The 68,463-nt window shown below is 55.4% G+C and overlaps 2 protein-coding genes and 2 long non-coding RNA genes across 13 annotated transcripts in view; 3 read left to right on the top strand and 1 right to left on the bottom strand.

Annotated features, from left to right (window-relative positions):
• Window positions 1–3,143, top strand: part of Psd4 (pleckstrin and Sec7 domain containing 4) — a 14,300-nt gene extending 11,157 nt beyond the window's left edge. Inside the window, exon 16 of the mRNA XM_013365167.4 lies at window positions 1,006–3,143. Within this exon, the coding sequence (XP_013220621.2) occupies window positions 1,006–1,263 (258 nt within the window). The 3' untranslated portion in view covers window positions 1,264–3,143. The remainder of the gene's footprint in view (window positions 1–1,005) is intronic.
• An 11,219-nt stretch (window positions 3,144–14,362) lies between these two features.
• Pax8 (paired box 8) lies at window positions 14,363–67,930 on the bottom strand. Of its 8 annotated transcripts, none has more exons than XM_040270719.2 (12): window positions 67,776–67,930; window positions 67,332–67,440; window positions 39,029–39,194; window positions 37,083–37,283; window positions 35,425–35,513; window positions 34,971–35,096; window positions 34,655–34,830; window positions 30,623–30,743; window positions 30,070–30,276; window positions 23,100–23,201; window positions 16,728–16,814; window positions 14,363–15,474 (listed from the first exon to the last, which is right to left on the bottom strand). In XM_040270719.2, the coding sequence occupies exons 1-12, from the start codon at window positions 67,866–67,868 to the stop codon at window positions 15,398–15,400; spliced, it is 1,554 nt and encodes a 517-aa protein (XP_040126653.1). In that variant the 5' UTR covers window positions 67,869–67,930; the 3' UTR covers window positions 14,363–15,397. The 8 variants fall into 8 exon arrangements, with proteins under 8 accessions (XP_040126653.1, XP_040126654.1, XP_077884399.1 ...); XM_040270720.2 differs by having other exon boundaries at window positions 37,083–37,280; XM_078028273.1 differs by lacking the exon at window positions 67,776–67,930 and adding an exon at window positions 67,664–67,754.
• On the top strand, window positions 16,814–21,414 carry LOC144369162 (uncharacterized). Of its 3 annotated transcripts, none has more exons than XR_013428635.1 (3): window positions 16,814–16,884; window positions 19,988–20,204; window positions 20,947–21,414. It is a non-coding gene; the product is annotated as an uncharacterized LOC144369162 (long non-coding RNA). The 3 variants fall into 3 exon arrangements; XR_013428636.1 differs by having other exon boundaries at window positions 16,828–17,905; XR_013428634.1 differs by having other exon boundaries at window positions 16,826–20,204.
• On the top strand, window positions 26,610–49,059 carry LOC144369163 (uncharacterized). Its single transcript, XR_013428637.1, has 2 exons — window positions 26,610–27,196; window positions 46,004–49,059. It is a non-coding gene; the product is annotated as an uncharacterized LOC144369163 (long non-coding RNA).
• Window positions 67,931–68,463: the final 533 nt, after the last annotated feature.

Below are 68,463 nucleotides of genomic sequence, written 5' to 3'. Positions count from 1 at the left end.
GTGATTATCTAACGCCTCTGGGCTGGGTACTCGCATCCTCGTTTTATAGACCAGGAGACGGAGGCATAGGGAGCTAACAGTCTGCGCAACTAGTAAGGTCACCTGTCGCTCCAGTCACTCCCGTATGGTCCTAGCTCAGGCAAGGCCTTCCTCAGCCCTGTGACGGATTCCAAGATGTATTTGCACCCAGTCTGACCCCCCACACACCCCAGTTCTTCTTTGGCCTCACATCAGTGCACGTTCTGGGATCCTGATGCTGAGTGTCCTCGTCCAAGGTCCTGGCGGTCCTGCTGAGGTTGTGGGCAGCCAGGGAAAGCCAGGCGCAGTGTGAGCGATAAGGAAGTCCTGCCTGGGCCCGGCAGGAACCCATGCAGCCTGCTCCCTCCCTGGTCTGCTTTCAAGGTCCCTGTCAGCCCTTTGACTTATGTCACCCCCCTGGCTGTGAGCTCCCCATTTCCCAGAGGCCTCAGGGTGTGGCTGAAAGGACCCAGCCTCTCCCACCACTGCCCTGCTGGGACCGTCAGCCCTCATTTGGCCTTAGGTCCTCCTTTTCTAAACCAGAGACACCGTCCAACCTCCCAGGGCACGGCTGAGGAGCCCGTGGGATGGAGGGAAGGGAAGGGCCTTGCAAGCCGGGAATGGGAGCCCAAGGGTGCTGGTTACTGCCTGTGAAGCAGACGAGGGCAGGTTAGATGGCATCAAGCTCGCAGATGCCAGCTGCTACAACACTGTTCAGATGCTATGAGGGCTCCATCCAGATGTGAGGGTGCGTGTATGCTAACAGACCCTGGGCACAGTGGGACACGGAGCTCAACATGGTCTGGGGACGGCAGTCGCAGCCCTACGACCCGGTGGTTGTAACAGGACTGGCTGAGGTCAGAGGCGGTTGGTGCTGTCTTCTTTCTGCAGAGGTCTCTGTCACCATTACTTCGTGCACCCAAGCATGAGTTGCCCCTTATGAATCCAGCCTCCCCCAGCCTAAGACACAGTGCCTGTGTGTTGCAGAAAACCCGCTACGAGACATACGTGCAGCTGCTGGTGGCACGGCTGCGCTGTCCCTCCGGGGACCTGGCCCTGTGGGAAGAGCGGCTGGGGAGGGAAGCTGCAGGCCTGCGGGAGCCAAAGCCCAGCCTGAAGAAATCCCACTCCAGCCCGTCTCTGCACCAGGATGAGGCCCCCACCACAGCCAAGGTGAAGCGCAACATCTCAGAGCGCAGAACCTACCGGAAGATCATCCCCAAGCGGACCCGCAATCAGCTATGAAGTTGGTGCCACTTCTGACACCGGCTCTGATCCAGGTGGACCTGAAATGAATCCACGGAGGACCTTTATTTCTCTGGGTTCTTGGTGAGGGATGGGCCTGCCCCACCCTCTGCTGGAGGACCAAGCTCTCTTCCCTGCGGTCCTTCCTTGACGCTGCCTGCCTGCTCACGACCCCACAGGCCCTCGGCTGTGGCTGCTCCTGACCACTCCCAGGGAAGAGGAAGGTCAGGGGGGGCCTGGGCTTCAATCCCAGGCACCTATCCCACCTCCATCCCCAGAATCCAGGACGCCTTGTATCCTGGGCACATGGGCCTGGTTTCTGGGAGTGAGCTTGGGGCCATCCAGCCAGAGAGCCACAGCCCTGAGGACAGGGACCTGCTAGGGGAGGCCCCAGAAGAAGAGAGCAAGGACTTCTGGGAGACTTCAGCTCACAGCTCACGACTCAGGTTACTCAGGCCCTGCCCGCCCAGGGACACCCTTCTGGCAGGGACCTGGACAGGTGTCAGGCACCCAGGGAGGCTGCGAGGCCTCTGTCTCCTGTGGCTCCTCTTCCCATTATGATCACCCATACACGGGGACACAGGAGAGCTTCCTGTCCACTTGATGACCAGTGGAGCCTCTGATGACCTGAGTGGGGCAGGGCCTCAGAGTTCTGCCAAGAGCCCTGGAGTGCTAGGGACAAGGGACCTTTGTTTCCCCAGCGCAGGGAAGAGGGTTCTTCAGGTTCAGTAGAGGGGGAGTGGTGACAGTCCCCTTGAGGCTCAGCTGAGGAGGGGTGGGGGAGGGAGGCTGGAGTCTGGGGTCCTTGGCCATCTTGGAGGTTCCTCCCTGCACCTGATCCTATGCACCCCTAAAAGCTGCATTCCTGGTGGCTGCCAGGACCCCTCTTCGGCGCCCAGCCAGTGCCCTGGGGCCTTGCTACCCTCCCCTGGGAAATCCCCTTGCTGGCCCTGGCTGCCTCCCAGCTGGGGCTGTTCTCTAGGGGAGGTTCCGGGAGACTTGGGGACTTGGGCTCAGGCTGTGGGAAGGAGCTGGCTGGAGGGGCAGCCTCCATTGTCTCTGTCCAGCCAAGCGTGAGTAGGCTGCACTCCCGCCTTCCTGCTGGGCCACACTCCTCCCTCCTGGCGAGGCTTGTCACCAGCCCTGGGCCTGGGGCTCCATAAGGTGGGGCCACACAGGGTCTCTGTCAGGGCCTGGGGCACCCGGTGGGTGTGCAATAAGTACAGGCCATCACGAAGGAAGTGTGCATGAGTGTGTGCGGAAGGGGACGGGCATCAGGGCCACCTGCAGGGTGGGGGCCACAGCCGTGTGTGTGTGTGTGTGTGTGTGTGTGTGTGTGTGTGTGTGTGTGGCATTCCTGTGTATGATGGGACCATAGTAACAGTTTTCCAAAGTTGAGGGGCCCTAAGAATCATTTCTATCCATTCCTTCATTTCTGTCCATTTCACAGATACCATTGGACACTCAATATAGGCCAGTACTAGGAGATCCAAAAATGAGTTAAACATGCCCCTGACCCCGTGAGTTGATGATTCTGCCCGCTGGCTCCCAGCCATCAGTATAGACAGATTCTATCTTACTGGAGAAGCTTGATAGAAAAGCCACAGTCCTGCCTTTCCCCCAGGATTCCGGCTCAGTCTCCTGCTCAGGGGAATGGGTACATGCCTTCAAAGCTACTTAGGTCACTGAGGCATAGTAGCAGTTAACAGCCACCCGAGAGCCCAGTGTCACTTTTACTGAGGTGGAAACGTGGCATCAGGTGGCCCTGACTTGTCCAGGCCTGGTATTCTCAGGCTGAGGGAGCTAGGGTGGCTTTTTGACCTCATTGAATATGTGTCTTCATTTCTGACACCAGAATAAAAGGTGGAAGTCAGTCTGCACGTATGGTGCTTTGCTCTGATGCTTTTTTGCTTGTGTAGAACCTGCACCTTCCCTTTCACCTGGGCAAGGGAAGCCTTCAGGACAGGGTGACTGGCTGCTGGGCTCACCGGGTCTATTGGACCAGGTCTGGGAGGAGAGGGGCAGGCAGGGTGGGGATGCAGTTGTAACATACGGCCACTGGGGGGCGGGCTTGCATCTTCCTATCTCCAGGCTGCTCAGGGGCCCAGCCACAGCTGTGGTCTGCAGGGGCAGGAAGTTAGTCTGTGGCCCCTGGGCCATCTTCATAACCAGAACCTTCCACTCCCTGAGCTCACAGGGGCCAATAGGCGGGCTCTTCCAAGCAAAGGGTTGGGATGGGGATGGCTTTCTGCAGCAGGAGAGGAGGAAGTTTCTGTAGCCTGGGGCCCTCCAGGGAGGCTCCTGGTTACCCAGGAGAGTGAAAGCGGAGTGACCCCCAGTCCCAGTCCCAGGACTGGAGCAGACCCAGGCTCCACCCTACCCTCCTCCTTTCCCTTTCTACAGTGGGGGTCCTCCCTTTGCAGAAGTGCCTCATCCGAGGTTCACGGTGGAACCTCTATGGAAGCTCAGCCTCTGGGACCGCTGTGACCAGGCTAACACCCCTGCTCCTGCTCCTGGCGGCCTGATGGCTGCTCAGCTCGTGGGCTGCAGAAGCTGTGGTTCACCAGCACCAAAGAAGAGTCAAGATGGCCGTGGCCCGAGGCCTGGGCCACTCCTCGGGGCTCAGAGTCCCCAGCAGAAGGAAAGAGGGGGCTGTGCACGGACTCAAGGGGCGGGGGTTGGAGGGTCAGGGTGAGAAGCTATGGGAAGCAGGGTCGGCAGGGGCACTAGTCCAACGGGCAAGGATGTCCAGTGCGACCAAGGGAGGCGGGGGGAGCTGCTCAGGGGCCCAGATGAGTGACGGCTTGTGGCTTAGGAGCTTTGCTTTAAGATGAAATCAAGCAAAGCCATGGGTGGGGTCTGATGGGGTCAGGACTATGTGAAACTCTCAAGCGAATCTAAAAGTGTTTCAAGTTTTTTAAAAATTAAAAAGGTAAAAGTGGAGACAACGGTCTGGGGTCAAGGACAATCTGGCTGCACCTCAGCTGGCCCTTCCTTGTCCCCGCCCTCCCACCTTACCTGAGTGTGTGTTCACGAAAATGTCAGGGATTCCTGCATGGCCGCTCTCTCCCTACCACCGCCAAGACTTGGGTTTTTCTGGGTTCCTGTGTACACCCCTGCCTGGTGGCCTCCTCTTCCCTTCTCCCCAGGAGGAAGAGGTACTGTCTGCGTGCCGTGCCTGGCCACCCCATGAGGCAGCACTGGCCCCTGCCCTGCCTGTGTGACCCCTTGTCCTCAGGGCTCCACGGGGCTCCTTGGCCTGCTGTGCTGTCTGCCACTCCTCATCTCACCCCACAAACACCAAGTGTCACCAACACAAGGAAAAACACCAAGACTCTGAGTCAGAGTCGGCTGCTTCCTGCTCTCCTCATTTGTGATGACCTAATGGCCCAGGTGCTGGTCCTCGCCAGCCATCCTCTCTCACTGGTTCCTGTTCCCAGTGACTGTCACTCACATCTACAGACCAGCTTCCACCCCACCCCTCTCTGCAATGCCACCCCAGGGAACACTGATGACCTTCAAATTCGATGTCTTCTGAGACTTCCTCCCTCCTCACCTCCTAGTAACCCTTGTCCCTATCAGCCACAAGGCCTGCCCAACCCTGCCCGAGGCCTGGATGACCTGGCCTGGGTGGTGGAGCCCTGGAGTTGGCTGCCTGGGGCTGCGTCCTGCTGAGCGTGTTCTGTGTGACCACGGGCCAGTTTCCTGGCCTCTTGTGCTCTGGTTTGCTTTTCTATAAAATGGGGACAATGCCACCATCTACCTCACTGGAGCCTGGAGGGACTGAGTGAGGTCACGCATGTAAACACCTGGGAACAATGTCTGGCCCGGGAGGAGAGCCTGGCAGGTTAGCTATTACCACCCTGCCCGGCCAGACTCCCCTGGGCACCCACCCGGCCTTCTCTGGGCTCCAGCCTAGGTCCTGCCCTAAGACACACCACTCTGTTCTAAGCTGAGCCTCTGCCCTGGGCTTTCTCCCAGGAGGTTGCCAGGAGTGGCTCTTGCTCAGAAAGGGACGTCCATCAGCTCCTATGACTGGACCATGCATATGCCCCGGGGAGGTTGAATCCAGGCTGCACATAGAACCAGCACCCTATTTCTCTCTCCTTCTTCAGGGGCTGCATCTCTCAGGCCTTGAGGGCAGAAGCAACCCTCATTGGTAGCAAGATGGTCTCAGTGGCTCCCAACATCCCTCCTCTTGGTGCAAATCTAGCAGATAGAGATGACCCACACCCTGGACATTTCAAGTTCAAGTCCAGAAATAGAGCCTCCTTGAGGTGCTGCCTGCCTTGCACAATGAGCCTGTGCTAAAACCAAGGTCCCCTGGGTGGGGGATGGTGGAACAGGGACTGGCACCAGCCGTGGAGAAGTTCTGATGGCCAAAGGACAGGTTGGGAGGAATGGATGATGGAGAGGAAACCCAACTGCTATCCACTTGCCACTTCCTCCAGGAAGCCTACCTTGACCTCCTCCTCCAGGTATTCCCCTCCCCTCTCTCCTCTCTCTATTTTGTTCTCTGCTTCCAGAAGAGCCTAACCTTCAGGACCTGGGGATTGGTGTCCCTGGCTTCCTCGAGGCTGCGTTAGGGCGTGGCATCAGAGTTGGAGGATGCATATCTCCCATCTTCACCCTCTCGGGGCCTCTAGCACCCCTGCTCCCTCTTCCTTCTGGGCTTCTCTGCATGTTCTTTTTCTGCCTTTCCCACTGTCCTTTTCCTCCTCCATCCCCGACACCCAGTGTTTCCACACAAGAGGTCTTGCCCCGCCACTTTAGGCTTCTGGGACAACTCATGGAGGAGTGGTGTCCAAGTCAGAGCCGTCAGCCCTGATCTCTGTCCTGGAGTTTGGACCTCGAGCTCTGTGTGCAAGTCTTGGGTCTCGGTGAATCCTTCCGGCAGGTGTGAGTACGCACAGGTGTAGCTCATTACCCCTAGGACTGGACTTGGTGTCTTCTCCCCAGACCCTTCCTCTGCTTGTTAGGTAGGAGTTCAGGGACACCAAGATGGCGGGGACAGGGCCTAAGAAAGAAGCCACTGGGGGTCGAGACGAAGAGACAAGGAGTCCTGTCCCTGTTTACAATAATTCCCATTACCATGACAACTTCTGCCCCCGAGGATATCACCAGGACAGCTTCCAGCCACTGGAGCACTTATCACCATGGCAACTTCCATCCCAGGTTCAAATTTTAAAATGACCAATGGGCGTAAAATGGACAGTATTCTAATTAACTTTTCTAAAATAACCAATGGAGAGAAAATTGGAAAATATTCTAATCAGGTATTGTAAGATGACCAATGGGAGACAGTGGGGTAAGGTCTTCAATCAGGTCCACATAGGAGGAGCATGCCTCGTGGTTTAAGACATAAGACCCTAATTTCCAGAGACTGGGTTCTTGAGCCTCCTTCTTGCTTACCCCCTGTGGCCTACCTAATAGAGTGCCACCTTCACCTTCAGTACATCTGTACTTTATCTGTTCCTTCTGTGTGTCTTGCAATGCTTTGTTCAGTACAACAAGGACTTGGACTTCATCTGGCATCCCAACAGTGACATCCTGACTCTTCCGTCCCTTCGTCTGGTTCTGTGATGGCTCGACCTTTACTTTGAAAGACAACTCACCAGGACCTACAGGGAGATGAGACCCAGATGGGCCTTTGCCTCCCCTTTGCTATCGGAATAGAGACTGTGGCTTCTGCTTTCTTTGTCTCTGTGACAGAGTTGGTAAGGGGCACATGGACAGGGAAGGGACGACTCCCTCATTGAGGGTCTGCAGAACAGTCTTGCCATGTCTCCCACTTCCCATATGCAGGGACTGGCCTCACCCTGAGCCATCCCAGATTTGTCACCTTGACCTCAGCTACTAGTATTTCCTCTGAGATTCTAGTCATGGCCAGGTGCCAAATCTGTGGTCTAAAACCCACTGGAAAGCCAGGCGCAGTGGTGCACATCTGTAATTCCAGCAACTCAGGAGGCTAAAACGTAGGATTGTGAGTTCAAGGCCAGCCTCAGCAACTTCGTGAGATCTTGTCTCAAACAAGCCAACCCACTGGACCAAGGAGTCCCCGTGTGGAAGGCAGGGTTGGAGGATACAAAGTCCTTCTTTGCTCAGGACATTCTGGATTTTAATGCTCTCGCTTGGACAAACCTGGAGAGTGACCACAGGGCTCTCCCTGCTGAACACTGCCCAGGATGGTCCCGGGGAATAGCCAGTTTGGGGATTTGAGGGATCAGGTGTGCCTAGTCCCCTACACCAGGGTCAAGGTGGATTTTTTCACTTAGAACTGACACTAACAAAAGTTCTGCTCCTGAGGCCTGGAACACGTCTTCTGCACCAGAGCCTGTCTGTGGCCATGGTGGCCTTTCCCTTCCACTGCTGAGAGATCAAGGCCACTCTTCAGCTTGACTTAGCTGGCGCTTGCGACCCTCCAACCGGCCCTGTTTCCTGTGGCCCTAAAACCTTCTTTTAAAATCGCATCTTACGGATTTATTGGTTGCATTTCCCCTGAGCTGTGTGAACTCCCTGGAGCAAGGTGGGGAGTACATTACTATTTAAAATAAAATCAACAGAATGTCCGTGTGTCTGTGTCTTGGGTTGGACATTCCTTAAGGGCAGGGACCATGGCTGTTTACATAGCACCTGGCACAGTGTCAAACTGAGGCCTAAAGAATGAATTCTGATGAAGAGGGGAAGAGGCCAGGGCCCCTCCTGACCACAGTCCTCCACACCCTCTCTTTCCAGGGTTTCTCTTTCAGACTGACCATCTCCCGGATCAGAACCCAGGGCTGTGCTGCTGGCCCTGCTGGCCCGCTCTCACCGTAGAACCCCTGTCCTCACCGGCAGTCCAACGCTCTCACAGGGCTGCCCTTCCTGTCCCAGGCACAGCCACGCCCTCACCTGGTCAGAGCTTCACCCCTGCCTGGTGCCCCTCACCCACCCAGGCCCGGGAGCTGACCAGAGCTGGGCAGCTGTGCGTGGAGCCAGGAAGAGCCACTGGCGGACATCGAGGGGCTGTCCCCACTAATGCCTTGGCCCTGCGGGGGCCTCCAGCCAGGCAGGGACCTGGCAGAGGGAGGGAGAGGATAAGCCACTTCAAAACTCCAGATGCAGCAGTTAAAAAGAGGACAGAGGCAATGATCCTTCAAATTGCCACATCTGTATAATCTGCCTTTTATTTTCTGCTTCATGAAGTTTTATTTCCTATTATTTATTCACCTCCCCGCCCTCCCCTCCCCCGCCCCCGCTCCTCCTTAGCAGGCGACATGCTCAGATGGGCCCTGAGCCTTGGCCGGGGTCTGGGCACCCCCCACACCCCTCCCCAGGCTGGCTGCTCGAGGTGGCACCTGCTCCCCTTCTCTGGCTCCCTCTCTCCCTCCCGGGGGGCATTGGGAGCAGCAAACCCTGCCATCTTTGTATCCCAGCCCCTAAATCCCCCTCCCTCCACTTTCCAAGTAGAGCCCTGAGGAAATGCACCTGGGGAGGGGACCATGAGGTGAGGGCTGTCCCCAGGGCCTGTAGGTCACTGCCACCATCCCCAGGGTCCTAGAACTCAGGGCCCGGTGCTGTCCAGGGCATGCCCACCTCTCCTTCCGGTGCTGCTCATGCCCACCTCCGCCCTTGCCCTTCTCTCTCCCTCTTCCCTTTGGTCTGTGAACTTCTAGTCAGGGACTGGGCGAGCCTCACCCTGGGTGGAGCAGGGTCTTTCAGAAGGGAAGCAGGGGCACCAGCCCCGCATGCAGCCAGGGGCACCTTTGGTGTGTGTTTGGGCTCTGAGCACCCCTGCCCCTTCCCTACCCAGGAGTAGGAGAAGGAAGCAGCTCCCCAAGGTGCCCGGCTTCCTGCCCAGCGAGCCACCGGCCAAGGCTGGAAGGTGTACGTGGGATGGGGCAGGAGGTGTCTGGGAGGACACTGACATTTTGGGGTCTTCCTTGGGACACAGACACACAGGACAGGGTGGCAGCCCTTTCTAGGAAGAGGTGGGACGGTCAGGCCTGAGGCCTACCTGCGGCCATGCTCCTCATGGCCGCTGTGGCAGAGGCAGGGATGCCAGGGCAAGGCCTGGCAGGGCGTGCGGAGTGTGCATGTGCTCAGAGGCCTAGAGGTCTGGCCTCACTTTCCCACACTGCCCATGGCTCTGGACAGGTCTTGGTCCTAGGTGCTGAGGTGTTCTTTTGGGGTGGGGCAGTGGGGGGTCCTGAGGCCGTCATCTTGTTTTCCCCCAGGGGCCCACCGGAAGCAGGTGGCCTGGCCAGGGTCGGTGGCCCCAGGAAGCCATGTGAAGGCATGCGTCTGCCAGCTCACGTGAGGATGCAGCTCAGTCCTCAGCCCCCGGCTCTGCCCCACTCTGGAATCTCTGAGAAGCCTGGCCACGGTTTTCCAACCTGAGTCAGAGCCCAGTGTCCATCTGAGTGGGTGAGGTGGCTTCTGGCCACACGCCAAACAGAAACTGGATTCCAAATATGACACTGTGGAGTTCGCCTGATGGAAAAGTACCTGGGGAATTGGGGAGAAAGAGGGTTTCATACCTGGAGCGGTCAGAGGAGGCCCTTGGGCTTTTCACTGACCCCAGGAAAGGGATGTCATTTGGGGGCAAGCCATGCATTTTATAGCTGAGGAAACTGAGAAGGACCCTCCTGGGTCACCAGCAGGAGGGACAGAAGGTGGTCACACCCTGCACTCCAGGCCCGGGCCCCTTTAGTCACAGCTGTGACTAAAGGGCCTGGGGAGACGAAGGGATGACGGGGCCTTATCATGGTGACATAACCCACAGGCTCCAGGGGCACCCACGGTCCAGTCCCTGGGATGACAGGCAGACGCTGTCCCCTTCCTCTCTCTCCGCCTTTCTCCTTCTGTGGGGAACGAGCTTCCATTTTGACCAAGCTCCTCTACTTCATGGAGAATTTCTTTCCTGCTGTGTGAGCCTTTGGGATGTTCTCAGCCCCCAGGGGACATAGGTCTCCACGGAGCCCGTGCAGGGGTGAAAAGGCGGGTGGAGATGAAGATGCCCTGGTGTGGGAAGACAGCCCGGTGGCCTATGCTGCTGGCAGGACCTGGCGCTGACAGTTGGGTAGCTGGGTTTGTCACCAGCACCTCGCCTCCCCCAGGAGCAAGTGACACCACAGACAGAGAGAGAAGGCTGGGTCTGTAAATTCAAGGACCATTCCTGGAGTTTGGGCACCAGGTGGGTGTGAGTGTGCATATGCACAGGTGGGTGGGCACACCTGTGTGAGCTCTGACTCCTGGAAGGGGGGGTGGGTGCCCTGGTTAGAGGTGGGTGCCCTGGCTGTGGGGGGGTGGTTCTCTGGGTGGGGGCAGGGAGGATGCCTTGGTTGAGGGGAGGGTGCCCTGGTTGGAGGGGAGGATTCTCTGGGTGGGGGTGGGGAGGACGCCCTGGCTGGGGAGAAGGCAGGAGGAGGGACTCGGGTGGGAGACGACCACCGGGGGAGGAGGGGAAGTGGGGGTCTGGGGGGGTGAAGGAGGCGTGAGGAGGGGGCGGTGCTGGCTTCATGCTGTTACTAGTTTGATTTATCCCTAATGAGTTCTCAGCACATGGCTGCTCCCGGCTCACTCCAGGGGCCAGCGAGGCCTCCCGCGGGCCTCAGCCGCCCGACTCTGCAGCAACAGCCGCCACTCGCTCAGAAAAGAGCCAATTTCCACACTGCACAGTCCGCTTCACTCAGGGGAAATCACATTTCCCTGGGAGAGCTGCAGGCTGCGCTTCGCCCCCAGCCTGGCCCGCTGCCACCCTCCCGCGCTGCACCCCCACCCAGACCTCAGGGCAGCCTCCCGCAGCCTGGGCTGCTCTCTAGTGGGGCAGGGGGCTGTTCAGGGGAAAGGCTGCCCCGAAGGGAGGGGAGACCTGCCCAGCTGCCTCCGCGGCCTCCCCAGGGAGGCCCTGCACCCGGCAGAGCTGGAGTGAACAGCGACGCACGGAGGCGAGGCTGATGATGCGGTGTGTGCGCGCATGCGCGAGGCGGGAACCCTGGACACAGGGGTCTGCTGTCCAGAAAGTTCTGACCCCGAAGGGCCAAAGGAAGAGAAGACAGCTCGGAAAAGACAGGAGGCCAAAGAAAGGGAAAGGGGAGAGGAAGGTTTCCCGCCATTCCCCGACCTCCACGCTCTTCCCAAACATTTGATTCCTCCTTCAGGCATGGGAGGCCTGGAGTCATAAAGTTCTGTCACACGGGAGGGAAGCAGTAATGGCTTCCAACTCAGCAACAGAGGGATGGGAGAGGAGCTCGGACTGATGTCGAGAGCCAGAGCAGGCGGTCTGTGGGACAAGGGGTCCTCTCTCTGGAACCCCTTCTCTGATGTCAGAATGCCTTTCCAGGGGGCCATCAGCCCCCCACAGGTGGGAGTGCTTCCAGGCCCTAGAGATGGGGGCCTGTTCACATCCAGGTCCCTGAGACCTCAAACAGGATGCAGATCAGGCCCTTGGCAGGGGTTGGGCTATGGTCTTAGCTCCTCTGCTGACTGGCTGACCGTGACAAAGTCACCTCTGTCTCCCCAAGAGCAAAAAAAAATGGGGTCAGTGATCAGAATCAAAGACACTAGCACATGTGACTGAGCTTCATGTGCAGGAGGAACGGAGGCCTCCGGGGAGGGCTACTGTCACTTCCGAGGCTGGGAGAGGGTGGGCCTGCTCAGCAGTAAGGAAGGAGGGACCCAGGAGGGAGCCACAGTGACCACTGCTGCCCCTGCCCCTGACTCACAACGATGCTAAGACACGGACTCACCAATGGTGGACAGGAGGTCCCCATGGCCCTTCCTGCACCCAGCCTCCAAGGACCTGCCTTGAACACCTTAGCAAGGGCCTGGACCTCTGGTCTGGTGTCCTCCCTCAGGGCGTGTGGTCTGTGGCTGTCACTGCTCTTGCCTGGCACAGGGTGGGAACAACTCGTGGCAAGGATTTTGGAAGACTGAGGGAAAGTGGGATGGGAAGGCCTTAGGTCTAGCCTGGAGGCTGGCCTTGGAAGTGGGGACTCCCAGAGTGCCCCTTCTGCCCACCCCAAGGGCTTCAGGCAGGGGCCAAAGGGCTACAGCAGCTCTGTTCTCCAGCAAGAAACCCACAGCCTGCCCTTCATATGGACTTTGTGCCAGCTCCTGGGCTGACCTGTCGAGGCTAGGAGGCAGGGAGGCCCAGAGGGGAGGAGGGAGGAATGCCAGACCAGGGGGGGCAGCCTGGGAAAGTGGGCACTGGAAGGGACTGTTCCAGGCGCCTGGGGTGGGGGACAGGATGCCTTGGGAAGGTATCAGGCCCACGCTCTTCCCAGCTCTCCTGCCAACGCCCTTTCACATGCCCCATGGGAACCAGGGCCCCTGACTACAGTGAACCAGGCTCCTGAATGTGCAGGGTGAGTGTGGCCTTCCAGCCCAGCAGCCTCCTACATCCCCCTGGCCCCCTTCCCAAGTCCTTTCTCGTGTGCCACCAGACTTCTCCCCATGCCACTCCCAGTGCCAAGGTACCTCAGATTGCCTCTCACATGACTATATTTTCTGAAGGGGCCCGTGGTTTGACTGGGGTGGAATATCTGGGTAGACCCTGGCCAGGACCTGTGCCCCTGGGTCACACAGCACAGTCACAAACACCCGCTCTGAGCCAGGCCTACTGGTGTAACCAGCTCAGATCAGAGAAAGGTCACTGCTGCAGAAGAACTGCTCCAGGCCTTCCGTCCTCTGGGACCTGAAGAGGGTCTGCAGGGACACACGGTAGGTCTCCAGGGCTGGCACCCAAGGATCGATGGGTAGGCTCCTGGGGACATGACACATCTCAGAGTGACTTGGGTTGGGGGCTGTCTTAGGGCCCTCGGGCACCCAGTGGTTCAGGGTCATGAAGAGCTCAGATATCATGGGCTTCCAGGGCCTCCGGCCACTCTCCGCCTGCTGCTGAGAACCAGCCTCCTTTCAGATCCCCTCTAAAGACCTGGGGACAGGTGTTCTTCAAGGGAGGGGTCCTCTTCTCATGGCCTATTCTCATGGCATCCCTGGCCTCTACTTGAGGGTTCCCAGGGAGGTGACAGCGCTGCCCCCACCTCTGTCCTCCCTGCTGCGGAGCTCCTGGGTGGGGTGAGGAGTCCCCCTCCCATCCTCTCCAGCCCAGCTGCCGTCTGCTCAGGCATCGACATTAACCCAAGCACCCTGGCTGCAGCCTGGCCCCAAGTTCCACCTGGGTCCCACACCGACAAGAGAGCCATGCAGATCCCAGACAGTCCCCAGAGGGCTTTTAGGACAGCCCTTCCTTGGTTCTCCCTCCTTTCTCCCAAGTTTCCCAGAGGGGGTTGTCCTCAGGCCCTGCAGCCTCCCTTACCCACTCCTGACCCCGCTATCCTGTCCCTTACCCTGCCCAGCCAAATCTTTAGACTGGAACCCAAAGAAACCAGACCCTCCATGAGAGTCCTATAACCTCTCTTGGGTGCAAAAGGCTCTGGCACCCGACAGGGGCCTGTGGTATTGGGTGAAATGTTGGACACAGGGGAAGAGGGCTTGACTGAATCCACACTTGCCCCAGGCCTGGGGCCCTCACATGCAGTCTCAGCTGCATGTGCATGACGCCCTGGCCTGGCACCGGGAGCCCAGTCTTCCCCTCCTCCCCCCAGCACCGCAGGGCCCATGAGAGCTGGTCATGGCTCCCACTCTGTAGCTGTCCCCAGGTCCTTCCTCATTTGCCCCACAGACCCTCAGGCTTCCTTTGGACACCAATAGCAAAGGTCTGTGGGAAGCGCAGGACGGCCCTGCCCCACACAGGAGCTTGTTTTGGCCTCGTATTTACTCGGAGTGGAAGAACTCAAAGCTTGGGAAAACCGATTTCCCCAGCCTTGGACATCTAGCAGAACAGTGAATCGGCATATTTTAGCTCGAGGGTAAAAGTGTTTTTATAAGGTCAAATATAATATCGATCTTCACTGTAAGTAATTTTCTGTGAATTTTCCTATCTTCCTAAATAAATTCTGTCTTCTAGGAGGAAAAAAAAAAAAAAAAAAGAGCACAGGGAGATGCTAAGTCAGGGCCATGGGGCATCTGATGGCCCCTTCCAACCCCCGCCCCAGAGCGCGTGCTGAGGTTCTCGGAGGAAGCACAACCCCACCCCGGAGCCAACCCCAAAGCCTGAGACGAAGAGTAATGGTTTATTGAGTCATGTGGCAATGGTGGGTTTCTTTAAAAAAGAAAGAAGCATCAAGGAGAGAAGCCCAAGGTGCCGGGAGACCATTCAGAGGCCAAGTCTGGGGTGGAAAGAGGGAAGCAGGACCCACCAGAGCTTCATATACAGTATTTACAGTTGGGCCTCGGGGGCTGCCTCGGGTGTCTTCTGGCTGCTGTAGGAGGGCTGCTGCGGTAGCTCAGGTGACTTGGCAAGAGCAGTTGGAAGGGGAAGTGTCCTCCGCCGGTTGGCTTTTCCCACCATTCGGCCTTGTTCTGCCCTGGGCAGGGCCGCACCTCCCCTCCCGGGGCCTAGGCCCTGGGGAATGCCTGTCTTCAGCTGCTTCTGGATGTCTGATGGTGGCTGCCAAAGAGGGGAGCCACTGGAGGAGAGGCTGGAACTTGCATAGCAGCAGGTGGAGTGGGGGTCAGCTGGCCACGCAGTGGGGTGACAGACTAGCAGCCCTTAGCCCGTGCCCGGGAGACAGAGCAGGAAGAGCCAGCAGTGGTGGAGGCTGAGGGAGGGGTCAGGGTGCCTGTCAGGGAGAGCCTTGGCACTGGGCTGTGACCTGTGGGCGGAAGGACTTGCCTACACTCCACCTCTGCTGAGCTGTGTTGACGAGCCATGCGAGTGCCCTGTGCCCATGCGGGCAGGCAGGCCCACCTGTGCCCGCTCCAGGTCCTGGGGCGGCGCTTCCTTCTCTCCTTTGGTGGCTAGCAGCCAGGGAACATTTCTTCTCCAATTCCGTCTTTTGGAATGGGATGGTCCTCTTTCCCTTGAACTCCTGCCCCCATTAAGGAGTCCTGGAGGACAGTTTGGCCTTCTCCAAGGTCATCCCGTCTTTCATGGTTGATTACATTAACCACACGGGGAGTGAGCCACGAAGCTGGACTTGTGGTTATTTTTCATGTAATAAATAAAGATTCCTTTGTATGACTCTCTGAGGCCTGTCCCAGGCCGAGTCCTCCTGCTGCCTGGTTGCTCCCACTGTCCCCATGGCAATTACAGATGGTCAAAGGCTGTGGCAGAGGTGGGCGGCACGCTCGGCCTCGAGGTGGAACTGTAATAATAGGGGGAACCTGGACCATCGAAAAAAACAACAACACTGCTGGTCAGAGGGGAGGTGGCAGCTCGGCCTCCCGGCCTCTGCTGACCTTTAAGACAGCAGCGGTTAATCATTCACCCCGGCCTATCTGATCATCAAAGATTAACTCCTCTCCAGCCCTGTCTCCTCCTTCTCCAACCTCACCTCGGAGTTGCCCCCTCCCCTCTCTTGACCTTCAACACCTGGGGGCAGGGAGAGGGCAGGAGAGAGCCGTGGCCCACGGGAGCACAAGAACCAAGCACCAGACTTGCCCAACAACAGCAGGTCGCAGAATCTGATGCCCAGACTGAGATTCCCACCGTGCCAAGGAGGCCTGGGCTGCAGGCCTGCAGCAGGTTCCAAGCCCCTGCTGGACAGCAGCTTGGGGAGGCTCAGCAGGAGGTTGTCCTGACCCCTGACCCCCTACATGTCTCCTTGCCCTTGTCCTTCCTGGCTGAGGTGAACCAAGAGGTGGCTTGGAATTGTAGACATCTGCAGAGCCTAGGGCAGAATGCTCAGAGGTTCCCAGGAGGTCTGCCAGGGCTCCTCTCCAGTTCAGGTCTGCTCTGATACCCTCAAGGCCACCACTCAGGGAAGCCCTAGTGGGAGCCCTCAAGTTCCCCACTGTGGGCTTGCTTTTCTCCCTTGCCCAGGTCCCATGGCTAGAGAAGGGTGGACAGTGGCCCTGAGGCCTGTTGAAGCCATTATCTCTCTCTGGACCTCAATTCTGCATGCTGTCCAGTTCTCAAACCAAATAGGCCAAACCTGGAGGAACAAGGCTCCCTGCTAAGGGCTTTGGTACAGAGTCAGGATTATCTGGGACCCACTTAGGTGGATAATGAGGGTCAGGACAGTGTTCTGAAATCAGCTCTCAGGAAGAAGCACAGCAGCGTGGCCTGCAGTGGCCGGATCAGCGTGGCCAGGGGGACGGGACGGTGACCCTGCAGCAGCAGGCCTCTCTTAGACTCACCTGAATCCGTCCTTGCCCTCCCCTCAAGTCCTCGACTCTGAATCTTATGCAAAACCATGATTTAGGGCCTTAGGGAGCGGGAGGGAGATCAAAGTCAGGAATTACCTGGCTTCTGCCTTCTCCCGGCAAAGACTGCCCTCCTGCTATGTCCTGTGCCAGGGGACACAGGTCTCCAGGCCTTGTCTAACCTGAGGCCGCCCAGTGCTCAGTCTCCTTGGGCCTGGCCTGGCCCCTCCCACCCGCCCTGCCCAGCAGGGGGCCTGCCAGGCTGGACTTACTCAGCAAGCTGGAGTTGGGGAAGCGCCAGGCCTCACTGTAGGAGGAGTAGGGGGTGTGGCCATAGGTGTTGCCCGAGTATTCACTTCCTGTGGAGGCACAGGTGAGAGGTCCGTGAGGAGGATGGTGGCTCCAAGGTGGAGCTGGGGCTGGCAGTGGGTGAGTGGCAGGGGGAGGGGCAGGGCCAAGAGGCCTCTCCAGCGTCCCACCGGGAAACACCCTAGCCCTTGAAGGAGCCCCAGGAGACAGACACTATCGCTAGCCCTATTTTACAGGCTGTGGACCCACAGAAGCTCACGCAGCTGCAGGGCCTAGTGGAGGGTGAACACGGTACTGGGCTCGAGGGCCCAGCTTCTACCCCTGCTTCTACTTCTGCCTGGACCTTCTGTACAGGGGCTCTAGAGGGGCCACGGCAGGGGGCCGGAAGAGGAGCCAGCAGTGAAGATCTGAGAACTGGCTATCCTCCCAGGTGGAGGTCTGGGGAGGCTGTATCCCTCCCTCTGTAGCACCCAGGGCTGAAGGCGAAGGCCGCAGAAGAGGGAGGAGCCTGGAGGGCATCCAGTTCTTGGGGACGCTGTGTTCTGGAACTTACTCTGAGAATTTGTCACCATTGTAAGCAAACCCAGGGCATGAATTTATTTACACAGAGTAGACCCGATCACCTCCTTCCGTGAGCAGATCATGGCTTCCCCACAGGACTTATTTCCCAGAGGAATTACTTAAGAAATCTCTGACATAGCAGCAACAATTCTGCTTTCACAATCATCCCATGGGGCACTCGGCCACACAGCCAATTGAAAGACCAGGACACTGAAGCGCAGCCGGATTAAGTCATTTGCCTCAAATTACACTGCTGATAAATGGCAAGGCAGGACTTGACCTTAGAACTCTTGACCCTAAATTCCAGAAAGTTTCTTTATCACTTATGAGACAATGTCATTTACAAAGACAGGTTCCCGCCAACCCCGAGATCCAGTGAATGACCTACAGCCTTTTGGAAACTCATCTGCGATTATGAGCTAAGTGCTTTCTGTGGTTCCGCATCTTCTTCCCAGGCTGTTTGAAGTCAAATCCCTGTCTCTTCCTTCCTGGCTCTATAAACTTGGAGAAGTCACTTGGCCTCATCCCTCATTTGTCCAATGGAGCAAATTATTGCCCCCCACTCATGGGGCTAAACATGGTAATACGTAATATATAATTGTGCTTGGAATATAAGAAGCACTCAACAATTGTTAGCTTTTTAATTAGTCTCCCATGAAACAGGTGCTAAATAAAGTTCCACTCAAATCTGCCATACAACCAGCCTTGGAGCTAGGTTGGGGCCAGTGGGGGCTGCTTCCTTGCAGAGAAGTAGGCATAGTGCAGGAGGAGCGGAGGTGGGCACCCGCCCTTGAACTACCCTGTTGACTGCCCCTCTCTTCCATCTCCCTGGCCTCACAGCATGGCCCCACCCTGGCTTTCACCCCACCCTTCTCAAAGCTGAGCGTTGCAGGCTCCAAAGGATATGGAAGAGACGGAAGCCTTATGTTTGCCCCTCACAGTGCCACTCATTCATGCATCCGATTACCCGCACAGGGACTCAGTTACTGAACACACTGGGCACCTGTGCCTCAGCCCCAGGGCAGCCCGGGTGGAGGTGGGGGCTCGAGGAGGAACACTCCTGGGTGTGGCCTCTTCCCACCACCAGATCTGTCCACCTGCTGGGCCAGGGAAGACTGAATGTCCTGTCCTCCTCCCTCGGCATGTGCAGTCCTCCTGCACAGTCCCCTTCTTTCTACTTTAGTGGTCTCTCCCTTTCCTGTTCATCACGCCCTATAGCCTATGATCATGGCTCTGCTATTTTCTACCTGCAAAAAATTTGCCAGGGTGGCAGCATGCACCTATAACCCCAGTGATTTGGGAGGCTGAGACAGGAGGATCAAAAGTTCTAGCCTATCCTTAGCAACTTAGCAAGGCTCTAAGCAACTTAGCAAGACTCTGTCTCAAACAAAAAGGACTGGGGATGTGGCTCAGTGGTAAAAAGCCCCTGGGCTAAATCCCCACTACCCAAAACAAACAAACAAACAAGCAAAAAACCCAACTTCTTCCTACCCCAGAGCCCTTTCTAGCCATCTGCCCCTTTCTCTGCCCCATGGCCTCTGCTTATGCCCTTCTAATCATGCCGATGCGGAGGCCTGCAAGTCCCACAGCCTCTGACCTGATCACCAATGGCCACTTCTGTCTCCAGGCACCTGCCCCTCCAGCTCACCACTCCCTCTGTGCCTCTGGGTTCCATGCAGCCCAAGCCCTGGTCTGCTCCCCACTCTCTTTGCTGGCTCGTTCTCTGTTAGAACTCTACAGTATGTTGGAGAAACCTTCTGAGGGTCTGGGAACTTTCTGTGAATTTCCATTCCTATTCTTTCAAGAGAATTCATCTAATTCCTTGGTTTGAAACAAGAGGGTTGTACAGACTGATATTCAGAGGGTACTGAGGATCCTTTTCTGACCTCAGACATGTGTCATGTGCCTGCTGGCATGTTCAACTGGGCATTTCACACGGTGTCTCAATCCTAATATGGCCTCACAGGACTCTGGAGTCCCACCTTTCACCCACTTCCCATCTTCCTCCCCTCGTTGCCCACATATATGCTTCCCACCATCACCAATGGGGCTTGCCATGGCCAAACTCCGAGGGACCCCCGATTCCTGTCTTCTGATCCCTGTATCATGCCTATGGCCAGTTCCCCAGCAGCTTGGGTCGGCTCTACCACCAAAACATACCACCGGCGTCTCTTTCCTCCTCCTTTGCTATCCAAGCCACCGGCATCTCTTGCAAGCACTACTGCAACTCCACCCTGACTGGCCTCAGAGCGTCCTCTCTTCATGTCTACAGTCTGTTTTCCCAGAAGGCTTGAGTTGTCCTTTAAAACCTGATCTTGCTGCTGTGACACCTCCTTGTCCTGGAGTGCGCCCAGCTGCTCAGTATCTGGGTGGCCTTCCCTCTGTGTGCTGTCAGGCTAAACCAGTTCCTTCCTGCCGTACGGCCTCTGCACGGCTGTTCTTTTGGGGCCAGGGATGGTCAGCCCCAGTTTATCACTTGGCTGACCACTTTGAACACCTTCTCAGAGAGCCCTTCCCTGATCACCCATCTAAAGCAGTGATCTCCTCTCCCTGTGGCTCTGTTACATCATCCCGTGTTCTGGTTTCCGCACACTTAAAACCATCTGGAATTATGCTCGTTCATTCATTGACTTGTTCATCACTCATTTCTCTCCATTATTAGGTCATGAGCTCCATGAATACAGGAACACGTCCTGTGGGCTCCTGCATCCCCAGCATCCCCTCCAAGAGAATCTCCATGATATCTGTTAAGTGGAAAAGTGGTGAACAGATGGAGAGACCCAGGGACGGATGGTGGGTGCATGATGAGAATACCCAAGATGAGGAGATGACAGGTGGGAAGACGGAGGCAGGAAGAATGGATGCATGGACAGATGAAGGTAAAGATGGTGTGGAAAAGGACAGATGGATGGACAACAGCATGGATGGGAGGACAGGTGTGAGGGACAGATGGAAAGATGGCTAGATGAAAGAATGGCTATGTGGAAAAATGGACAGATAGACTGGTGGAAGAATAGATGGACGGATGGAAAGGTGGACAGTTGAACAGATGGAGGGATGGATAGGTAGATGAATGAGTGGACAGATGGAAAAATGAATGGAAAGATAAATGGGTAGATAAAAGGCTGAATACAAGAGAACATGGACAGATGGATAGATGGAAGATGGGGGATGGATAAATAGATGGAAATACATGTGGATGGAAAGATGGATAAAAAGTGGAAGGATGGATAGCTGGATGGGGAGATGGAGAAATAGAGGGATTAAAGAAAGGGTGGATGGACAGATAGAAAAACATATGAATCAAGAGAGGGCTTAAAAATGCAAGGTTGCCTGGACGGACAGGTAGGCAGGATGAACGGAAGGAAGGTGGGTGAATGGATGGATGGAAGGATGGCTAGTTTGCTGGATGGACCATCTATCTGGAGGTGTTGGTTCTGCTTTAGAACTGATGTGAGGGTCCTTGAGTTAGTGGGGCTGGAAACAAAAAATAAAAATAAATGAGAGAGGAGAGGACAGGAAAAGACAGAGATACACAGAGAGGGAGAGACAGAAAAGACAATGGAAAGTGAATGGACCAAGGAATCTGCATCCTGACCCTTCTCCTGTGCTACTTCTTAGAGCTTACGTTTGTTTCTGGGGTGGCTGGAGGCAGCCTGTCGAAGCGGAAGGAGCCCTAGATTTGGAATCAGAAGATTTGTGAGCAACTCAGCTGCTGAGTATTGTGAAGACCCAGAGCACACCGTTTGCTTTTCTAAGTCTTCTTGTCTATAAAACAGGGGTAACGTCAGCCTCCCAGTCTATGGTGAAGACTCCATGGGAAACAAAGTCCTCCGTATGAATGTCTGGGCACGCACAAGTGCACAGTCAATGACCACTTCCTCCTCTCCACAGGGATTAAGAATGTCATTGACATGCCTTACTTCATGCGCTTATTATGACCTTACATTCATGCAGTAGGTGCCTGATGAGTTTATTGACATTAATTGAAGGAATCCCCCTTCAATTGTGACTGGGAGGTCATAAGCAGTAGTAAGAGAGATGGACACGTATTTTTTTCTACAAAAATAAAATTCTTTTAAGAGTTAATCCACACAAGGGCATATCTAGGAGCCAGCTGATTTACTTAAATAGGGTTGCATTTTCTTAAAATGAATTTGCATGCCGCACATACTGGGAGGCCCTTCATGTGCAAGACAAGGTCCCTTCCTCTCGAAATCCACTTGTAGTCAGGGTGGTCGTGTGTGTGTGTGTGTGTGTGTGTGTGTGTGTGTATGTGTGTGTGTGTGTGTATGTGTGTGTGTGTGTGTGTTTCTCCACAGCCTGGCTCTGGATGAGGCCTTACTGGAAATGACCTGGAGCCTTTGATGAGAGGCTCAAGTCTCCAGCTACCTCCCAGGTCAGACTCTGGGCCCCAGGAACCCCTTGCCCTGGGCCTGCCCTCAAGGAATGATTCATAATTAAGAGGAAAACCTCGCTCTTTGGTGTCTTCCTCCTCCTCGGAGCAGGCGGCAGGGGAAGGTGGAGGGGTGGAAGGGGGATGGGGGAGCAGACTGGAGCCTGGGATTTTGATTGAGAGGCCCCATTATCCACACTCTTAAAAAAATAACCGAATCTTTTCCTTTTTTATCTTGACCAATCTCATTTCACGCTCCAGAAGAGGAAGGGAGGGAGGGAGGGAGTCCGGGGCCAGGAGGGAGAGAGGAGTCAGTATTCTGTATTTTCAACGCTGCATTAAGCACATCGCCACGGTAACCAGGCGGCAACAAGTGCCAGCTCAGCAGGTTCCCAGGGAGCACTGGGTCTGCTTCCCTCCTCCTTCTCCTGCCCCTCCTCTGACCAGGAGAGCCCAGCCCACCTGCCTTGCACAGGGTGCCCAGAGCAGGTGGTCAGCAGAGGGAAGTGGACGTGCCAAGTCTCCGGGTGCAGAGCCAGGGAAGCGGGCCCAGGGCTGGTGTGGGGTTCACACATGCCCTGAGTTCAGAGTCCCCTCCATGAGCTAAAGTCCCCTGGACCTCTCTGGGCAGTGGAAGTGTCTCCGTTCAAGCCCATCCACCCCAGGGTCTGCCTCATAGGCTCCTAGATGACAGAGACTTTCTCAAAGAAATCCCCATTGTCCTCATTTGTTCAGACCTTGACACTACAAGTCACCACTGGATGACAACTGGCAGATAAAGAACCCCAAATGCCTGGCACGCAGATTCCAAGCCAGTTCAAGCAAGGATGGAAACCCCTAGCTTATCTCAGGCTCCTTAGACCTAGAACCTGGGAACCAGGATCCTGCTCATGCAGAATGAGTGAGTGGGAGACAAGAAGGCTGTATTTCAATCCCATCACCACCATCATCATCAATGTTCGGATCTCATGAAGGGATGAGATTGCAATTCGTCAAAGTTAAATCACTGCGTGACAAGGGTGCTCCGAGGTTGGGCTCAGTTTTGGCTTAGGGCCTTTGGTCCCCGAAGCACACTCCATTATTATCCATCGAAGAAGTGGAAGAGGTCAGGGAGCTTGGACTTGAACAAGGGTCTGTCTGAGCCCCGCCTTTTCCATCATGGTGGGGACGTGGGCTATTTGGGAAGGAGGTGGCCAAGCTGGGGGCTAGAGAAGGAGCCAGGAGGGCACAGGGGCATCTTCTCGAGGCGTGCACAAGGTGCCCCTTGGGTCCATCACCCTTCAGTGGCCTTTGGCAAGCCTATGTATGGGATTCGGTCTGTCTCCTGCCCCTCCTTTGCAATGTCCCTGCACCTCCCCCATGTGGCCCCTCCCCTTACCTGCCACCATGCCTGCGATGGCAGAAGAGGCATAGCTGCCCTGTCCACTGGTGGGGATGTGGGGCGGGTATCCGGGCAGCGTGGGCCCCACCATCTCTCTCCCTGGAAAAACACAGCAGAGTCATCAGTCGGTCAGCGGGGCTCCTGGGCGCGACGTCTGCTCTCCTTGAGTTCAGCAAGGCCCTGACGCCAGTCCTGCCTTTGCCCTCCTCCTCTGAGCCCAAGCCCTTGCCTCTGTCAGGACAGAGGCTCTCCAGGCAGCAAGGATTTGAACAGCACTGTTCTGTTCCCTGTTCTCCAATGGCTTCATCGCCAGGAGTGTTATTCATATCACGATCCTGGAGGCCAGGGGACAGTCTGCGAGTCTTCCTGATCCCCGTGCCCAGCACAGCCGTCGGCACACCCCGCCTAAGTGTGTGCACAGAGACCAGAGTCTCGGCATCTTCTCCAGCTTTCGCTCGGAGGGTTAAGAGCAGACATTACCCATCGACCACCACCCTTTCCACTGAACCAGAGAGCAGGGTTCTTCTCCTTGACTTGGCCTTCCAGGGGAATACAATCTATCAGAGATGCAAGGGACACAAAACCCACTGCCTACCCCTAACCTAAGAGGAGACATGGCTGAGGGATGATTAGCTTTTACAGGTGACCACCTGCTGCACATCGGTCACCTGCATTTCTGAAAAAAATGAAAACTTTCTCAGCGACACGGATGTTACTGGGACATCTGTGTTATCTGTTACACAGAGAACTTGTGGGACATAACCATGCTGTGGTGACACCAGGGGAACTCTGTGAAGACCCTTCTCCCTGGCTCTGTCTCTACTCTGAATCAGGAAGTGAAAGCTTTCCATTTAGGAGACGCAGATGACCTGGTGATGTTCTCCCCACCGACCCCCTGCCTGACGGCCAGGGTCCCTCACCTGTTCCCCTCTGCCACCACCCCTAGGTGCTGCACTCCAAGTCAGCATCTGGCTCACCCCCAGGTTCTGTGACAGAGATGGCATAGCCGGGTTTGCCCAGGGGGAACGAGGTGCTGACCGTATCCAAGAACATTTATTACTAATGTCCATTTCACTTTCAAAATGCTGCTGTTGCGTGATGAATTATTTGGCCCTCCGTGGTCTCTGTGGTGTCTACAGGGTTCCAATCTCAGCAATATGGTTTTTTAGGCTTGTTAATTATTCACTGTGAGGTTGTCCTGTGCACTGGAGACATTTAGCAGCACCCTGGCTTCTGTCTAGTAGAGTCCAGTAGCAGTTCCCACCTGTGTGACAACCCAGTGTCTCCTGACACTGCCGTGTGTCACTAGCGGGGAGGAAACGGGGCAAAGTCACTCCGGGTGGAGACCTCTGTGTTAGGTTATGACCCAGATGCCTTCTGCCTCCCTCATGGAGGCCAAGTTTTCCTCCCAGGCTCCATGCCTGTGAGCCCTGCCCACCACCTTCCCAGGGCCACCTCCTCAGGGCCACTGCTTGCCCAGGTTTCCTCCCCTGGGTGCCCTGAGGCCTTCACACAGCAGCCCCTTGGACAGGTGCCTGGTAATGAGGGATGGGAGGTCTGTCCATGGAGCCCAGTAAATTCTCAACTCCTCAGTGACCTCATCTCCCTGACTTCTCACTCGGGAGATTCCCCAAGGACATCTCAACATTCCAACAATGCTGAGTAAGCGCTGTGTGCCAGGAAACCTCTAAGCACTTGGGGACCCAGCAGACAGAAAGAGTGACCATGTATCAAGGACAGGCAGTAAGTCAAGATGGGGCAGAGGCTGGCATGGGCATTTGGAGCCAGGCCCAAGGAGCCGTTGGGACAAGACCCTGTGTCCTCAGCCTGGGGATCAGAGGACTGGGGGGTCCTCATTCCACTTCTGTATCCATTCTTCTGCGTGTCCTTGCCAGGCACGTATGTGCCCTAATCCTATTGATCTACGCATAAAATGGGATCGAATAAACCTCACGTGCCTTATTACCATTCCCCTGAAGTTGTCAACATACGCCATACCCAGGTTTTCATGCTACAGATGGACTCGGATCAGTGCAGGGAGCACACCTTAGAAATGGCCACGTCAGTAGACCTTGCAGAAGAAACCCTCTTTGCAACGAGCTGTCAGCTATTTGAAGCTGTGGGAGGGTCCTACCTGAACGCCACCTCTCACCTGTTGACTTTCACTGCAGGGTCTGGCCATGTCTGGTGCTGGACCAAACAGGGTGGGACCCACTGGGATCCTTGAGGTGGGCTCTGTTCACCTTGACCCAGGGTCATCAGGGGAACAAGGGAGGGTTGGAGCAGAGTAAGGAGAAGGGAACTGTGGCCTATTTAGAAGGAGAAGAGAAACGGGCAGATACCATGGGGACACCTGAGCTTCCTGGGAAGGACAGTGCCATCTGACCGACCCTCAGACTCAGCCCTGTTGGCCCAGGGAGCAGCGCCCAGCCAGGCACTGGGGACCACGGAGGGAGAGTGGGAAGGTGGAGGGGTGGTGGCATGGGGGAGAGGTGGAAGAGGGTGGTGGTGGCCGACCAGGCCTGACACCTTCTTCCCTCCTCCTTCCCCACAGAGGGGGATGGGGAGTCCTCTAGATCCAGACTGTGGATGGGGGAACAATCCCTCCAAACCACGTCTTCCTGCCTGTCACATGGGGCTAACTTGGGAGAGCTGATGACTGGGTTCACCTTCTCCTAGATTGGCGGGCAGGGGCGTCCCAGCACAGTGAGCTAAGAAGGACACGGAGGCAGCCTGTGTCTGCCATGACTGGGGACAGGGTGGTGGGGACCAGTCTGGGCTCACAGGACACCTCTCTGCTAGTGCTCTTCTGCCCCTGGTGGCCTCAGGTCCCTGCTCCCCCATTCCAGACCTCATCCTGGGGCTTTCCCTCCGCTCACCCTGGACTCTGGAGCTGTGCAGTGCAGTGGGCAGACTCCGGGGCACACATTCCATTAGGCACAAGTACCCCTCCCCCAGCACGAGTCCCCACACTGCCCCTGCAAATGGAATTCCTTGTCCTCCATCCCCTGTGTTCTGATATTTTAATGTTCCTCTCCCTGGAGTCACCTCATTTCCTTTCTGGATCACCTGCCAGAGCAGAACTGGACACACTCCTCCCACGATACCTGGCCCTCCTGGAAAACGCTCTCCTGTGGCCCTCACCCAATTGTGCAGCCCTAGCCTATCCCAGCAACCCAGAACCCTCTTTGCCCCAACTCCTTAAAAAAAATCGGGGGTGTGCAGGCTGGGAGTTAGCTCATGGTAGAGTGCATGCCTAGCATGTGTAAGGGCCTGGGTTCCATCCCTAGCACTGGAAAATAATAATATTTCTTCTAGAAAGCCAACAACCTTGCTTCCTTCTTAGAAACCAAACAGCAGATGCCATGAGCTTAAAATATGTTCCAGAACAGCCTAACACTCTCTCTCTCTCTCTCTCTTTTAAGACTCTTCATCCTTAATTTGTGTAATTCCATCTCCTCTGCATACAACATATTTCCAATGTGGCCTTATTTTTAAGAAGTTGACATAGGCCCAGGCCCAAGTTGACTGGCTGGGAGGTGGGATTCTCTAAGACATCTCTAGCACCCCAGGATCATTGGTAAGTATTCTAGAGAGTGGCAGAGCTGGGCGGGAAGACCTTAGCTGGAGGAATGCAGAGGGTAGAGGTGACTTCAGACTATTTCATTTGCCCCCTTTGATGTCTGCCCTCTGTGTGACCCCTTTTCAATTCCTTATCTTGTTCTGATAGCATGGAGAATTATGGCAACCCAGAAATCTCTTTGGCAGGACTAAATATAATTTTGCACAAAAGGACGGAGGAGGGTAATGAGCTCTTTGATGATAAAACCTAACTTCAAGCTTTCTGATCAGCTGAGCTGCAGTCAGCCTTGGAGCAGCAGGGCAAGATTGGCCTTGATGTTACTGGCAGGGCCGGGCTGCGGGATCCGCACTGGGATGTGGACTGGGCTGTCCAAAGAGGACTGGCAGGCATCTCAGGGGCAGTCTATTCCCTAATGCTTCCTCCTTCTTGAAGCTGAGACTCAGAATGGAAGTCACCCTGGACATCACACTAACAGAGCTACCAGCTTTGGAATGCTGCTCAGGGGAAGCAGGTAAAGGGCTTGCAGGAAATGGCAGGAGGCCCTCGGGTCACACAGTCGAGGGGAGCCAGGAAGGTCCATGCAGGTCACAGCTGAGCTGATTATGGAATGGAAACTCCCAGACGGTCCCTCCTCGCCCTGTCTGCAGAATTTCCTAGGAGAGCTCAGTCTCTGCTTCCTTTCCTTTCTTTCAAATTTCACCTCTTCTAGGTCTGCAGTCCCCCAGACCCTTGAGCTCATGCCCCTCTGGTCCTCCCCTGTCCTATCCTGTCCTCTGAGACCTCCCACCAGGGCTCAGCCTTGTTAGGTATATAGGTCCAACCTTGACCATAGGCCTCAGCTAGACAGTGTGAAGAGCTCCAGGCCAACACCCCGAGCTCGGCACGGTTGCCAGCCATTGCCTGCCTGCCCTTCAACTGCAAGACTGGCTTGGCTCCTTGAACAGCAGCCCTGGCTTGCTTCCTGCTCCCAGCCACCTGCCTGGACCCAGTCCCTCCAAGCCTGGACATTCCTTGCCCTTCTTGGGGCCCTGGCCTCCGTGCTGAATCTCCAGCTCTGGGGCCAGCCACTGGTCTCCATGAGTGCTCACACCTGAACTGCAACAGCATCTGGGCCTGGCTTTGAGGTCACCTGCCAGGACATGTCAGTGCTGTATATCTGGCTGCCTGCTGCCTCAGGGACCACCTGCTGTCTTTGCCAGCTGCCTGGTACTGTGGGTTGGATCAGCTCCCTGTCCCACAGCTGGCTTGAGTGGGCTTGTCCACTAAATGAAAAGCCAAAGAGCCAATAAAATGTTGGTTGACTGCACTTGCAGCCTTCCTTAAAAGGGTCCTGGGGAGGCTGGGCATGGTGGTGCACACTTGTAATCCCTGGGAGGCTGAGGCAGGAGGATTGCGAGTTTAAAACCAGCCTCAGCAAAAGTGAGGTGTAAGCAACTCAGTGAGACCCTGTCTCTAAATAAAATATAAATAGGGCTGGGGACATGGCTCAGTGGTCAAGGGCCCCTGAGTTCAATCTCGGGTACCAAAATAATAATAATAATAATAATAATAATAATAATAATAATTTTTAAAAGGGGGGTCTTGGGGAGGGGAGAGAGTGTGGAGGGGGCCTCAGGATCAGGGAGTTGGCCCTGGGCTGTTGTGTGGGCTCTGATGTACCAGCATCCAGCCACCATCTGTCCTTCCCTCTTTCTCACTGGCCCTGCCATGCCTTTCTGCAGCTCACACAGGAAAGAACTGTTCCCCATTGTCTCTCCCAGTCCCACCTACTTCTCCACTGCCCTACCTCCTGCCATTCCACAGGCACCTGAGTTTGCCCAGGGACTGGCCCGTCCAACCCACAGCACATTCGAGCCTCCTCTACTCCTCCTTTCCTTCCACTGTCTGTCTGACACCATTTCACTCAGACCACAGCTTTTCTTCTTTAGTCCTCTGGTCAAGACGAATGACCCATCTCTGCTGACTTCATCCTCTTGACATTGCAAACTCTGGAGTCAACATTTTTTCCCTCGCATCAGCCCTTAAACATTGCCTCTCTGCCCATTCTCAAAATGTCCATCTCCACCAACAGGACCTCCCAGCTTACAGGTAGGGATGCACCGGGAAGGGAAAAAATTCTAGGTGCTAGGGAGTAAACACAGAGTGGGTTATGAGAAAGGATCCGTGCACTTGACTCAGAGATCTCTCTGGGCTGGTAGAGGTGCTGGCCCTCTGGGACAGTGGCTTCACATCCAAAGGCTCTCTGGGGGCAAAGCCTACTCAAACAGCACAGCCCTTCACTGAGCTAGCTGGGATACCTGGTGCCCATAAAGAACTTCATTTCAAGATAACCTGTGAGGTCCAGCATGTGTGAAAGCACGGTGCAGATGGCCAGTCTGACTCTGGGTTGTCTCTGTACCAGGTGTCCTTGCCCTCTTGCCCTGGTCTCTGCTCTAGCCTCTCAGGGTAGTCAGGATGGGAGCAAGGGCAAGGAGGCATTCTCTCTGTCCCTAAATGCCTGCACACCTTGGAGACAGCTCCAACACAAGGGAGACGAGTCTCTGCTGAGCTAATAGTTGCCTGGTTGGCCTCCTGCCTGGTTGGTCCACATCTGAAGCAGTTCGTTTCTGTGGATGCCCTTCAGACTTCACTGGGAGTCTCTGTCTCTGCCCAAGACAAACCTGGACTTTTATACACAGCACAGGCCCTGGCTGGCTGGGTGGATGCCCTTCTGTCAGGGAGACAGAGAACCTGAGGACTGGCCCTGGGATGCAGGTCCAGCCTCGGATGTAGGATACATGCTCCCACCTGTGGATGGGCAAGCTTCTCCTTTTCCATGCAGGGCAAGGTTTGCTCCAGGTGGCTTGAACCTGTTTCTAGCTCTCAGTGTTTTAAAGCAGATGAGGTTCCTGACAGGAGGCCCATCAGGGCCCCCCCTTACTCGGTTGAAAGATGCAGGAGCATCCTCTGCTGGCCCTGCCTTGTGCAAATGGGGAGAGCTACATCACAGAGGCCCAGATGGAACTGGCCCCCATTCCTTTTGAGGACTTTGATCCAGAAAGGATCAAAGGTCACTGTCTTTGCCCTATGCGGTTTTCTTCTTCTCCTTTTTTTAAACTTTAAAATCAAGACCAAATGTCCCCAGTTTCAGCATCTGGCTCCTTGCCTTTGGGTCCCTGTTCTTCCACGGGGTCCTGGGGGGCCTGCACCACTTCCTGGCATCCCCAGAGCGCCTGTCCCTTCGTAGCCTGTCCAGACCGCACCGGAACCGCGCCTGGGCGCCGCCACCTCCGCCAAGTCGCGGGACACAAAGCCGCGGTGCTGGCCCAGGTGGGGCCGGGGACCTGGGCCAGCCCGAGGCCCTCCCTCCCCCCGCGTACCTGCACGGGGACCTCCCTGTCGTACCTGAGAGGAGGGCCTGGCCCGTGAACTGCCCGTACACGGAGGCAGCATGGGGAAAGGCATTGAAGGGCGGGACCGAGGCGCCCGCGGGGCCCCCGGCGCCGACTTGCTGCAGATCCAAAAAGGCGGAGCTAGATAAAGAGGAAGGGGTGGAGCTAGAACTGGACAGCTCGGGGCTTTCCTGCTTTATGGCGAAGGGTGAATGAGGATCTGCCGGAGGGAGGGAGACAACAAGGAGAGAGGGGTGTGAGATGGCGGGGCGGGCACATGCACGACAGCCATGGATGCAGCCTGCGGCGGGCGGGCGGGCGGGCGGCAGGTGGCCGTGGGCCCGCAGGTGCGATGCCGCCTGTGCCCGCAGGAGGGCGCCAGGAGACCCAGGAGGTGGGCTGAGGCACGCCCCCTTGTCCCCCTGGAGGCCCAGCCTGCAGCCCACCTCTCCTCTCCGGGCTGGGGCCACAGACGCTCCTCCTGACACCAGCCACATCTGCCCTCCCCTGCCCTCCAGCCGCCCTCGCAGCTGGGCCCGGGCGGCCCAGGCGCCTTGGCATCCTACCTGCCACCACGGGGTAGCTCTGGTGAGTCGACAGGTTGCGCCCCAGGGGCGTGTTGGAAGGGGTCAAGGTGGCCTTCCCATCCTCCAGGGTGCTGTTGAGCAAGGGCAGCGGGTAGAGGCCCTGCAGGGAAAGAGGAATCAGTAGGGCACAGGGAGGCCCTGGCTAAGTTTTCCAGAGCCTGCAGCCTGTCTCTGGACACGAGGGCCCTAATCTCTCCCAGGAAAGGCCCCTTTCCTCCTTGGCTCATAGTATCCCTTGTTCCAGGTGGCCTGTTGAAGGAATTCCTATTCTGCAACTCAAAGCCCTGCTGTTCTTCTCCCAGTCCCACAGTGGGAGTGCCTCTTCCAGGGCCCAGAGTTCAAGGTTGGCTGGTGGAAGGAGAGTCCAGGTACAGGATGCCTGGTGTCCTTTAAGGAACTGTGTCCTGGCTGGACACTGGTCTCTCCTTGTCCCCTCACATGGTTTGAGCATGGTCAATGCCAGTGGCTGGAACAGGCAGTTCACAGTCCTGCACACCACTATTCATGTATTCACCTTCAAATAGAAAATGCAGGCACAGTGGGTCCCAGTGGCACACGGGAAGCTGAGGCAAGAGGGTGGCTTGAGTTCAAAGCCCGCCTCAGCAAAAGGACGGCGCTAAGCAACTCAGTGAGACCCTGTCTTCAAATAAAATACAAAATGGGGTGGCTCAGTGGTTGAGTGCCCCTGAGTTCAATCCCCAGCAACAGCAACAACAACAAAAAAAAAAAAAAAAAAAAAGAAAGAAAAGAAAATAAAGGAAGAAAGAAAATGAGGCACAGAGAGGTTCAGAAACTCCACACCCTCCCCTGTGGGCTGGAGGCGGGATTCAGATTCCAGTGCCCTGTTGCGTCACCTGCTGCCCTAAACTGGATGACATCCTGACCACTTCTTACACTTATATTGGGGTTTTGCCTGTCAATCTCATGGAGTCCCCCCTCCCCAGTCCCTTGACATGAGTGCACGTGACCATGTCTGTTTGGTACATGTAGAGGCTGGACCACGAGGGTAAATGTCCCTGTTTTGCTTATTGAAACCAGGACTAAACCTAGGACATCAGAGTCTGACTCTGGTCCACAGGACAGGTACATTCTCTCTCCAAAGCCAAGCCAAAAGCAGCATGCAGATTCTGCTTGAAAGATGCTTGCTGTTCATTTTGGTTGCAAATCTTTATCAGGTGCTCTTGGTTATTTCCACTGAGCAGGGCTCTCCGTAAAGCTGCAGCGCTTTCTGGTTGCATGCTGGGCACCTTTGGAAGCTGCAGGCAATTCTGGAGGGCACCAGGGCACCATTAGCATGTAGCAGCAATTACTGACTAAGTGGTGCTCTGGTTCCGTGCCTTCCAAGGGGGCCAACTCCCAAGCAGGGCGGAGTTGCTCAGAGCCTGGCCTGGCTTAATGAAATTGAATAAAATCCCTAAATTCTAGACAGTGTAAGAAAAGTTTGAAAGGCCTTTGGTTGAGTTGATTTGATATCAAAATATTTACTCAAGATATTTCTAGTCTCCAAAAACCAGGCTATTCAATGAAAGAAGAAAAAAGAAACAACTAGAGTCTAAAGTTTTTGAATAGCTTAAACATCTCAGAGGTGACTGGATTGTTTTCTGGGGTTGAACCTAGATTTGGGGCAGAGCTGCACAATGCTTCAGAACTCAGGCAAGCCAAGGCGTTTAGTCTACTTGACTTCCTGCATCCTTGCTCTCACCTGTGTGAGCAGGTGGGAATCAGACCTAGTCCTGAACTCCCCTATTCCAATAGACCTAGGATCTACTTGACTGATGTGAAGAGTGAATGAGATATTATCTACAAACTTATATGCAACATTCATCCCAGAATGCTTGCTGACAACAGATGCTCAATGAGCAGTTATGATAGATATTATTTGGGGGTTTGGGGAAGAGTCAGAAGCTGCCAAATTCTTGGTCTCTGGCATCATAATATCCACGCTCTGTTGGTCCGCTTCTTGGTGGGCTTGTGAACTAGCAGAAGGAGAGCTCTACGGGCTTCTGATGATGCTCCCTAGTAAAATAGCAACCAGGACAGAGGCCACCAGAAGTTCCCGTTAAACTCCCCCCCCCATTGATTTTCCAGACAAGAAGCTGGTGTCTTTGCCCCATGCTAAGGTCAAGTGTGAGAATCGGTGCTTTGCTCTTGGATCCCCCAGCCAGAGGGCCTCTCTGTGCCCATGTGCGAGAACACAGTGTTACTCTGGAAGCACAGTCAGTACCAAAGGCTGGGGAGGCAGGGGCTCAGACCTAAGAAGCCCTGGGCACAGGCTGGGTTCTCCGTGCCCCTCACCACCCAGCCAGGTGCCTGAGAGAAGGAGTGATTCACAATCTGCACCTGGATTTCCTCCTCTGTAGGCTGCCTGGTGGTGGCAGTTTGAAGGTTTTCAGATGCTTTTGCTTGGTCTTCATTCAAACCAGGATGTATATGGAAGCATCTTTGCCAAGCAGGTAAAGTGGCACCATCTGAATAAACCCGGGGCTGATAGGCCTGAGCCTGGCAGCCATCTATTTCCTCAAGCCTTTGCCTGCTCTCTGGGCCTGGGCTATCTCCACACAAGTGGGGAAGGAGGACTGGGTGGTCCCTGAGATCCCCTCTAGCTCTGAGAGCCTCTCATTCCTGGATCCCCCGAATATGTATGGCAGCAGGGTCCAGGGGCTGTCTGTAGCCAGGCAGGGTCCTTTGGGAGTTAGATTGGAGCCAGGAAATGGCTCTGGGACCCAGCAGGTGCCCAGGAGTTATCAGGGGGTTCTTTGCTCACTGGAGCAGCTGGAGCTGCACTCTAGTTTCTGCAGGCTTGCTCTCACAGAGAGGCAATCCTATAGGCCACTATGGATGCCCTGTCCCCTCCTGGAGCTGTGCCGACCCTCGGATGAGCACCCAGGCCCTCTCCCAGGTCTGCCGACGGCCAGCTCTCTCTGCACCCCTCATCGTTGTCACAGGCAAGGCTGATAAAATCGCTGACGCAGATCGACTGCCCAGCTGTGGGGCTGGCTGGGGGCCAGCAGTCCAGCCGGCCACTGGCGACTGTTCAGTTGATCATTGGCAGCACCCCTACTGTCCTACTTAGATCTTAAAGGTGTACATACACACACATAGTCTCGCCTCCGTTCTGGATCAGCTTGGGCCCCCCAGAGATGCTCCTCTGCAGGCTGACTTGGGGGCCAGACTCAATGCTCCCCAGACAATATGAACCCAGGGCTCAGTGGTTGCCAGCGAGGCAGAGGCTCTGCTGGCCTCGCGAAGGGACCTCTCACATCTCACTCAGCTTTTCCCAGAGGCGGACCTGTCCTGGGTGCTGGGAAGAAAGACTCCCAGCAGCTGGTGACCTACTGTCCCGATTTCCCCAGGTGCCTCTGTGCCCTCTTGGGACAGCCTTGAGTGGCTATTCCAAGAGGCACGCAGAGTTCGGTGCTGGGGACAAGAGCCACGGCCGAGAGCCTGCGCCACCCTCCAGACACCACTGTGCCTCGCTGCGCCCACTAGGTCCTTTTCATGCACCTGAGAAGTCCCCAGGAGCCACGTGTGGGTCGCAGGACCAGAGACAGGGGACGGAGCACGTCTGAGGGGCAGGGGTGGATTCGCAGAGCGGTGTTGAGCTGAGTCATAGCGGCCAAGTGGTATTTTTCCAGGAGGAGAAGTAGGAGGAAAGGCATTCTCCGTGGAGGGCACATGGTGTGCCAGGGCAGAGGGGTGTGGACGAGGGTGGCATGCTTGGGGACATGAGTAATGCAGGCTCATGGGGTGTGCAAGGGGAGGTGGGGCCAGAAGGGTGCTCAGGTCATAGCGGGAAGGCCACTTGACAGTGACAATGTCCGGCCCTGATAGCACAGAGATGGCACCCCTGGCTATGCCACCCACCCTTAAAGGGACAGGCTCCAAGGTGAGGGCAGGCGAGAGGCCAGGAGCGGAACTGCCGGAGCACCCAGGGAAATCGAGGCTCGAGGCTGCATGGAGCAGGTGCCCCAGCCCCCAGCCCCAGAGCTCTGTGGACTCAGCCTGGCTCACCTGCTCGCCTTTGGTGTGGCCGGGGGAGGCGTAGGCCTCGGGGTAGTGCTGCCGCTCGAATGGGCACTCGAGCGGCTCCAGGTGGTGCTGGCTGAAGGTGTCCGTGCGCAGGTGCTTCCGGGGCCCGCTGCTGCTGCTCTGGGAGTCGATGCTGAGCCGGCAGCTATCCTGGTCACCTGCGTGGCCAGGCAGGGAGAAGGCTTTCAGGGGACCCATCCACCCATCCCGGGGGGCCAAGAGCCGGGCTCCAGGTCTGGGCCTGCGACCCTGCGGGGGACAGACCCCGAGTGTCCCCGCCCGTCCCCACAGGACTCACTGTCATCCATTTTCCTCTTGCTGTCGCTGCCAGGCTGGGCGATTCCCAGGAGCCCGTTGATGGAGTAGGTGGAGCCCAGGGAGTCCGACTGGGGGGACTCGGGGGGAGTGACGGCGGAGCTGGGGACTGCAGTGGGCGAGAGGGAGAGTGTCAAGCCGAGGGAGTGCCCCCAGCCCCTGCAGCCATCCTGGAAGGACTAGCCAGCCACGTGGTGACCCAAGCCCTGAGCCCTGCTGGCAGCTGGAGTCACCCATGCCTGTCCTTTCCACCTCTCTGTGTCCACGGGACCTTCCATGGGGACCAAGACAGGCTTGTCAACTCGACAGCTCTGTCCACGCAGGGGCTGGGGCAGGTGGGTGGTGTGGGTGCTGGGATGCATCTGGGGGCTCCTGGGGGACACGGTGGGGATCTGTGTGCCAGGGTTTTTGTGAGCTTTCAAGCCCCCAGAACTCACTCAGTGTGTGTCCTGGACTCAGGGACTTGGTGGCCACGCAGCTGTCCATGGGGAGGTTGAACGGTTGCTGCACTTTGGTCCGGATGATTCTGCGAGGAAGAACAAAAATGTCACTAGAGAAAGAGGAGGAAACAGGCCCCAGCACTGCCCAGGTGGGTGGCCTTTCTGACACTCCACTGGTCACCTCAGAGGGGTTTCCGCCTCAGCTAGTCCACGTCTGTTATGGTGAGGATGCGAGGTGTCCCTAAAGCTCAGGTGTGAGACAATGCCAGAAGGTTCAGAGGAGAAATGGCTGGGGTGACAGCCTCAGCCCAGCCAGTGAACTGACCCCTGTGGGATGAGCTGATGGCAGTTGAGGCGGTGGGTGTGGCTGGGCAGGTGGGCATGGGGCTGGCTCTGGGGTACATATTTGTATCTGGCGAGTGGAGTCTCTCTCTGCTTCCTGATCCCCCTGTGAGCCTCTTCCCTCCGCCACACTCCCCCGCCATGATGCTCAGCCTCACTCCAGCCTGAGGAATGGAGCCTGCTGTCTATGGATTGAGACGTCTGAAACCGTGAGCCCTCAATCAACTCTTCCTCCTCTATAGAGGGGATGCTCGGGTCATTTAGTCACAGCGACGAGAAAGCTTACTAGAACAACATCCAAATCCCCGATCTCTGTCTTCACACCGGCCCTGCCTGTGTCCTCATGTCATGTTGGAAACATCGGTCACTCAAGGTCAAGTGCAGATGGGGCATCTGCCTGCCCCTCCCAATCAAGCTCATCCCCAAGTTCTGTGGGTTTGACCTTGATAACCTCTCCAGCCTTGATCCTTCTTTCCAATCAACTCACCCTATTGGGGCAAGGTGAGATTTTTGAAATGCAAGTCAGCATCCTGCTTAAAATCTGACAAGGGCTCAGAGGTCAAAAGCAAAGAGTATATAACTTGGCACCAACCCCTCAGCATGCCTCAGGTTCCCTTCCCTCTGTCTACTGGCTCTCCTTTAGCTTCTTGTATAGGACTGTGTTAGCCACAGGGCATTTGAATGTCTCAGACCTTTTTCCTTTGCTCCTTTTTGACTAGTCAGCTCTTCTTCCTTGCCTCTTACTCAGGGGAAGCCTTTCATAACCCCATAAAGTCACCCTGTGCTGGTCCTCATGCCTCCATGTTCCTGTCCCTAGCAGGACTTGGAGCTGCATTTTTATAATGTCTGTGTGGGTACTGGGTTTGCTTCTGTGCTCCCATTAGACTGTAAGCTGCACAGGGGAGGAGTTTTGTGTCCCCAGGGCCTGCAGGTGATGGGTAACTGAGTGAGTGATGAATAATGGATGAAGAGTAAGCGCTTGATGGGCTGTAGCTATCTGCAGGGCTGAACAGATGACCAGGTGCTTGAATGGGGCCAGGAGAGGGGTCAGGAGATGACCAGTTCAGGAACATTCTTTGGTCCAATTAAAGAGGTTGTGGTATCTGAGGAAGGAAGGTGCAGATGGGTCCCTGTGGAATGGGGCAGGGTGCCTCCAGTGTGGAGAGAGGAGGTGGGGGGACAACTGTGGGATGGAGAGGTCCTGCCAACTCTGCAGCCCAAGGCCCGAGTCCCTCTGGGTTGGGCCCCTGCTCGGTTCACTCATGATCCCAAAGCCAGGCGCCCGCCCAAGACCAAAGGCTGCAGTCTCTCACCTGTTGATGGAGCTGACACTGGGTACCGTGTCATTGTCACAGACGCCCTCGGCCAGGAGCCGGTCCCTGATCTCCCAGGCAAACATGGTGGGGTTCTGCCGCTTGTAATCCCCAATCTTCTCCACCACCTTGGGGGTGGCCACCTTGGGCTTGGAGCCCCCTATCACTCCAGGCCGGATGCTTCCAGTCTCGTAGTACCTACTCCAATAGAGAACCCCAAAGAATTACCCAATAAGCAGGGGGTCTCTGCGGGGGGGGGGGGATGTCGCCAGAGCCTCCCCCCTCTGTCTGTCTGAAGCTTCTGGGGAGGGCCATGGGAGTGAGGTGCCCGAGACTGCCTCCAGCACCTGGCGTACCCAGAACTGTCCACATCCCTTTCTTGGGGAGGCTCATGCTGCCACTAAACCAGAGCCCTCTGCTGGACGCCCCGGCTCCTCTCCTTGCCTTGCCTCTGTCCAGGCTCTGCCTGCCCCCATCAGGGCCAGGGGCACGAGGTGTCCCCTATAAGGAGGGGCGTCTTGGCTGGGCCCAGTGGGAACCATGGGGCACAGTGGCAGTTTCTCTGGGCTGAAGGCTGACTGATCTTCTCCTTGACCATCTTGCTTCCACTGCCGGTGTGAGGCTGGTCCCCTGGACTCTGGAGGCCAGCCTTGGGGATCCCTGGCCAGGCTCAGTCCCCCAAGCTGAGCCTGCTCACGTCCAGCCTCTGCCCCGCTCTCTGCTATGGCAGACGGGTGGCCTGGGTCAGGACATCCTCCCCTCCCTGCTGTAGACACCCTCTTCTGCCATCGGGGCCAATCTGTCTCTTCCAAACTCTGTTGGTCACTAGTGACTAGAGCTCCCCTCCTGTCTGGGACTCCACAGCCATCTCGGGAATCCCCTCTCCTGGACCCCAACCTGACAGCCCAGGGCAGGGAGTCGGGGTTTCCAGGGTTCACTTACAGCCAGGCCCTTTGCCTCCTGGCACCAGGGGTCCCCCTGAATCCACTGCGGGGTGGAGGAGGGGGACGGGTGCATGGAACTACCTCAAAACCCAGAGTCCTCCAGGGCGGGGCATTTCTACTGGAAGCCTGTGCTGCCCCTGCACCCCCCTGAAGTAGTTCCCCACCTGGTTGCAGAGGGAAGGTGGGGGCTTAGACCCAGTCCCCTAAATCAGTCTGAGCTGGAGCACAGACGCTTAATTTTATTGTTATGTTTAAGTTTCTTCCAGGGCAGCTGGGGCTGAGGGCCACCATGTTGGGTGCTGATAGAGCACCAGTGCCCAGGGGTCCCGAGTGTCACCTCATAAGAATCCCAGCCTCTAGGCCTGACTCCCAGAGAGGCTACTCAGGGAGGCCGAGCTGGGCCTGGAGACTGAGCAAGCCACTCCCTTGCTTCTGTCGCAGGGGCACAAACCCAGACGTCCCCCTTGCAGTGGTTAGACCCCAGGAGCCTTCTCTACTGTGGGGCCCTCCTAGGGGCCCCATTTCCCTAGGTGTCACCAGAGAAGGAACTGGGGGGGTGAGTCTCCTGTATGAAGAGCAAAGACGGCTGCAGAAACAAGACATGGGTAAAGGATAAAAAGGAGCCGGGCGCAGTGGTGCACCCTGTCATCCCAGCAGCTCAGGAGGCCGAGGCAGGAGGATGGCGAGGTCAAGGCTAGCCTCAGCAGTGGTAAGGCGCTAAGCAACTCAGTGAGACTCTGTCTCCAAATAAAATAGAAAATAGGGCTGGGGATGGGGCTCAGTGGTCGAGTGCCCTGAGTTCAGTCCTGTTAACCCCCTTTCCCCCCCAAAAGAGAGAAGCCAAAGGAAGGAGAAACGGGTGGAGAAGGAAGCGAGGACAGGGAACAGCAGGAGGCCATAGCGGGCAGAGGCGCCACCACACCCTGTCCGAGTCCCAGGACTGAAGCTGGGCGTGGGAGGCCAGCTCTGCAGAGCGTGGGGCGTGCTGAACTGCGAGCTTACCTGCCGAGGATCTTGCTCACGCAGCCGTGGCTGACGCGGAGCTGGCGAGAGATGTCGCAGGGCCTCACGCCCTGGTGGGCCAGGTCCACGATGCGCTGGCGCACCACTTCGGGCAGGGGTCTGCCGTTCACAAAGGCCCCTCCCAGCTGGTTCAGCCCGCCATGGCCTGGAAACACGACACCCCGGGGAGAGTGATCAGGACCAGGCGGGGAGGTGGGGAAGCACAGGCTGCAGGTGTGCGACTGTGACTGAGCCCCGCGTGACTGAGCTCCCACTTGGAGTCCCACCTCCTGGACGGGGCACCAGTGGTCCTGATGCTCAGACCCGACGCCCACTGCTGGTTCCAGAGGGGCGCAGCATGCCCTGGGGGCCCTTGGTGCCTGTCCTGTCTCCTTCTGACCAAGCCCTTCACTCCAGACACCAAGCCCCTTCCTTCCTCTGAAGGCAGGTAAGGGGAAAGACTCAGGGTGTCCTGGGGGGACCCTCTCCTCCCTGGGTCTCCTTTCCTTTGCTATGAAATGAGGGCTCAGGAGGAGATCCATGGTCTCCCCATTTCTCTTTAAACCACAGAAGTGGTGTTGAAACCCGGTCACAAACATAAACGCCAAACAATGAACCCGGAGCGCCTCTGGTTGAGCAGGGGGAGCAGACCCCAGTCCTGACGCGAGTGTCCTGCCTGACGGAGCCTCAGGGTTTCTCCTCTAACAGGTCAGAGCGCTCAAATGGTGGCCAGAGGCCTGGCCGGGGACCCCATGGGCTCCAGGACGGCCCCGTCAGGCCGCAGACTCTCAGCTGCTTTCCTGCTCGGGCCTCGGTCCTCCTCCATTCCGAGCGCGTTCTCTCAGCAGACCTGAGCCGACTGAGTGCCCACTCTGTGCCAGCCGCGGTGGGAGGCTCGAGGTCCCTGAGGTAAATAAGTCAGACCCCGGCCCGCTCTCGCCTCATGGCTTTATTATGGTAGAATCCCAAAGTAGCAAACAGTCCCTTGGAACCAGAGGAGGGGACCTGGCCCCGGTCAGGGAATCACAGAAGGGTTCCTGGAAAGTCGAAGCTGAGGCCAAAGGTAAAGAGGTGCCCGCCGAGTGGGAGAAGAAGGAGAAAACTATTCCGGGCAGCGGAACAGCGTGTGCAAAGGCTTTGAGGCCAGAGGGCACCGTCGGTCAGACTCCCTGACATGTTCCACTCCATGAAATCACTCAGTGGGGCTGATTTTAGGACTCAGATCTCCACTTATTCAACCAGGGGACTGGGACCAGGAGAATTTTAGCGACTTGATTTACATGACTCATTCGAGACTCAAGACTATACCAGAAAGAGCCAGGATCCATCTGAGGCTCAGACCAGAGCTGCTCCCAGTGGCTCAGTGGCCAGAGCTGGCCGGTGAGGTGTGGGACTGGCCTGCAGTCCTTTCTGAAGGTGCTGTGGCCTGGGTAGGGAAGGTCTTTTCACCCCAGAGCATGATTTGGTGGATGACCTGGAGGTGGTCAGAACCCCGGGGCGGGAGTCAGAGGGAGCGGGCAGGCGAGAAGGAGCCATGACCAGGCCCCTGTGGGAGCAGGTGGAGTCTACTTATGACTGCGGGCGGGAAGGGTCTTAGTCCGGCACCGAGTGCCTTTCATTGCCCAGTGACAGCACGTTCTGAGCTGCCTGTCCATGTCTCCTCAGGGGCTCCAGCGGCCTTCAGCAGAACAGCTCCCTTAAAACAAAGGGTTGTGCGCCTCGGCACAGCCCAGACAGTGGGAAGAGCGGCCCTCATGCTGGCCCCTCTGGCCACGCATCTCCCCCACTCGCCATCAAACTGCCCTTTGGATCTTTTGGGCCCCGAGGCTAAACACAAAGGGGTGCTGGACAAATTCCCAAACAGACACGACCTGCTAGGTCCAGCTTTGCCCCCATTTTCCAGAACTTCCGATGCCCATACGAGGAGGAGGCTTGGGTGTCTGTGCCAAGGCCAAGAACCACGGGGTCCGATTCCTGCCTCGACCTGCCCCGTCCCAATCTCATCCTTTGAGAAGGTGGGTTTGGGGTTGGTTTGCCACCCCAGTGTTTCTGTCTATTGAACAGTTAACGTGACTTCTCGTCGTGTCTGCTGCTGTCCTGGGACAAGTGCCACAAGAAGACGGGGGATGGACGTGGAGAAGTGTTGGGTGGCTGAAAATCCCGATAGAAATGGGAATGTTTTTCTGATTTTGTTTTTTGTTCACATGGCTGAGGGCTCTGACCCAGGCAAGGCCCCAGGTCTTTCCAAGGTAAGTGTGTGTCAGAATCACTGAGGAGGTTGGCAGAAATGGCCGGACTCAAGGCTGTTTCTGAATTAGTAGGTCTATGACGGAACCAAGAATCTGTGTTTCTAAGAAGTTTCCAGAAGGTGTGACTGTTGCTAGTCTGAGACCACGTGGAGGTCCCTGGTTTAGGCCAGGTAATGGCTGGTGAAGACAATTTTAAGAGAATGACTCTGCTTGTTCCCCTTTCCTCCAACCCCTTCTCCTAACAAGTATTCTTTATGTACTTTGGTTTTCTTTTCCTTTTTTTTTTTTTTTTTTGTACTAGGGATTGAGCCCAGGGGCACTTAACCACTGAGCCACATCCCCAGCCCTTTTTGTTTTAAAATAGGGTCTCTCTAAGTTGCTTAGGGCCTTGATGAATTGCTGAGGCTGGCCTTGAACTTGCCAGCCTCCTGCCTCAGCCTCCGGAGCTGCTGATTACTGGTGTGTGCCACCAAGCTGGGCTTATACTTTAGATTTCATTTCTTTTAAACTCAATGACCCATCCACCAAGTGCCAATCATGACTGAGATACCAAGTGCTGAGGCTCAAACCTTGATGCTGTCCCTTGGGTCCTTAAACCCTTTCAGTGGATACAATCAGATAAATGGGGAATTGCCATGTCAGAGGGAGAAGTCCCCAAGAGAGGTCAGTCCAGCTGTGAAGTGATCGGAGGGCGGTTGTGGGGAGGAGAGACTAGGAGGTGACCCAGAAAGGCATTTCCACAGGAAGCAGGAGCAAATCCCATGTGTGAGGTCTTGGTGACTTGGAGAAGTTGAGAGGCATGGACAGGCAGGAAGGTGAGCTGGAGAGGGCTGGCAGCTGCGGATGAAGTGGCTCCTATGGTTTGAGGTTTTGAACCGAGTCCCTGCCATGGAAGGACTTTCATCTTTCCTGTGTCCGGTGTGGGGGAGTGGACTTTTCTAGGTGAGTCACCACCAAACACCCAGAGGTGGGTGCAGGCTTCCTTCCTGCCCTGGGGAGTGGCCTGGTGCCCACTGTGCTGACCCCCTTTCTATGCTGCTCTGCAGACGGGTGGGCCTGAGGCCGGAAGCCAGCAGTGAGTAGGAGCCCCTGGCTGGGCGCGAGGCGGGTGCAGGGAAGGTGTGAGCCAGGAAGAGATCTGAGGTTTAAGCAAAGACCCTTTGCCTTCTAGAGGGGCGTGGGTGGGGAGGGGTGGGTGTGGAGAAGGAAGACCTGTGGCCTGGCCGGATGCTGCAGACAGGGGGCCAGAGCCTTCTCAGGTCCCAGGGGACTTATCCTTAGCTCTACGTGGGGCTTGCTCTCTCCTTTGGGAAAGTGATGTTCAGAGAGGCGTAGGGCCATCTTTATAATTTTTTCACCACTTAGAAGACTCTAAAGAGCAGGGACAGGAGAAGAAAAAGGAGGCTGATGTCCCGAGAGTCTCATTCCATGCACTGATATCAAACCTTCAAGATGCAGGAAGACTTCTCCCATGCCCTGGAGTGCTTTGCCCACATCCCTGTCACAGAACTGACTGTGTGAACAGAAGCTTTGTCTAGTGTGGATTCCTGTGCATTCCTCAAGGGCAGGGCCTGACTTTGTCTCCCTAACACCCGACGCACAGTTTAATCAACGCCTGCGACAAAAACGTGCTCTGCATTGTGGGGGTGGTGGCAGTGATTCGGGGATCCCCTGTGGTGACCCCCAAGTCCCAGACTCCAGCACCCCCCCTGGTCTCCATCTCAGCCTGGCCCGTGCTCCAATGTTCCCCGAATGCTTGCCTGCAGGTCTGTGGTCTCCACGCCCTCCAAGTTTCTCCCTTTCCAGAATCCAGTCCATGCCTTCTGCTTTAATGTGCTCCCAAAGAAAAGTGTCCCAGACCCGTGGAACCCCAGGGCCCCGCCTGCAGAGCAGATCAGCCCACCACCCATGAGGTCATGGGTCACCTAGACACAGATCCTCAGATTGGGACGAAAAGAGCAGGAATGCAGGAAAGCAGCACCCTGTGTCTGCTGCACCCCAGTGTGCTGGGTGGCCCTGGGGATCTCTGTGCCTCCCTCTGTCCTCCTCGGGGGACTGGAGAAGAGAAGGTCTGAGGAAAGCTCAGACCTCAGAATCTCATTGATTCCTCCTCCTCCGACCTGGTCTAGAACCTGAGATTCCATAAAGTGTCCCCCAGGGTGTTTTGGTTTGTGTTTGTCTTTGTTTTGAGACAGGATCTCACTAAGTTGCTCAGGATGGCCTTGAACTTCCGATGCTTCTGCCTCAGCCTCTGAGGAGCTGGGATTACAGATATGCCCCAAGGGGCTGGGCTTTCTTTTATATTGTCTATCTCCTTTCTACTCAGTCCTTCCTCTGCAGCTACAAATGCAATTAAGTTACTCCATGTTGCCTCCCCAGCCCTTGCCTTGGAAAAAAATTCTTTTCTTGACCATGATACTCTTTATATATATATAAAATTTGTACTAGAGACTGAACCCAGGGGTGCTTAACCACTAGCCCCTGCCCCAGCCCATTTTTGGTATTTTATTTAGAGACAGGGTCTTGCTAAGTGGCTTACGGCCTTGCTAATTGCTGAGGTTGGCCTTGAACTTGGAGATCCTCCTGCCTCAGTCTCAGGCGTGCACCACCACATCTGACTTTCCTGTTTTCAACCCCGTGTTAAGAAGCAGGCAAATGTGCTGCTCCCGTTCCCTTCTTTCCTTCCACTGGCCCTGCTGCCTACTGCTGGGCATGTGCATCAGCACTTGGCCATGGAGGTAGTGCGTGGCCAGGTGGGGGCTGCCCGAGGCCATGTTCTCTCTCTCCAAGGGGCTTCCACACAAGGCCGTCCACTGGCTCCTTGGACCTTCAGTCTGGGTTTCCAATCTTTTTTCCAGCTTTTGCTCCACCATGTCTGTTGCGCCCCCAGGTTTCTCTCAGATCTCGGCGCTGCTCCACTCCGAGGCTCTCCTTGGCGGCTCACTCTCACTCTTCTACTACCACCCGTCTTCCGAGGCCTCGTGGGTGTCCCAGGTGCCTCTAGGTCAAGTCTTCCTGCCACTTGCACATTCAGCTTCCTGTTGGAAATCTCCACTTAGGCAATAGAGAGGCTGCTTCTCTGTGTTGGCTGGTGACCGCAGTGCCCTGCAAGCGTGGAGCTCGCTACTTTCCGTGACACCCTCTGGATTTGGCTTCTGCATGTCCTTGGAACTATTGGAGGATCCCCTACTACAGGGCCCTTGCACATGCTGCTGCCTTGGCTTGGACCTCTTGTCTTATCTGTTGACTCTTGTGCATCTTGTGGAGCTCAGCTCCAGGTCACTTCTTCCAGGGGCTCTGCTTCATCCTGCAGAGCAGGTCAGGGTCTTGTTTAGATGTTCTCAGCATATCCTTTACCTTTCTCCCACAGCATCCATCAACATGCAGGATCAATAGGACTGTTTTTTGGTTGAAAACAATAGGAGGAGAGTTTTATAGTCAAGGGAAATTGGGGGTGGAGAACAGTGGCTGGTGGGGCTTCACGTGCTAGTTTAATTCTCTTATTAGGTCCACAAGGAGGAGGAGAGGGCTTTAATACAGGGGATTGGTTTTCTGGGTATTGGAGAAAACTAAGAGTATTAAGGAGGAACTGAGGTGATCTGAGATGCGAAGAGGAGAGAGGAAGGAGGGGGAGGACGGATGGAGGGATGGAGGCAGGGGAAGGAGGGAGGAAGGAGGGAGAGGAGGGATGGAGGCAGGGGGAGGAGGGAGGGAGGCAGAGGGAGGAGGGAGGGAGGCAGAGGGAGGAGGGAGGAAGGAAGGGGAGGAGGGAGGAGGGAGGGAGGCGGGAGGGAGGCAGGGGGAGGAGGCAGGGAGGCAGGGGGAGGAGGGATGGAGGCAGGAGGAGGAGGGATGGAGGCGAGGAAGGAGGGGGAGGAGGGGGGGAGGGAGGGAGGAGGGGGGGAGGGAGGGTGGAGGGGGAGGAGGGAGGGAAAAGGGGGAGGAGGAAGGAAGGAGGGGGAGAAGGGAGGGAAGAGGGGGAGGAGGGAGGGAAGAGGGGGAGGAGGGAGGGAAAAGGGGGAGGAGGAAGGGAAGAGGGGGAGGAGGGAGGGAGGCAAGGGGAGGAGGAAGGGAGGAGGGGGAGGAGGGAGGGAAAAGGGGGAGGAGGAAGGGAAGAGGGGGAGGAGGGAGGGGGGGAGGAGGGAGGGAGGCAGGGGGAGGAGGAAGGGAGGAGGGGGAGGAGGGAGGGAAAAGGGGGAGGAGGAAGGGAAGAGGGGGAGGAGGGAGGGAGGCAGGGGGAGGAGGAAGGGAGGAGGGGGAGGAGGGAGGGAAAAGGGGGAGGAGGAAGGGAAGAGGGGGAGGAGGGAGGGAGGCAGGGGGAGGAGGAAGGGAGGAGGGGGAGGAGGGAGGGAAGAGGGGGAGGAGGGAGGGAAGAGGGGGAGGAGGGAGGGAGGCAGGAGGAGGAGGAAGGGAGGAGGGGAGGAGGAAGGAGGAGGGGGAGGAGGGAGGGAAGAGGGGGAGGAGGGAGGAAGGAGGGGGAGGAGGAGGGAGGCAGGGGGAGGAGGGGGGAAAGAGGGGGAAGAGGGAGGGAGGCAGGGGAGGAGGGAAGAAGGAGCGGGAGGGAAGGTGGGGGAGAGGAGAGGAAGGAGGGGGAGGAGGGAGGGAGGGAGGGAGGCAGGGATGGATGCAGGGAGGCAGAGAGGGAGGCAGGGGGAGGAGGGAGGGAGGCAGGGAGGCAGGCAGATCCACAGTCAGTCAGTGAAGCCCACACGCTCTTGGCCTCCAGCAGCTTGGCTTCCTCTGACGTGTGCTCTTCGAAGTGAATGAGGTCCAGATCCCACAGCCCAGGAGGAGAGAGGCTGGCCTGCTGCTGAGGAGCCGGGGTGCGTGCAGGGCCTCCTGTGACTTCCACGCAGCCCTGGATGTCAACACTGGAAGTGTACACACTTGCTGAGCTTCCCATTGGATGTGGCAGTGTGTTCTGTGGGAGCGTGTTCTGCTGAGATAAGAAGCCTTCTCTCCATTTGACACCAGCGGGGAAACTGTCATTAATGGAGGTCTTTACATTCTGAGCCAAGAAGACCTGTCCTTCTAACTCTGGCGATAAAGGCTCTATGGAGGACAGCGGGGGGACAGACTCTGTCCTCATGGTTTCCAGCAGAGTTGGGGCGATGTCAACATGCATTCAGGGGAAGATCCATGAGGGCCAGGCTAAGCTAGGGGCACAGTGGATAAGAGTGCAAACTGCTCCTCCTGAGAACCAGAGAGCCCACTGAGGGGAGTTTTTGACAGCTCTGAGTGGCGATGCTGCCCCTTCAAGTCTGCCACTGTCCAGTTGGTATAAAAGAAACTGGCTCCCAGTTTTCGTTGCCAGGGAGCTCAACACTATGGTCAAGGTCAAGGACATGATCAGTCCAGCCCTGGAATTTTCGGACTCTTCAGGTACCAAGTATGCATCAGTCAATGAAGTCGTTGCAAAACAGAAACTTACTCCTAGGTATTTCAACAGAAGAGCTTTAATGCAAGGAATTGTTTTCCCAGGTGTTGGAGAAAAATAAGCGCACTCAGGAGGAACTGAGGTCATTCTGAGATACAAGCTGAGCGTTCCATACAGGCTGATACAATTCCAAATCTGAAAAGTTCCAGAATCCAAAATCCTTTGAGCACTAACATGATACCACAAATGAAAAGTTCCAGTCCTGGCCTCTGGGACAGGTGGCAGTCCCAACACAGGTGCATAAAAACATGGCATAAAATAACCTTCAGGATATGTGCATAAGGTGTATATGGAACATCAATGAGTGTCATTTATCTCCATAAATACATGCAAACAAATAAGCTATCTCAGTAAGTATATGCAAAAACATTACAAGATCCTCAAGGAGTCCGAAGTCCAGCACTTCTCTGGCCCAAGCATGCTGAACACGGGATGCGCAAGCCACTGCCCCAGGGCTGCAGGAAGCAGAGGGCAGAGCTAGAGTTATGGGAATGGAGATCTTGGAGAGAGTGCCACGGAGCTGGGGCTTGGACCTCTGAGAGGACGTGGGAGGCTGGCCCTGGAAGGGCTGGACCAGCAGATGCAAACCCCTTGAAGGAGGAAGTCCTTCCACAGTCTCTGGCCTTCCACCACTGCCAGGTGGCCCCTTCCCTCACAGAAGTCCAAACTGATAGGCAGCTTTCAAACTTGTCCCCCTGCCTGGATGCATGGGCAGGACTCATACGGCCACTTATTTCCCTTCTCCGAAGCTGTGTAGGCAGAGTCGGGAAGCCCCTGCTCCGTCGCTCCTTGCAATCTTGGCAAAGGCTGCTCCTGCATTGACTCTGCCCCTAGGTGTTCTGGGTGAGCACAGTGCAGGTATGGGACTAGGCACTGGGCCTGGCCTGGATGGGCCCTCCACAGTGTCACCGCCACCGTGACCACCTCGACCACCCTGGTTCCGTGCCAGGCCCTGCTGCAGCACAATATGCAGATCAAGATAGACGGGTCTCCACCCTCTTAGAGATTAGGGTTTCATGGAAAGTTCTTTCTGTAGCGGTTTCAATTTAATTTTTTGTGTCTTTGCAAGTGACAGAGCTCTCCCACCCCACTGGCCCCTCTTCTTGTTTTGGGTTCTCCCTTTTCCAAAATCCTCAGTGATGAGACAAGGCAGAGTTCTGGATGCCTCAAGGGGCAGGAAATAATGCCAGCTCCTCCTTTCCCCTCCTGCAACGCATGACTGGGTGGTTATTCATTGAACTCCTGCGTGTTCTCACTAATGCCTTCTCCCCGTCTGGGGGGCTCTTTCCCTCTGGCAGGCCCCAGTGCCACTTATTGCAGCCACAAAGACCAACCTGCTCGGAGGCTCCTACAGCTTAAGCTCAGGGAAATCTCAGAGTCCCCTAAAGGATAAGAAGTCTGATTTCCTGGGATGTCCCTGCTGTGGATCATCGCAGAGGGGGGCTGTGGGTGAGGGCAGAGGAAGGAGATCAAGGATAGATCCAAAAATTTCCCTTGGATTCAGCTATGACTGGGAAAGAACCAAAATTGGCTGGTATTTCACCCATATGGGACCTAAAAGGAGGAGGAGGAAGGGGGAAGAGGAAGGGCTGTATTCAGCCCCTGTCCCCAGTTAGCCAATGCTTAGTAACAATCCTGGGCAGCATCGTGGGGAGTGTCCATACCTGAGCCCAGTGGAGAGCCATAAATTTGGCCTTCTGGTAAATTCTCATGGCAGAAAGACCTGGGAGACAGGAAGACCAGCATCTCCTCTTTATAGACCAGAAGAGGAGGAACAGAGAGGTCATGGAATTTGACCAAGGGCCAGAACTCAGCCCCAGGCCGGAGCTCTCAGAGGCCATCCCAGATGGTCCCTCCACCTGGCCCCTCCTCGCCCCCTCTTGGCACCCACCACTGGCAGCAGTCCCTTTTTGACTTTCCCTAGTTAGAGAGTGAACCCGAGTCCCCCTCTTCCCTGTTGGGTTGTTCTCCTCCACCCTCTTTGTTCACGTCCCTCTCCACTTCCTTCCTGCCCACGCCTTCCTGCTCTGTCCTGGGTCTCTTCCAGTTGCTTTACTTCCCTGTATTCCCACCCAAGCTGCTTGCCTCCTCCCCATTCTCACCAGCTCTCAGCCCCTCCCCATCAAAGATGGCGGAGGCCCCCTGGGGTGCCCTCTCCCTGCCCATTCGCCATGAGTCTGGCCCCTCCCTCCCTTGGCAGGTTGGCCACCCCTTCCCTGCAGAATCTTGATTGCCTGCATGGCTGCTCAGGTTCTTTATCCCATCTTCCCCTCAAAGGCATCCACAGCTCCTCTGTTATTCTTGTATTAGCATTGAACCCATTAAAGCTAATTTGTTTGCCCTAATCTCCATTTATTTTTCCCTAGTTGATATTAGATTTCCCTTTCTATTGCTCCAGCATGATTTTCTCTTTGTCTTCCTAATGGTCTACCCCCCTCTCTCTTCCTCTATTAATCTGGTTGGCTTCACTGGGTGGTTTCAAGGCCTTTCTCTCCGCCTCCCACAGCCCTAGGATTAACCCTGTCACCTCCCTCCCAGGAAGGACCCCAGTGTGTGGGTTTCCAGAGATGTAGCGGCTGCAAAAGTCACCAGCCCTCTAAGTCCCACGAGAAGCAGTGCTGGACCTGCGGCCCGGCCTGCTCCAGAGGAAGCCATTTTGCAAGCCTTAGGCATACAGGAGCCAAAGAGCTGGAGGTACATGGGGCACCCAGAGGCTGCTCCGAGTCCAGGAGGGGTCCCTGGGCAGGCTGGCCTTTGGGGTCTCCCAAGGATTTCTGCTGGCTCTCTTAAATCCTTAATGGTGGGCCAAACAACAGATGGGCCATGTTTTCTTTGTGGCTAAGCCTGGATACTTTCTCCCAAGCTGGAGACACACTTGCCCCCCCTCCTGAGGAGGGCCACCCATGGCCCTCTGCCTGTGTCTCTTATTCAGGTCTGATCTGGACAGGCCACGCCTTACTGCCCGGTGCGGCTCAACTCACAGGGCGTAGACCACCACTTCTCCTGCTGCCCACTGGAAGGGCCGGCGGAGCTCAGGAACTTCCCCTTGGGTCAGTTGACCCAGCCTTTTGGAGTGATGTCACCAAACCTGTAGTTTTAAAAAGTTCCTCTGGTGAGCGTCCAGTTTATATCCACTCAGTAGATGTCAATAGTTAGGCACTGAAATTATTAATTAATGAATTAACCACGAGCTTGTTGGCAGAGGTTCCTTGGAGATTTACCGGAGGTCATTTTCTGACTTCTTCTCACTGAGCTTCCTGGAGGCCTGCAGACTCTTGGCATTGCCCCTCGGCTGCAGGGACCCTCTGGTTGCACAGCCAGGCCCGGGCGCTGTGCTCAGAGCGAGCGGGGACACCTGCCGGACACACACTTTCACACCAGCGTCCATGCACATCACTGTGCTGTGTGCCCCTGACCCGGCGGCCTGTGGCTGGGACGCTGCACCCACTCTGATAATATGCCAGTAGGTGTGTGAGGTGGCAGGGAGATGGTTTCCGAGTGTAAGATAGTCCTGGCCCTTGAGACACTTGACTTACAGGCTAATGACCTTGACATTGGGAACCTCAACGTGTGTAATCCGTTCCCGGGCTATCTCCTGTTTTCCCAAGCCCTGAGGAGTACCGCCCTGCTGGCTGGGAGTGAGAGTGTGACCCTGTGGGGGTCAATGGACCATCCAGGTCCCCATGACATACGCTATCATGAACAACTAGGGTCACACATATGACCCTGTGAACCGCTGGCTCAGAGGTCCCATGCTATAAATGTGGTGTAGTGAGCACGGCTTTAAACGTCACCCAGAGGGGAACAAGGAGGGAGGCCAGGGCTGGCTAGAAGAGGGCCGAGTGGGGACAAGGGAACATCAGAGTGGAGAGAAGGGGAGCAGGGAGGGAGGAAAGGGGAGAGGGGATGGGAAGGAAATGCCATCTGTAGCTGGGGTGCCTGTGGTGGCTGAGAGGTGGGAGGAGTGGGGGAGTTGTGACGTCACAGGACGCAGAGACAGGGGACACAGACACTGCCTTTTCAAGAGGGTGGAACTGAATAACGTGAGCTGTGCTCTCCTTCCACGGCTCTCGGCTTCTGAAGTGTCACCAGTGACCAGCTCAGGGAGGAGGGACAGCGGGCTCAGGCTGAGAGAGACAGCAAGTGCGAGTGTGTGTGTGACCAGCTGCGTGTGCGTGAGAGAGATCTGTTCCCGCGCACCACCAGGTTCAGGTCACCCGCCTGCGGGGGGCCGACGCATGAACAGCTTTTTGAGCAACACCCTAAGTCAGATCTGCGACCAAACTGCATCTGTGCTTTCCACGTCTGTTGACAGTCTCCCCAGAACCTGGCACCATAGCAAAGAGGGTCACCCACTCCAAAGCCACACTCCTGGCTCAGGAGGAACGGGAAGGGACAGACACACCTGAGGCTGCGCGCTCAGGGAGGAACCCAGGTGCTGAGAATTGGGAGGCCTGGTTTGGCGGGCCCTGTCACCTGTGACCATGCTGGTGGCGCCGCACCTCCAAAGGGCAGTTGATCCCACCCATCCTAATACTGACAACTCCAGGACTGCCCTCAGGCTTGGGAACAGAGGCCACACCCCCCCACCCAAGAAGGGGTACAAGACGTGCTCTGTGGGGACATGTTGTGCAGGTGCCCCAAGTAGCAGACTACCAGAAGTGGCCCTGGTAGAGAAGTGGCCCCACTGTGAGAAGACAAGGGAAGGCCCCCATGGTGGGCCCCCTGGGCTGCCGTGGCCAGCAGACAATCCAGGAGTGAAGTCAAGAGAAGCACGCAGTCACGTGCACAGTGACCACACAACACACTTCTCAGAAAGTCCCCAGAGGGAAAAGAAGCTGACCTGTCCATCTCAGGCCACAGGTCCACTTCCTGGCAGAGTCAGGACAGATCTTATGTTTTCTGACCTGGGCCTGTGTCCATTCTGCCACCTCAGGAGGCCTGTGGGGCCATCTTGGCTGGGGCCATCTTGGCAGTGGAGGGAGGGATGGCAAGAGGGAGTGGGCTGTGCTCTGAGCCAAGGCCACCGCGGGTTCTTTGTCAGTGTGATTGCTCGTCATTTTTACATTCTAAAGCATGAAACTCATGCTTGAGGCTCTCACTGGGGTTCTGGGTTTGTGAGGTAGAATCCTCTCCTCTGTGGGGGCAACAGGGAAGGTTCTGGAGGACAGGTACTGGCTTCCCGTCCTCTCTCTGCCAGACCCAAACCACGACCCAGAGCAGCTGAGGGCCCCGTGGGGGCTGAGCCAATGACATGCCACACTCAGACTGTTATCACCGATTTGTGTCCCTCCCATTCCTAGTGTAGTTCCCAACCTCAGAATGTGGCCTTGTTGGAAACAGGGTCTTAGCCGATGATGGCATTAGGACGAGGCCATTAGGATGGGCCCTGATCCAGCGTGACCATGCCCTTGTCAAAAGGAGGACGTGGACCCGGCGACAGCGAGACGGGGAGGAGACTGCAGTCATGTTCCCCGGAGCCAGCGGACACCACAGACCACCCCTGGAAGCTGGGGAGGGACAAGGAGCCAACTCCCCCCACAGCTCTCAGAAGCCCCTCGTGCTGACACCTGGATTGGACCCTTCTGGCCTCCAGAGCTATGGGACAATGAATTGCTTGAAGTCCCCAGTTGGTGGTACTAGGTCACGGCAGCCCTAGCCAACCAATGCAGAGATGGAGCCGTTCTCAGCCTGCACTGGCCACAGCGAGCACGGGAAGCCCAGGGGACGCCTTCTCAGGGTGTTTGGCCTCCCACCCCTTCCCCCCAGGTGGCTCCCCAGCAGCCAGGTTAGTGAGAAGGAAAGGCCTGGAGGCTGCCTCGCATCTCGCCCTCCTCAGGGCACCTGCTTCTCTTGACATCACGACCTCCCCACGGAGCCACTATCCGGTCTCCGTTCTTGACCCTTCCATCACGGGGCCAACTTCTTCTTTCATGGAAGAATATCAATGAACCAGCGTAACAAAGCCCCAGGCAGGCAGCCATCACCCTTGCCTGCTGGGCTGGCTCCCCCCAGGCTGCCAGGACACCCAGGCTCTCCTCCTTTTCAGACCTTTCCCACATGGGTCCCGTCTGCAGGGGGGCTCTTCACTGGCCGCATGTCCACAGGACTTGTCAACGTGCTGTCGGGGAAGCGGTTCCTGTTTAGTCCAATTTAGCAAACCTACACGGGGCCTCGGTTGCAGCAGGGCTGGAAGTCACAACAGCCCACAAGGGAGGTGGCCCTGGGAGCCCCACTCATAGACAAGAGCAGCATCTTGGAGGGGTAAGTAGGCTGTGCATAGCCAGTCAGAAGCAAATCTAAGGTTACATCCAGGTCGATCTGCACCTGCCCATGACCAGATGGAAGTCTCTGGAAGCAGGAGACATTGTCCAAGGAGAAGGGCTGTGTACTTAGTGAACTTTCATGGGAGTCTCCACAGGGGACAGGCCTCTGATTCTAGATCAGTTTCTCAAAAGTTGATTTTCTAAGTCTGTTCGGTGTCACTAAAACAAAATACGCAGAACTGGGCACCTAATAAGGAAAAGAGGCTTATTTTGACTCAAGGTTTTGGAGCCTGAAAAGTGCACAGTCAGGCTGCCCATCTCTGCTGAGGTGCTCATGCTGCATCGACCCACCACATCCCGGGTCTCACTTTGTCAAAGACCACTCTTGAGGGAACTAATCTGGTCCTGGGAGGACCAACCTCTCCCGTGTCAGGGTTCCACCTCTTACAGTTTCTACCAGCTCTCAATGCCCTTATGTTCACATGAACCTTGGGTGGACAAACCATATCCAAATCCAGATATTCAAATCACAGAGCCCGCAAAAGCATCCACAGGAGCTTGTGAAGGATGCAGATTTCCAGGGTCTTACATTTACTAACAGGTCTTAGGGGTTTCTGATGCTAGATTAGAGATGAAATTGAAAAAAAAAAAAAAACCCTTCTCTATAGCCAAGAAAAACAAAGAAGAGAGGGGAGGAAGAGACAGAGGAGGAAAGGCAGTTCCTCCACATAACAGATATTTTTAAAGTACCGAGTATTTGTCTACTATGCACCGAACATGGTTGGAGTCTTAGCCATACTCTATTCAGTACTTACAAGAACCTTGCAACCCTTGGTCCTCGCAGGTGCCCTCACCTGAAGCCTAACTAACCGCCTTGCCAGGTTGATGCCCATGTCCACCAGGCAAGTGCCCTACAGGGTCAGCTGCACAAATCTGTGTGCGTGCAGCTTCTGTGGTACGCTGCTGCCTCACCTGGCTACCCTGCATTGAGGCTTGTGTGCCACCTGGCTCGTGTGCCAGAAAGATGCCCCAGGACCAGGGAGGGGACGTAGAGGGGCAGCTCCAGCCCTGATGGCTGACTTAGCATCTCATTTCCTCAGCCCCCTGCTCTTCATTCATGGTAAAGAAACTAGAAGAGTAATTACAGCAAGATCACAGGAAAGGATCAGGTGCACTTCACATTGAAAAAACTACAGACAAAACTCAAATGGGCAAATTAGGTCAACCAGTAAAACAATAAAGCTCGTTATTAGAGAATTAGGTGAAAATTATCAACACAGACATTCACAGTCCTCACTCCAGATTGGATTTTGTGTAAGGTGCTGGGTCTGAACAAAGTGTTTTATCTAGGCTTAGAGGTAGGATGTCACTGGAAAAAGCCGAGTGACAAGCTTGGTTTGTTACAAGTACTGAGTGCCAGGGAATGGCAAGTCAGACGGGATGGCCACTGAAGGTTGAGGGGGGCTGAGGGTGGAGAGGTGGAGCGTGAGCAGCATTTGTGGAAGGAGCGGGGCGTAGGGATGGTGGTCCAGGCTGCCGGCATCGGATGGGCAAAGGCCCAGTGGTGGGAGTGTTTTGGAAACAAGGACCAGTTGGCTGGAACCTGGGTCTGCACACAGAGATGGTGGGAAATGGGGTCAGGGAGGTGGGATAGTCTTGTCAGATTGGACACCAGCAGTTGGCCCCCAAATGTTTGTTAATGATTGGATTAAGAGAAAGTGCAAACAGGAATCTAAGATGATTTTGGAAAATCACCAGGTGAAGTTTCTCTGGAACAGGGCCAGGAGAGGACAGAAACTGGAACATTTTGATGATGTGAATAATCTAGCTATCACAGATTATTGCCACAGCTGTTCCACTTAATAAAAAACATCATCAAGCCCAGGGGGCACAGCCAGGAGGTAGGTGGCTCTGGCAGAGAGCTAAAAAGAATATGAAAATTCCAACCCCCAAAGCCTTAGGTCAAGCCAGGGTGGAAATGTTTCACGTACAAGTCAGTGAAAGGCCTGAGACTTTATAACAGCAGCTTAGAGTCAACGCCAAGGACTGGCTTCTCTTGTAAAGGGCCCCGGCAGCAGGTCTGGACCACGCCCACCTCCCCAGTGCTGTCCTTCCCAAGGGCACACACATCTCTGCTGGGGTCCCACGGGATGGCTCCCAGCCCAGCACTTCCCTCCACCCTTGCTCAGCATTTTCAATCTGTCTAGACTGAGGTCTTTCTGCTCTCTCTCCAACGGTGGCTAAAAGTCCAGTTTGCTTTTCTCTCTTTTGAATGTCAACATGAAGGCAGAGACCATGGATCTTGAGCTCTGTAACCCCAAAGCCCAATGCCACGCCTGCCCCACAGAGGGGCCCAGTAGACATTTACTTACTGAACGGTCAAGTAATTACACTCTTTGAAGCAATTCGGAGCTGGAACTCAGGGTTTGCACAGCCAGGGGATGCATAGCTGGGTGAGAGGGTGTCATAGGAATAGAGTCAATGAGATAGTAGGGGTCAAGGTGAGAATTTGCCCAGGACACTCTGAGATGGACTGTGCTCCAGCAAAGCACCTGAGTTCCTTAAAAGATCACTGCACACCTGCTCTACCATGTGCCTGGAATGAAGGGGGCCTTGGTTAGGAAAAGCAAAGGTGAGTGAAGGTATCCTGGGGATTCCTTCTGAGGGAGAGAGACAGGTCCAGCTCAGCATTTCACATAATCAGGGGCTATGATCACTATGTGGCCATCAGACAAATCCAGCCTCAAGCTGACACCGCTATTCCGACACCTGTCAGGACATGGGGCACCTGGAAGGTATATGTTCTGCACAGAGTGTTACAGAACAGGGTGCTCAACATGGCAAAACTGTAATGTGCTGATCAATCAGATCCCCGATCCTAAGGGGAAAATGGTGTAGTGGCTCCTAAATAGAAAAATGTGCACCTTGAATTTGAAGGTATTTTATCCATAAAAGTATTTTTTCCTGCTAGTGTTTTAGGTTTCATCTATGGGTATCTCCGCTCACCCTGGGAGAGAATCAGTGGTTTATGGAAGTTCCACTGACCCTGACTGCTCGGATGTGCAAGAGGTCCAGGATGACAGCATATTGGTGTAATAGCTGTGAACACGTTCATGCGGGTGCTGGGACAATCTGCAGCTGTGGTTGGCTTCCATGTTTCCTCTTCAGGTTTTAGTGTGTGAACTGGGGCATGCTGCTTGTTAGGCTGTGGGGCCAAAGCTGAGGGTCCCCCTGGCGTGGAGCTGCTGGGAATTCTGGGTGAGGCAGACGTTAGGGAGGACATTCTCATGGCCTGAGCAGGAGAGCCTGCTCGAGACAGTCCTCAGCCACCTGTCCTTGATGTCCATCCTCAGGTCCTCAGGGGACCTGAGAGACCAAATTCTGGAGAGGATGGGTCCTGCTGCTATTGCCACTGTCCACCCGGGAGGAAGAACCAGCACGCACCCCAGAGTAATGGTAGGGGCCGACACTGCCCAATGACTGACTGTCCTCGAACCTCATCTGAAAACCAGAATGCTGAACCCAAAGGTCTGAACAGGGCCTCAGTGACCACTTGTGTCCAAAACATCAACGAGGGACTGGATCTGCAGGGTGGGCATGGCGGGCATGGTGGGCATGGCTGGAACACTGGAGCTCCTTTATTCAGACCTTGCACCATAGGTTGCAAGATCAGGGAGGTCACAGGTCAGTCACCTTGTGTCTAGGGGACTCCCACTTGCCCTACCACACTTACCACCACTTTCTCCTAGCAACTGCGGGTCCAGCTGGGACTCTTCAGTTGCACCTGTGATTTCAGAGCTGAGTGTCTGGGCATCTATGAGAGCAGGGGCTTCTTGGGCCTTTGTTTCAGTTTATCACCCCTGGACCTAGGACAGTGTTCGATGTGCACACACACATGTGGTTCAGTATGTTTAATGTGTGTGCAGGAGAGCAGTGTGTGTGTGTTGTATGTGCGCATCTGTGCAACAGTGCTGTGTGTGTCATGTATGCAGGATTGGAATGAAGACAACCAGCAAGCCAGGCTGCAAATTTTAAGGAGGCGGCCTCTCTCAAGGCCAACCCTACCCTGCAGAAGCCTGAGATGTGTTGTGTGTGTGCGTGTGTGTGCATGCGTGTGTGTGTGTGTGTGTGTGTGTATGTGTGTGTGTGTGTTGGTCCTCCAGTCACCGTCCACAGGTGAAGGAGACTCCTTCTTCTCATTCCCCCCACTGGGTCCTGCTCACTCAGAACAGGCCACAGCCAGGACTCCCTTGGCTTTGGTCAGCCCTCATTCTTACCTTGCCAGGCTCTGGGAGGCACCACAGGGTCACAGAGAGAGACCCAGTCCTGGGAGGGAGTTCCTGCTCTGCCCTAAGGAGGGCCTCTCTGGCCTTCAGTTTCCTCCTCAGTACAATGTGACAACAGTCTCATCCCTGAGTCCCCTCTGGCCTTAACCACCTCTAGGCCAGGTGGACTATTTGGTGTGACACAGCCCCATGGAGTTCCCAGGGTGTGCGGGGACACAAGCTGCAGGTGCTCATCCAACAAGCTCAAGTCCAGAAGGTGAGAGTCGCTAAGCATGGCGTGGCAGCCTGCAGACACAGTGCAAGGGCCCCTGGAGGCTTTAGGGGTCAGTGGCGGTGGAGCTGGGTGCCTGAGGAGGGCTGGGACGTGCCAAGCCTTGCTTGACCAGCATGACGCCAGCCCACCTGGAGGCAGCCTTCTGAACAGGGAGAATGAGTACCCTAATCACAGAGCAAAGGGCTCCAGGCTGGCCAGTGTGAGGGGTGAGTGGGGGGCTCAGAGCTAGCCAGGTGTGACCCCTATGGCCAGCCTCTGAATCTTTCCCTTCCTCTTCCACTAAAGAGGAAAGACAGGTTCTTGGCCTCCTTGGCCACCGTCTACGTGGGAACTGGGAGGAGCACAGAAAAACTAGTCTGCAAGCAACCCGGGTGTGTGCACCATTGTGTCACATTGCACGGTACAGAGAGTGACCGCCAGGGAGGTGGGGACGAAGAGTGGCGTGGGCAGGGGCACGGTGCACCCCTGGGCCTCAGATGTCCCTGGGCAATGGACACTTTCCAGCTGATAGGACCCAGCCAAGCCCAGAGGAAGGGAGCCTCAGACCACAGCCATTTCACTGTGGGGGAGGGGGCTTGGGAGGCAGGGTCCTGTGGAGGCACAGGTTAGCATGGGAAGTGCATGGTGAGTGTTCTGAGTTAGCAGAAGTGGGCAGAAACATCTCCCTGGCACCAGCACCAACGGCTCTGCCATGTTTTGCTCTGAACTGGCTGCTGCCCCCAGATGCAGCCCAGTGTAGACCATTAGGGGACAGCTGAGCATACACAGGCTGCCCTTCTGGACCAGAGTGCTCCAGGGATTCACAGGACTCCAGAAGGCCACTAGTTTTATCTGCTAGTGGGGATGGCATGGTTGTGCTCAAGATAAATGACCTTTGTGCCCCTTGGTGTTCCTTCCTTGTGCTGCCCGAGTTGATTCACCTGGGGGTTCCCTCTCTGGGCCACACGGGAGCCATGACAGGGAATCTCAAGACTCCTGCACCCTGACTCAAGGAGGTAGGCACTCTCACCTCTGCCTGATGGATGCCCAGTTATGGGCCTCCACTACCCTGGCCACGAATGCCTCCGCCGCAGGCAGGTCCCTGCACATGGTGGGTGGCGCTCTGTGTGCCTGTTAAAGCTGAACTGCTGCCTCCTGGCTGGGCTCTGGTGTCACTTCCCACCACGATGCTCCATCTAGTGTCACTTCTCTCCTCCCTCCCACCTCAGAGACATGGCTCATCACTGAGTGGGTCCTAGTAAGTACCAGAGAGTCACCTCTATTACCACCATGTCCTTTTTGATGATGCTCAGGAAAGAATCTCAGAGTTTAGAAAGACAGCCAAGCAGAACTCAAGCCAGGGGCTGGTGTCCAGCCACTCAGAGACTTCAGAGGGACAACCAGGGTTCATGTCATAGGGAAACTGGATCATGTCTACATAGTCGGAAAGTATAAGGCAGAGAGGGTGGGTGCCAGGACCAGTGCTTGGGGCCGCCTTCCTGCACACAGCACCTCTGCCAACCACGGAGAGTGCTTTTTACTTTAAGCTAATTCTTCTAAGCTCCCAGGATATTCTGGAGTCCAGCATAAAGTTCATGGTCAGCCCTTTCTGCCAAAAGCCCAGTGCTTTCCCTGTGACTGGGTTTCCTGATAAAATGAAATAAGCCCCTCTGGATGGGGCTTTGGTCACAGCTGACCGTGGCCGAGGCACCTTGGCTGGCCCACCACGTGTCCCCTTGTTTAACCCCAGCACTCCTGCCTGCTGGGCCTGTTATCTGGTACCTGTAGAATATTACAAATTCTCTCCTAAATTCTAAATGCAACATTTCAGTGTTGGGTTTAGAGTCACCTTCGTTGAGCATGTCCTGGAGACCACCTTCCCTGGTGACCACTTTCCCTGGGGACCACCTTCCATGGAGACCACCTTCCCCGGTGACCACTGCAGGAAGCAGAAAACTTTCCTCAAGGGGTCACTATGTGCCAGGTGAGGACACTGGTTTTATTTGCGTTACTTCCTAGAAAACTCTGCAACGTCCACGTGTTGAATACAGGTGAAGAAATGAAGCTCAAAGAGAGTTGACCTGCATAAGGTCACACAGGGAGAAAACAGCAAGGCCCAGTCAGGCACAGAGGAGGGCCAACAGGATCAGGGGGCTGGCTCATGGTGATGTCAAAAGCCCCTCACCTTCTCTTGACACCTTGCTGCGGTCCCCAAGCTTATTCCCAGGACCGAAGCTCTGCTCTCCTCCTGGAAGGATCAAGAGCCCAACACACACGGCCCCGGGTGCGCGCAGACCCGCTGCCCAAACGATGGCAGACGGGTGGAGCCATTTCCCCATCGGATGCGTCACCAGCCAGCTCCCGGACCTTTCTGCTGTGCTGGTCTGACAGTGACAATTTGTCCCAGTGGACTAATTAGCACTAACTACCCAGGTCATGCCAAGGCCACTTAGGAACACAAGGGAAAAGACAGCACCGGCGACCACGGTGGCTGAGCAAGGAGGAGGAAGAAAAGAGCTGAAGAAAGGGAGGCCAGGACAGCTTCTTTCTTTTCTGTCACTCGGCTTCAACCAGAGGCGGCATTCCCCTGAGGATTGCACAGAGCCCGGGACCTGGGCAGCTATGTCCAGGGGAAAACGGGAAAAACGAAACCCCTTTCAACCTAAGACTACAGAGTGGATCTCTGCAGAAGCTGCACAGGGGCGGAGGTCTTGGCCTTGAACTCTTGAGGGAAAGGGGCCCTGAGGAGGCTGCCCAGGAAGTGGACCCGAACTTGGGGAAAGGCTGCCCAGCACCGGCCCCGTGCCTGGCTGCGCCGTCTGTGGCTAGGCCCGAGCGCTGGCTCCTGGTGGAGAGGCAGGTCTTGCTGGTAACTCTGGCCCTATTTCCAACACAGCAACTCCTCAGTCTCCGAAATGGAGCAGGCAGGGAGGCCCTTGCCTTTGGGATGCCAAGGGAGGAAATCAGGTTTCCTTCAGAACTTCCACAGCTGGGGACCCGAGAATGACTTCTTTTTCTGGTCCCAGTGGAGACATGGTAGCCTTGGAGGCGATTTGCTAAGAGAAGGCCCTCCCGCTGCGTTTCCGGTGGCCGGTGTGCTCCTTCCTGTTCAGAGAGACTTCCAGGACAGCTTAGAGGCCACGACCACCTCTCCCCTTTCACAGACAGGAAGACTGACAGCCATTCTGAAAAGGCAATATGCTTTAAGAAATTGCCAGAAAGGCATCTGACAGGGGAAAGCCCTGGAGGTCACTGCTGGCACAGGCACAGGGTCTCCTACCGAAGGTGCTGGCAGAGGTTCCCGTGAGGTGGCAAGATGGTCCACTTCCCGCTCACCCCTGCACCGAGCTCTGGTAAGCAGGGCTCTGAGGGGGCGGGGCCGGTGGAGAGGGCACTGGAGGTGGGTGGACCTCTCTGAACATCGGTTGTCAGGAGCCATGCCTGCCTGACAGGGTGTGTGAATAGAGGGCACGGTGAACATGCCTGCTGCCAGCACAGGCCACACCTGGAATGGTCCTCGGAGGCCATGACCACAGCCTCCATCTGTTGCAAGCTCACTGAGGCCAGGGTGCTCAGCTCCCTTTCTTGGGATAGAAAAGTCGAACAGGCAGATCGGGAGGGCTCTGAAGTTGGCTATGCTGAGCCCAGAAATATCTGGCATCTCATGTGACATTTGGAACTATGAAGAGTAAGCACAGAAGAAGGACCCAAGTATCCTGGGGGGACCCCTGAACTTCCCGACCCTTGGTCTTGAACATGCTTCGGAAAAGAGATACTGGTTCCCATTGAGGCCCATTCCTGGGGAAGGATCCCCCACTTGAGGTCTAGCCCAGACTCAGTGACATGAATTATGAATTTAAAACAAAGGTTTTTCTGGCCAGTGGCTTGTCTAAGAGATAATTGCTCATCATGTCCCCATCTGGCCAAGGGACGAGTCTGGAGGGGCTTTTGGCAGCCCAGATGGGCCTGTCAGCCTAACTCTGGACCTGAGAAAATAATTATCAACCCCCAAAGATTTGCTTTGAAGTGTTATTACTACAGATAAATAAAGAGGGTGGATGCCTCTGTCTACCCTGCCCTGGCTCAAGGGACCGCATCCCAGGGCGCTGACTGGCGGCTGGATGAACTCGGATTGGCCTGGGAGCATGAGCCTGTAGGAACCAGGAGACCCTTGGATTGTAGTTCTCTGTACTTCTCCCCCAAAGAAAATCATCTAGACCCTTAAGAAACCCCATCGGAGGTAGTAATGACTGCCCACCTCTCCTGGGCAGAACTTTTGGCTCCCTCCTCAAGACAACCTGGCCCAGGAGTCCCAGTTTGAACTCAGACAGAATCCTTCCTTCACAGAACTTCACTAGGGGGTTCATCTCTGAAGGGGTGGGGGCTGCTGGGGGCAGCGCCTCAGCTTTGCCCCAAGTCTCAACTGAAACAAAAGCAGAGAGAATCTGTGATCTTGAATCAAGACTCGCCCCCTGCACTTTCAAATCTTGCTTTCTCCGCACTCCCCCCCCCAAACTGTTTCTTTTATCTTTTGGTTCCTTCTGTACTCACAGAGCTTAAAGCTGCTCAACTCAACTGAGAACTCCCGGCACCTCTTGGATTGATAAATAGAGCAGCTTTAAAATGCTGAGAGCTGAAGACAGACCAACTGTGGCGAGAGAGAGTAAACACATCCATGCGCCAGTCAACCCTAGCGAGCGCCTCGCTGAGATTACAAACTGGAGTTCCTGCCGGAGCCGGAGGATGCTCCTGCCCTCTGGGGGGACCAGAACCACAAAGCAGCCTTCCTTGCCTCAGCCAGAAGTGCCCCCCAGCCAGAGTGAGGTGCCTGAGAGTCTTTTGGGGATCCGGTTTGGATGTTCTTAAGCATGACAGGCTGCCAGCGTGTTCCCCACGGGTTGGGTTTTGTGTTTAGAAATGTACCAAGAGAAGAGAGGGATCAGCTTCATTCCTCCTGCTGGGGAGGGGGCTCCTCCCTTCACCCCCAAGATCTCTGAGCAGTGAGAGAATTGGGATTTTTCACAAAATGGAATGTGATAATGACATCATTTGATAGAAAAATTTGAGAAACTTTTCCTATGAAAAATACATACTTTCCCCACTCCGCTCCTGGACACACACACACACACACACACACACACACACACACACACACAATTGTTTTTATGAGAACCAATTAATAAATGCTAATTCATTCAGGCATATCTTCACTAAATTACTGTTTCATTTAATTGCAGGGGAATTTTCCATTACTAAACTCTCCCTTGCCGATTTTTTTTTGCATTATTTATATATTTTTTTTCAGTTTCACTAATAGTGAGGTTGGTATGCGATATTATCTGCTGTTTGTATGCCTTAAATTTCTTTTTCATTTAAGATGTTTCCTCATTCTTTCAACTCCACAAAATCTGGGAGAAGCATCATTAAAAGGAAACAAGATTTTATACATAAACGATTGAAAAAGGCACTGGCTGAGATTAACCTGACAGGAGCGCATCTCATTGCAAGATTGTGTTCCCCTCCTTTCAGGGTGCTGGAGTCTGGGTGCCTCCTCTTTGGATTAATGCGGGAATGTTTCCTGATGTCAGTAAGTCACACATTATCTACGAAAAGACTCCTCATGTAAATGGAGGCGAGGATCACTGAGGCTTTAATCATAAAATAAAAATAATAACACTCAAGTCCTTTTATCAGTTCTCAGAGCATGATGTGTATTTTTTTTTTTTTTTTGGCTTTCTTTTCCATGGACCCCAAGTCAAAACTTTGATGCCCAACACCCAATATCCTAACCAACTGGCTTCCAAAGATTCCTCTTTTTTTTTTTTAATGCATAGAAAAGTGGGGTTTGGGAGTGATGGTTAGGGGTGGCGCAGGGGCTGTGGTAGAGATTTTGTGTTCAAAAGCATATGTTTTGAAGGCAGGATTTTAATCTTCTCCTACTGATGACAAAGGTTCTGTGCACCTGGCAACCTTCTTTCTGAAATAAGTGCTTCCTTTTCTTCTCCCTGCCCCTTCCTTCTCTCTCCTCCCCTCCCCCATTGACTCCCTTTCACTATTCTTCTTTTTCTCTATATTCTTTCCTGTCTCTCTCTCCAACAGGAAAATGTTCTGGAGGATGTAAATGATTAAACTGTTTACACCAAGATTTAGGTATGAGACAGCATGACACCATAAGTAAAGTTTCACCTTTACACCCAACTCCATCAATAATTACAGAACGAGGATGACCATGGGTAAATCTTTCCTACAATTAGCTCTTACAAAAATGATTTCATTTCTTTTGAGCCTACCAAGTTCTATTGATTTTGCTTTTCATACACAAAAAAAAATAATTACAAAGCAGAGAAACCTGTCTTCAAAATGAAGTGGGCACATAAAGGGCTTGTGGATCTATCCGTGGGAACACCTATGCCGTGAAATGTGCACCTCCTTAAAACCAGAGACGTGGAGCTGTAAATAGAAAGTTTTGATATATTGTACTATGTGTCTGCCTTTGAACCAAAATGTCTCTTAGTCATTAAAATCCCATGAGATTGATTTTTTTGTGTTTTCTTCACTTTCTTTGTCCTCTTTAGGAAAATCAGGCAGAGACCTTTTGGGTGAAGACTGATAAAATTAATTAACTTCCCTTCCACCCCCCAAAAAAGTCCCAAATAAATGCTTCCAATAGACATCAAAAAAGTGTCAATTAGAAATAATTACTTCTTATCAATCAGTGGGGCAATTAAAGTGACAAAGCTTGAAAAGATACTTATCTTAAAACTAATTCACAAGGTAGCTAAATTATCTCCTAATTAACTTGAATTGAAGAGGGTAGGAGGGCAGACCATCTTGAAACAAAGATGAATAGGGGAACCCCAATACCTCTATGTCCTCCACACTGTCTCTCCTCTCAAGACCTTTTTTTCCAACCCAGGCAAGAAACTCCAGGAAAAAAATAAATTCTCCCCAAATGGATTTCCATTTCTTTCCCCCATTCTAAAGCCAAGAAGGTGGTCCAGGTCTTTGGATCTCCGTGGGGGTATTTAGAGGCATCAGTCGCTCTTGATCTGACTTCTCATTTTACCGCCTGAATGATCTGTTTTCGGGGAAAGGAAGAGAGGACTGGGACAAGTTATTTCAAACCTAACTTTTAATGACAGTTTGCTTGCTTTTAATAAACTCTCCACCTCATTGATATGGTGTTATTTACATTTTAATATCTATGTGGCCTTTTTGTTTCTTATGCGTCTTTGAATATTTTTTAAAAGGTTTTTGCTCTAGAAGATTTTGTTCCCTGATGCAACAAAAATCCCGGCGGATGTTGACCTGCGCACGGTAAAATAATCCACTGGCTGGATCCCTTTAGAAGAAAGTCATAGAAGATACTAGATCTCTGCAAAGCAAGATTAGCCAAGGATGAGTACAGAGTGAGTCGCGGGGACCTGCGAAGCAGAAGCGAGCAGGAAACTTTTTCAGGGCGTCTGGGATTATGGAAAGGGTGCGCTCTCGGCCTCGCTCTCACGAAAAGCCAAACAAGCCGACGCTCCCGCCCAGTCTACTCCGGGGAAAATTTAAACGGAAGGTCTCCAGGAAGTTACAAATGGAGGTGCCTGAGGGGAATTTAGGAAGCTGCTGGAACTTAAGAGAGGATGGACATATAAAAGCAAGCGGGATCAATTTATGAATTTAGCTCTATTTGGGACAATGTCAAGTAAACTGATCAGAAAGAAGGAAAGTCTTGGGCTCAGGTTTTTCGGAGAAGCTTCAGGAAGCAGAGGGACAACCTTGAACCATTTGACTGTTTTTGGTCGATTTTCTTCTTCTCGCTTCTCCTTCTAGCATTAAATTAATGGAGAAAGTTCTGTTCTCTCTCTCCCTCATAGCTTTTCTTCCTTTATTTGTTTTGGGAAGTGGCTAGGAGAAGCCCCTTTGACTCCTAAGAGAAAAATACCTGGCCCGGTCAGGGGCAGACAGCTCCTCCTCTAAACCCAAAGGCAATTTGCATCTGAGCTTATGAGAAAGCAGTGTCCATTTGGGGGACTCGGCTTTATTGATCACAAATGAAGTAAAAGTAAATGGTGCCTTTTGTTTTTCCTTCTTTTGTTCCCATTTATTCTAATGAGAGCCTACAGAATGAAAATTAAGCAGGAAAGGAAGCCAGCCCCAGGGCTTGTGACATCGGGTTATTTCTCTGGCAAGGGTCACAGGGGAAGGGTCTCGCGCAGCCCGGTAGATTCGAGGTCCAGAGCACTCATTCCTCTCATCACGGCCCGAAAGGTCAGGGGAAGGTCGAGGGGAAAGGCCGAACCCCGAAGGCGAGCGAGTGGCGAGGATCAACCAGGCTTGGGATCGATCCGGCACCCGGTACCGCGCGCTTGGCCTTCCACCATCGTCCAGATTCCAAGGGGGAGGCGTCGTCGCCCAGTACCCGGGTTTGACTAAATACTAATGGGCCTTAGAAAGTGGTCTAGGAGAGCGCTTGGCTCCCCGGAGCAGAACGATAAGGGGTGCCAGGCAGTTCCGCCGGCTCCCGGCCTTGCCAAACCTGCGGCGCCCGGGATCGGCAGTCAGGTCTGTACCCCAGGTCCCAGAAGCGGCCCCGCGCCCGCAGGGGGCGGCCGTGATGTCGGGCCACACTTTCTAAAGGAAGTAGGGGACAGGGAGGGAGCATCCTGCTGACCCGTCTGCCTTTTCGGAGCGAACTCGGGTGAAAAACCTTTCGGCGCCGCAGGGGTTGCCGGCTCCCCTCCTCGCGGAGCCTCAGCCCTGAGACCGGCGACTGTGCGGCACAGCCGGGTCCCGCGGCGCTCGCTGCTAAATAGAGATCTCAGCCGCGCGCGGCGCGCTTTCTGACCCTCCTTATTATAACAAATGTCCCGTTTGCCGAGCGGGACTTCATATTCGCAGAGAATTCATCTGAAATATTGATTTCCTCTCACTTCGCCGGCCCAAATCGATAGCGATGCGCCCTGGCCCCATAAATCGCCTTCCCCGCCGCTGGCCCGGCTCCATCCATCACTGAGGGTCCAGCCGCGCCTTCGCCCGCTGTCTGCACTGGCTGCGCGTCTGGGTGGCCTTGCCCATCGCGCCCAACAGCCCCGACCCTGGGGCTCAAGCCCCATACAGACCCCGCCCGGCCCCGGCCCAGAACGGAGAGAGCAGGCACCGTGGCTAGGGAGCTCGAGCGCTTCTGAAGGCCGTGGTTCCGGGCGCAGGGGTTCAGACCCGCGGGCAGTGTGGTCCGAACAAGCGAAAGCCCCGCGCGCGCCGGTCCCCGCCTGCTACGTGCAGGGCAGGAAAGCATCCCAGAGCCCCAGAGTGCGCCACCAGCTCCAGGCCTCCGGCCACAGTCTCCTTTCCCTTTGGCTTGAGAGATGCCAGGGACCCCCGATCCTGCGAGGGGAGTCATGGGCCAAGGACTGCGAGCACCCGGAGAGAAGGGATTAGAGGTCGGGGGCTAGGAGCATCAAGTCCAGCACCCGCGGGGATCAGGGCCTCAGAACATGCAGGAGGTCCACCCTAGTGGGCCATGTAAGACAGTCGTGAGACGCAAAGGACAACCCTCGTGACCCCCTAGAGAACCCCTCACCGCTCTGTGTTGTCCGCGGAACCAAGGCCTGGGGAGGGCGGCTCAGTCCGGCCAAAGGGGACCCGAGAACAGTGAGGCGGCCCCAGCGGTAAGCCAGGCCCAAGGCGTCCCCAGCCGCGTCCCCACGCAGGTGGGTCCCGCAAGCCCCAAGCGTAAGCTGCCGAGCCCCACCGACCCGAGCGCACGCACGGACGCACGGCGGCGCGGGGGCTCTGGGGTCCTAGCCGCGCCGCGTCCTTACCGGATCTGATGGAGTTGTGAGGCATGGCCGGGGAGTCGCTCTCAGCCTGCGGAACACTCGGGGCTTCCTTCACGCCAGTCCCAGCCGCGCCCGCCGCCACGCCGCTGCCCTGCACAGACCCAGGGGAAGGGACTTAAGATTCGATGCCCTTAAGCTTAGAACACCCCCCTCCCCAGGCCCTGGACCTTAGACTTTCTTAGAGTGCCAGGATTTGGGGACGAAGTGGGGCAATCTCAGCCTGGCCTAGCTAACATGCCTGTCCGGAAGATGCGGGTTTGTAGATGCCCCAAGAAGTCCCAATTCCATCCTCCCCACACTGCCCCAGTCCTAACCTATCCCGTTTAACTTGAGACGGAAAGGGCTGTTAGTTGGCCTGGAGCCCTCTCCTTTCACGCATCCCCACTCTCTCCCAGCCAGCCCTCACCTAACCTCTGAGCGACATACCTGGTCGGCTGGCCACAGGCCCTCACTGCCTGGGTCCGCCCCCGAGGGTGCCCTGGGCCCGGTGTCTCTCCTCGTTTTGAAGTTTGTTCCCATCCACCCGGCATCGCCAACCGGTTTTATCCCGCCGAGGCCCTGGGAGATGGGTCTGGCGAGGCTTGCAGGCCGCGGATTGGCTGGCTGGGTGCAGGGGGGGTGCGGGAAGGGGAGGATTTTGCAGGGGGGACATGGCTGAGTGGACTCAGGAGTTAGAAACGTTCGCTGGAGCTTCTGTTTCCAGCGGAGGGAAGAGGGCCAGGCAGCTGAGCCCCAAGTCGGTAGGCCTGGAAATGCTGGAGGAGTAGGAGATGGAGGCCTCGCGCCTTAGGGTGAGGGCCTCTGGGGCCTCCCAGGTCGCTGACCACCAAAGGCAGAGGCATGGTCTGGCTGTGACACCCTATGGCCCTCCCCTGCCCCCAAGTCTGTTCACTGGGAAGCAGTCCTTCCTTTCTTTCCTTGTCTGGAGGGAACTTTTTCCATGCCCAGTTCTTTCCCTAGAAACCTGTTCATAGGGCCATAGGCAAGAAGGTCCCACCTTCCCACCCTGGTGTGCACCTCTTCCAGGTCAGGCTTCTGAACAGCCCTGAAGCCATCCCCTCCGGGCCACACAGGCAGGATCCACACCCTGTCTTCGCGAAGTTAAGGAATGGTC

This window comes from Ictidomys tridecemlineatus, chromosome 12, assembly GCF_052094955.1.
Source record: "Ictidomys tridecemlineatus isolate mIctTri1 chromosome 12, mIctTri1.hap1, whole genome shotgun sequence".
Classification (NCBI taxonomy): Eukaryota; Metazoa; Chordata; class Mammalia; order Rodentia; family Sciuridae; genus Ictidomys; species Ictidomys tridecemlineatus.
This window is presented reverse-complemented; position numbering and strand designations above follow the sequence as displayed.

Coding starts and splice junctions, on each gene's coding strand:
- Pax8 (XM_040270719.2), bottom strand. CDS start 67,868: ATGGGAACAAACTTCAAAACGAGGAGAGACACCGGGCCCAGGGCACCC. Junction 34,831..34,970: donor CAAGAGGAAAATGGATGACA/GTGAGTCCTGTG, acceptor CTGGCCACGCAG/GTGACCAGGATAGCTGCCGG. Junction 16,815..23,099: donor CATCGCAGGCATGGTGGCAG/GTAAGGGGAGGG, acceptor GTGCCTCCACAG/GAAGTGAATACTCGGGCAAC.